Below are 72,089 nucleotides of genomic sequence, written 5' to 3' on the forward strand. Positions count from 1 at the left end.
TCTTATTTACTTTTTATGGTTCTCTTAACTTTTGTGTTTGGACAACAAATTTTCCATTTAGTTCTGGTCTTTTCTTTAGAAATTCTTGGAAATCTTCTATTTTATTAAATTCCCATACTTTCCTTGAAAATATTTATTGAGTTTTCATGAGTATGTCATTCTTTGTTATAGACCCAGTTCTCTTGCTTTCCTGAATTTCATAACCCAAGCCTTGAAGTCCTTTAGTGTCGATGCTACCATATCCTATGCAATCCTGTCTGGGGCTCCATGATATATGAATTGTCCCTTTCTGGCTGTTTGAAATATTTTCTCCTTAGCTTGGAAGCTCTTTAATTTAGCTGTAACATTCCTGGGAATTTTCCCTTAGGGATTTTCTTTAGGGGGTGATCTGTGGATTCTTTCAACATATATTTTGCCCTCTTGTTCAAGAATATCAGAGTAATTTTCTTGGATAATTTCTTGTAATATGATAGGCTTTTTATTTGTTGTTCTTCCAGGCTTTCAATTGGTCCAGTAAATATCAAAGTATCTCTCCTGGATCTCTTTTTCCAGGTCAGTTGTGTTTTTGATGAAATATTTCATGTTTCTTCCTATTTTCTTTTCTTTTCTTTTCTTCTTCTTCTTCTTTTTTTTTTTTTTTTTTTTTGGCTATCTTGTGAGATCATTAGCTTCTAGTTGCCCAATTTTAGCTTTTAAAAGCTGATTTTTTGGTTTTCCTTTTCAGTTTGTTCTATCCTTTTCCTGGCTTCTAGAAGGTTAATTCTGGTCTCCAATTTTCTTATTATTTCACTTGGTTTCTGTGCCTCTTTTTCCATTTGTAAAATTTCATTCTTTAAACTGTTATTTTATTTTTATATTACTTTCATTTCTTTTCCCCACTTTTCTTCACATTTTATTCTATCTTTCTTACTTTGTTCCTGAACTCCTTTTTGAGTTCCTTCATAGCTTGTGACTTATTTCCATTTTTGAGAGTTTGCATTTGTTTCCTTGTTTGTCATTCTCTGCTGTTGCTTCTGCATTTTAATCCTTTTCTCTATAGAAAATTTTCCAGAGTCAAGAGGTTTTTTTTGCTATTGTTTACTCCTTTTCCTGATGGAGGATTAAGATTCCTGCATATTTGTGGTCATTACTTTCTTAGCTTCTGTCTCACAGGGTTTTTCCTTGGTACTCTTTTCCCTTCCCTGTCAAAAGCCTGAGGAAGGACCAGTAGATCTTACTCAGCTGCCAAGGGTTGAATTTCCAATGGTGGATCTATGGTGTAGAATGTGACACTCTGTATTTTGCCTTGAGGCTATCTTCCCCACACCTGCTGCCTCTGCTGTGGCTGTCATGTTGCTTACCCCAATGCAAGTACTGATCTCTGAGCTATTAATGTTGAGTTTCACTACCAAGGCCTTGCATAACCATCAGGGGAAAGTTTGTAGCGCTTTTATCCAGACACTGAGAATTTGGAGATAACCTTGCCCCTCGCTTAAGCTCTGGAGTGATAGGTGGTGGAGAAAATGATGGTCAGCTTGCACTTTTCATGACACATTTTCACCTGCTTTATAGCATGGGAATCTCCACTCACTGTCTACCTTTCATGCTGTTTCCAGTGGGAGTGCCTCTTTATGTGTCCTTTTCTGTCCTTTTGAGACCCATTGCAATAATCAGTTGGAAGATAATTCAGAGCAATTCCAAGACTCTGCTAGCACACTACCATCTTAGCTCCACCTATTTCCAGGGTCACCTCTAAAAAATAGAGATTTAAATAGGATTTCTAGCCTTCACTTGTAGTTCTTCTGAAAGAATTGCATGTATTGCAATTATTGATTAATCCTAATTTCATAGGCTAAGGATAAACACACTTCTTTATTTTTCTCTAGAGATATGAGGTAATATCATTTTAATTCTTTTCATCCTTTGTCAAATATATTGGTTAACAAGTCTCATTTTTGAAAATGGAGGATCTTATAGTAGAATGAAGTATTATTGGTAAATGACTATGATATAAAAACCAAATGGGAAAGTTAATTTTTAAGTTGCTGTTCCAAAATTATGAATTTATATTCAACCATTATCTCCTATTGAACCACTATCTATGAATCACCTCTTTGAAATCATGATATGAATTTGTCTGGAATTAAATTAAGGTATGATACTACATTTACCCAAACATCTTAGAGAATTAAGAAAGTCACTGTTGGGAAAAATAAAGTTGACAGAAAAGCAAAATTATTGAAAATTAACTCATAGAAACCAGTAATTTTATATTCATTGAAGTTTTCCCAACATCACATTCCTCATTGTGTTCCCTATAGTACACATTTATTTGTACTTCCCTCTGGGATTTCTTTATTTCCCTATAATTTGCTTCCCTGGCTTTCTTTTGCTTTGCCATCTGGTGTTCTTCTATCCTCTTTATCCCCCCTCCCAATTTTAACTATATTGTTCATTTCATGCTAGATTAACCATTGCCTCTTTTTTTGGAATATTGAGCTTAGGGCTGCTATTTTTTTCTGAGTTTCTAGAGTATACTTGGCATTGGTCCTGGTAAAAAGATGTTCCATCATCCCCAATTGTTTTCTCTGTTTGGGTGATCTCCTTTCACCATTATTTAGGCACAGTCCTTTGTCTGTTAAAGCATTGCCTATCACTGACTTAGGTTTCCTTTCTAAAGGCTGGGGAATATAGTTGCTTCTATATAAGGATTGCATAATGAATAGCTTAAAAGCCTTAAATGTGTATCTGTTACAAGATGAACTGCAGACTACTGAAGTCCCTCAATTGTTTGGATAGTAAAAGAGCAATGTCTCCTTTATTGTTTCAACCTCTTTTTATTCCCACAGGGGAAGAACATTTGCTAATGAGTAATAGGACCACTTAACAAAGAAGATTTTTGAGGAATGTAGATTTCATTATTGGAAGACTATATTGTTGAGATGTCTGAGAAAAGGGAATGTATTATGTGAGCCCTCCCAATATTCCCTATAAACAGCATTTAAATAATATAAAATAAAAATTTAAAGCAACATAACCAACAAAATATTGGCATAGGACATTTTTCCACAGTTGGACAAGTTAAGAGAATAGTAAGAGGATTTTATAGCATTGGAATTTGGGGTGGCTGAGATCATAAAAAAGTGGATCCACTACCTTGGGTCTTGCATGGAGGAGCCCAACAATAGCAGTAGCAGTTGTGTAGGGAGTACACATCACCCAGAAAAATGTAAGGCAACTGAAACATTACTAAGAAAGACATTCTAAGGGACAACTGTAGTAACAATGGGCCTAGGACTATGTGCAATTTGGAGACTCCATTGCATATTACTCAGATCCAGATCACAGTTTCAAAGCAGAGAGGAACATATTTCATTGCAAGGGATAAAGAGGACTACCTGTATATGGGTCTCAATTATTGAGAATAGAGATTAGGGGTCATAAGATATTAGGGGCTATAGCTGTATAAAGATGAGAATGCAGACAATGAGATTCCTCATATCACATCACCTTGAAAGCATTAAAAAAATTACATGCATTTAGAACTAGCTGAAAAAATGGCATAAAAAGAACTGAAGCTTGGGGAAAGGATATCATCATCACCCCCTGAAGTTGAAGAGCCCAACATTAAGCCTAAACTGAAGTAAAGAAAATGAGCAAAAAATAGAAAAGAACCAGACCATAAATGAACTATTATACAGTCAGGGAACATCATTACAAACTAAGAGAAGACAATGGCATGAAAATATCTACAGCAAAGACCCAAAGAAAAAATGGAGATTGGCCACAAGGTCAACAAAAATATCTAGAAAAGCCAAAGAAAGAGATGTAAAGAGCAAAATATAACTCTGAAAATCAATCAACAATTTAAAAGATTTTGTAGAAGCAAAACTAATGCAAACAAGATAAAAAGAGGAACAACAAAATGGAAAAAAATATTAGTAAGTTTATCTGAGAAAGGCTTCATTTCTCAAAGACAGGAACAACTAATCCAAATGAACAAGAAAACAAAGCATTTCCCAATTGTAATAGGGTGGTATTGGGGATGGATTCTGATGGATAGATTTGGGCCAATTGATAAGTATATTTTGGGAAGGCCAACAGAAACCCAGTCCAGCCTGGGCTGAGACCAGCAAACAGATTAACAAACCACAGTAACTGGGAGGGTATTATTTTTTATTAAATAAGGGAAAGGTTGAAAGGGTAAGAGGAAATCCTATAACTGAAATTACTAACTAAAGTAATCCACAATCTAATGCCCTCACATGAAGGATATTATTAGAGTTAAGTTCCTACACTATCTCACTGATATGTTAAGCTATAAACCTAGTCCCTGTACACCTATTCTGCCCTAACCCTCTTGGTGTTAAGAGATATGCTGGCAAATACCAAATCAGCCAGGGATCCAGGGGAAGATCCTGAGTCCAGATGGCCTTGCACTTCATCTTACAACCTGCTTCAGATGACACAGGACAGAAACAGTTTTCTCAGATCTTCTTCAGGACACACAACACACAACCAGTAACACAGCAGTAACACAGGATTGGGTCAAACTATCAGAATGTGGCAGCCACACACCCTCTAGGATCAACTCCAGAGACACAGACAATCTAACAGTCCCTGAGGTTATTTCCAGCTTAACTCCACTTTTCAAGATTCTAGAATTCTCACTTCTGCTAGTCTCATGCCACCGTGTTCTGCAAACCTAACTCATCGTTTCCTTATTACACAATTGACAAATCATCAGATAATCAGAATAGACAATTTATTAGATGAAGGAATTAAGACTACTTTTGTCACATGAAAAAATTATCCAAATCACTATTTATTAGAGAAACAAAATTTAAAAGAACTCGGTTGTATCACCTCATACCTATCAGACTAACAAAAAGGAAAATAAGAAGTGTTGTAGGGGATATAGAAAAAATGGAACACTAATACACTGTTAGTAGAAATGTTAACTAATACAAATATTCTGAAGAGAATTTGGAAACATGATCAAAGAGCCATTAAAATGTTTAACCTTTGACTCAACAAAGCATTTCTAGGTGTGTATACCAAAAAGGGGGAAAGGATATATATATATATATATATATATATATATATATATATATATATATATATATATATGTATGTATGTATGTATGTATGTATTTATAAAACAGGTCTTTTGTAATGGTTAAGAACTGGAAATTGAAGGGAGTTCATCAATGGAGGAATGACTGAAAAAGTGGTGGTATATTCTAGAAGGCAATTTGGAACTATGCCCAAAAGGCGCTAAAAGACTACATGCCCTTTGATCCAGCCATAGCACTGCTGGGTTTGTACCACAAAGAGATAATAAGAAAAAAGACGTGTACAAGAATATTCATAGTCGAGCTCTTTGTGGTGGAAAAGAATTGGAAAATGAGGGGATGCCTTCCGATTCGGGAATGGCTGAACAAATTGTGGTATCTGTTGGTGATGGAATACGATTGTGCTCAAAGGAACAATAAACTGGAGGAATTCCATGTGAACTGGAATGACTTCCAGGAATTGATGCAGAGTGAAAGGAGTAGAACCAGGAGTACATTGTACACAGAGACTGATACACAATGTTATAATCAAACATAGTGTACTTCTCTACAGCAATGCAATGACTCGGGACAATTCTGAAGGACTTATGAGAAAGTACACTATCCACATTCAGAGGAAGTTCTGTAGGAGTTGAAACACAAAAGAAAAACAACTGCTTGATCACATGGGTCAATGGGGATATGATTGGGGTTATAAACCCTAACTGATTACCCTAGTACAAATATCAATAATATGGAAATAGGTCTTGACCAAAGACACTTGTAAAACCCAGTGGAATTGTGCATGGGAGGAGGTGGGTTGAGGGGAGGAAAATATATGATTTTTGTAATCCTGGAAAAATATTCTAAATTAATCAATTAAATTCAATTTTAAAAAGTGGTAATATATTATTGTAATAAACTATTATTGTGCCATAAAAATGACAAAGATGATAACAAAGATCCTAGAAAACCTTATATAAAATGATGCTAAATGAAGTGAACAGAATTAAGAGAACATTGTATAGAGTAATAGCAATAAAGTACAATAGTAAATTATGAGTGACTTAACAGTTATTAGCCATGCAAGGATCCCGGGAGAATCAAAGGGACTAGTGATGTAAAAGACTATCCAATGACAGAGAAGGATCATAATATTCTTCATTTAATTCCTTCATGAAATTATCTCTAGTATAAATAAAATGAGTCTTCTTTCATAATATGATGAATATGGAAAGAAGTATTTTATGATAATTTATGTATAGTATATATCATATGTCCTGCTCTCTTGGAGTGGGAGAAGGATAAGAGAGAGGGAGAGAATTTGAGTTGCAAAACTCCAAACTTAGCTTTTAAAGCAACAATGGATCTAGGATTACAAATAAGAATAATTTACCAAGTAAAACTGAGTATAATTCTTCAGGAGAATTGGGATATTTAATGAAATGGAAGACCTTTAAGTATTCCTAACAAAAAGACTAGATTTGAATAGAAACAATTATGTTTAAATAAAGGTCAAAAGAAATAGATGAAAGGGTTAGCAAAGGGGAAAAAATGAGAAACTTAATCAGGTTAAGCTCTTTATTTATTCAAATGAGATGGTAATACTTGTAAACTTCAAAAATTTTAGGAACATTATTAGTATTAGCAGGTGTCTACTAAGATGGAATGGATATGAATCTCATAAAGATGGAATTATCTTTAAAATGGAAGGATGAGGAGAACCATGATACTTGAGAAAGGGGAGAGGAAGAATAGGGAAATTATCTAAAATAAAAAAGAATGAAACAAATATATATTTTATAGTGCACAGAAAATAGAGGGAAAATGGTTAAAACTCCTCTTATGTAAACTGGCTCCAAGATGGAAGAATATATATGTATATGTGTGTACATTTGTATATGTTTGTGTATACAGAAATCTATCTTTCTCAAAAGAAGTAGTAAAAGAGGAAGGGACTAAGAAAAAGGAGCATGTGTAAGAGAGGGCAGTTTAAAGAAGGCAGTGGTCAGAAACAAAATTAATTTTAAGAAAGGATACTGTAAAAAAGGGAGATAAGCAAAAAAAACAATAGGGAAACCCAAAATTAGCAATAACAATAGTGGATACGAATAGAATATATTCTTCCCAAAACGAAAGCAAATAACAAAATTGATTAGAAAACATAAAAACAATATATCATTTATAAGAAATACTCTTGAAATATAAAGACAATTTAAAATAGAGGCTGGAGTGAAAACTTTTTTGTTTTAGCTGACATGTAAATTGTAGAGTTAGTTAGGATCTGAAAAAAAAGTAAAGCATATTAGATCTAATTAAAGGGAGATAATTAGGGAAACCACACTTTGCTAAAAGATAGTAGAAAATTAAATAAGTGCTAAACACATATGAACCAAATGGTATAAAACCTAAATTCTTAAAGGAAACATTAAATGCATTATAAGTGGAAAAATACATTAAATATAATATTAGTGGGGGAACTCAGAAATAGAGAATTCTAAACATAAAATAAATATGAGATTAATAGAATTTTAGAAAAGTTAGATATGCTAGACCTCTGTAAAAAATTGAATGTAAATAAGAGTATGCCTTTTTTTGGTTGTATATGATACATTTATAAGACCTGACTATATATTACTCTTATAATTTGGAAATTATTATTTCCAAAATGAAAAATACTCATATTAAAACATTCTATCCATATTCAGAAAAAACTAATAAACTAGGAGTGCATATCATAGCATATATTTTTTTTTCACTTTTGTGGCCTTTTTGCTTTCTTTATTTTCAATGAATCTCAGTTCCAAGTTGTATCAAATACCCTGCCCACTGAATCTTCTTGCTTTTCAGCTCCCTTTTCTTTTTTGTCTTCAGTTACAAATTGAAAACTTCTTGAGAGGAAAAATAGTCTTTATTTTTTCTTATTTGTTTCCCTAGTGCTTAGGCATCTAATAGATAATTAATAAATGTTAATTGAGTTGTAGTACTTTAGCACTGATAGTATGATAGTTACCAGACTAAGATCAAGAGGTACAATTATTGTACTTTTTTACCCTAGTCCATGACCACACATACTCTCAAATTCTAACAAAAAATTGCTAGTTTTGTTAAAATAATTCATATCAGTCCACAGAGAATGGATTGCTTAATATGTCTAGATCAATGTAATCCTATTAAGACAAGAAAAAATCAGATTTAAAGTCCATTTAGGAAGAAAAAAAGTAACTAAGATACTAGAAGTGTGGTGTTGTCATCAATTTGGAATTGAGTTGTACCTGGAAACAAAATGTTTGAATTTAGGTGCTACTTCTTTGAATGAAGGCTCTTAACCAAAGGACTTCTAAAGATAATATTATTAGTTAAGCAATTATAAATATAAAAGCATAAAGAAGGTCCAATAAACCTTATGTTTTTTAATACCTATATGTGTATCTATGTCTCAAGTATATTTAAAGGAATGGATAAGTGATAACAGTGGTATGGGCAATTGATGTAGATAGGCCTCTACTTTTCAACTTAGGGTCATGAAGAATTGATTAGGCCTCAAGGAAGGATTTGTCTTCCCAGGAAAGTTCAATCATGTAGTTCATATATGAGATACAGGATTTGAATCTAGGTCTTCCTGGGCTTAGATGTGTCTTCATTATAAAGTGCTACATTAGATATTATCTATGCAATACACAAAGTACTTCATCATGCTAAGCAAGTAAAACCCAAAATATATTGTATCAGTGAAAGATGATTTGACAATTTGTATCATTCTGAACCTAAAATCACTGGTTGTTTTGTTTGGAAAAGAAATGTAAGATAGTAGTATATTGTCCTTTCACCTCATATGAAGCTTATATGAACAATACATCATATGAAATTTCAGGATAGATGAATAAAAATACAAAATTAAGACTGCAGGAGAAATATCAGAAAACTCAAAAATACATATGATTACATTCAAATGGTAGAAACCAAAAAAAAATTAAGATACCTTTTGATTTGGGTGAAAGAAGAGACTGTAAAATTGACTTATGCTTAATAACATGAAAACTAAGATCTTGGCAATTGATCCCATCACTTCCTCACAGACAGGAAATGGAAACAATGCTAGATTTTATATTTTGGGGCTCAAAGATCACTGCAGAGATTGATTAAAACCATGATATTAAAAGATGATGTTCATTGGAAGAAAAGCTATGAAAAATTTTGGGACAGCATACTTAAAGAGTAAAGACATCACCTTAATGACAAAGGTCTATTCATTTAAAGATATGGTTTTAATAGAAGCAATATATGGCTGTGAAAGATAGACAATATGGGAATTGAGTGTGACAGAATCAACAATTTCAGATTGTGGCTTTGGAGAAGTTTTTAAAGAGTCCTTAAGAAGATAAGGAGATCAAATCAGTCAATACATTAAATTAATTCAAATTATTATGTGGGATTTTAAATAATAAAAGTGAAACTCAAAGACTTTGGTCACATAATTCCAGAAAAAATGGTCTCACTGGAAAAGACTCTAATATTGGAAAAGATTGATAGCAATAAGAAAAGTGGATGGCAGAGGGTGAGATAGTGTAATGTAAGTCACGAGTATGAACTTGGACAAATTTTAAAAGATAGTGGAGGATGGAATGGTCTCTCATGCTATATCCATGTTGTCGCAAAGAGTCAGATACGACTGAATAACTTGAAAACATCATTTATCATTATAAATGTTCAATCTTTCAGAATCACTCAGTGGACCTGTAGTGTTTGAAGTCTGATATTATTCCCTTTAGGGTATATAGATATGGAGTTTAAAACTAATTTTAGTTCCAGGAAAACCTTCATGTATAAAAGAAGACACTTCCTCTCCTCACACATTTATGTTGTTGCCCACATTTGCATTCCTGGGAAGATTTTACTTATGGCTAAGGGTAAGGGTCATAAGTCTTATTTTGTTGTAAAAATGAAGGAGTAAAAAAAGCATTCAATATGTAATTTCAAACCATATATGGCACAGAAAATTCAATGCTATGAACAAAAATAATGTTATATATTAAAAGTTCATAGCCCAATTTAACAGAATTATTTTTTTGAAAAACAGGAATTACAGATTAATAAATAGTTCTTTTAATTTACTAGGAGGATGAGTCATCACAATATAAAGCAGTTTGTAAGAACTCTAATGAGACCATTAACATTTCCTCTGTTCCATTGGTGCTTTGCAAACTCACATCTTTGAATTTCAAACTTTTTTTTTTATTTTCAAAGTCAAACACTCCAGTATCAGCTACAAGCAACTGATCTTCTCATTAGAAGAGGTCTGTGTTTCATCTGAACTCATAAGGACCTTCCAAGCCTGGGTATATGAACCTTTAGGAACATGTTTTATCATGTATTTAGGATATGGTATATTTAGGATCATGTATTTAGGAAATAAAAATCAGAAAAAGCCAAGGACAAAAAGACAAGGTCACTTAGGTTAATTCACACTCCACTTTAGAAACTTCAGTGAGCTCTAGGTGGAAAAAGTCTACTAAATTTCCCAATCCCATTTAAAGGATTGTTTTGAGACATTATTGTATTTGCCACATGTTATTACCAAGAGAAGACTAGTCAGAGGATTTCTACTATTAAGCAATGCAGAATCCCCACTTGCCCCAATCCCCATATACACTCTCCTCTGAGGATAAATGGGAATAATTTAGGGATCACTTTGAATTTGGCAAAATATGCTAAGTCTTTTTAGTTCTGTGCACTCCAACATGTCAGGAAGCAGCCAAAAAATCGGGTGTCATAATACAAATTGAGCAATGAGTTATCATGTCTCCCTAAATGTTTCAAGGAGGGTTCTTAGCATGTGCTCCTTGGTATAGACTCCATAAGAAAATCCAGGATATATTAAAATTAGATCAAATGTTAATCTTAAAACTATATCTCTTACAACTCCTGAGAAAAGCAAATATAGTAGTGGGCAAAATTTGTTGTCTCATGCATCCAAAGAAAAATGGGGAAGAATAAGATAGAACATTTTGTAAATATGATGCACAAAAAGGATTTCTAAAAGATAAATGAGTAAATATCTCTTTCCTTTTATATATTGTTTTATAGGCATCTATATTACTATTATATATAATAAAATAATTGATAGTATACTATTTAAACATATAATAAATATATGTATTATTTTAATAATTAATGATAAATAGTTATAATTTGAATATCTATTGAGAATAATAGATGCTTAAGAGAAATAGTATTAAAATCTTTCATAATATCCTCCTAAAATGCTTTTTGATCATGTGACAGAAGGTAAAGGAAGAGACTTTTTCTATCTTATTGACTTCTGAAAAATACAAAATGAGAATCAAATACAAGAAATTAAATGAATTTCTAAACACCAAGAGACCTAAAAAGCTAAGACATAAATAAATAAATAAATAAATAAATAAATAAATAAATAAATGAATGAATGAATAAATAAATAAATAAATAAATAAATAAATAAATGTATAGACTTCTTATACCTGATATTTCACATTCTTACTTCCCACACCCACATATATAAAACTTCAAATCAACAAGCTTTGGCTGGTCAATACCATCTAACTCATAGACTTTGGCTTTTGAATATGTTCAGAAATTTCTTTTTCTCTACATTCACTTCCAAACCTCCTACAGAGAAACTTCTCCAATTCCTGCTCTCCTTGAAATATGCTGAGAGAAAAATTCTCATGACCTCATGCCTCCTCATCCTCCAAAGCTACTGTGTAGACTTGGAGGATCCGTTAAAAAAAGCAAAAGCTTGATTTAAAGGGAGGAAAAATACATATGCTCTATCACAACACTGCCTAGCCAGAGAATTAAAGAAAGAGAAGGAAATGGAGCAGGGCACAACTGTATGTTTGGGGGCTATAAGAGTCTGGAAAGAAAATAGGTCTGGCCTCCAAATGAGACCAATTATTTCCCCTCAAAAGTCACATGTATCAGAAAACTGGGTTATTAAAAAAAAGAATTCAGAGGTCAAGACAACTTAGTTGTTTAGCTTTTAGACAAACTATTGTAAAAGAGGAAAGGATCAGGAACCAAGCAAAAGGAAAATATAAAGAAAAAAATAGACCTAAGACATAAGAATGAATGAAACACAGTTAAAAATCTTAAGCACAAACAGATATGTAAATAAGGAAAATATTAAAAACAGAAATAGAAGTGGTCTCTAAAAATCTGAAGATCTGAAAAAATCAATATATCAACAAATCAATAAATTGTAAATAAATAAAAAGGAAAATTAATCTGTTTAAAGTAAGGCACAGAATAATGTTGATTCCCCAAAAACCTGGAATAATACCAAAAGGAGAGAAACAAAACATATCAAGATGACTTGATTTCTATGAAGGTAAGATATATTAATATTTAAGATAGACTGTGTAGAGAAAAAAAACAATTATAAACCTCCAAGGAAAGCAGAAAAATTAAAAAAAGGGGGGAAATGCTTAATGTCAGTCTGACTATTGGGAGTCCAACCTGAGAGATTACTGAGACTAGAGTAGGGTGAAATATCAAGGCTTTACTAGAGGAAAGGAGGGAGGGAACGGAGGAGGAAAGCAGCAAGTTTCGATGCCAGGAGAGGTGGCTGTCAAGACCCCTGGGGAGTGAGGAAGTTTTTGTGTATGGGGTGGAGAATAGACACCAGTAAAAATGGCTGAAAAATCCCACTTGACAGAGGAGAGTGTAATCTCTTATTGGGGAGGAAGAATATGGTGTTGTCAGGGATGAGGTAACCTGGATTGCCTCTATTGACTGTCTGGGCAAGCTGAGCTACCTGGATTAAGTTTATTGAATGTCCCTGAGATGGTAGGGAGTCTTGATATTTGGGGTTAGGGTTGGTTTCCAGGCTAATGTTTAGCCATTCAGTACAGGCTAGGAACAGTCTCAGTATACTGCCAGGCAGGTATTGCTGGGGTACTATCTCATAGTTTGGGTGCTGAGGTAGGGGGAAGCTGTCTTGGAGAAAGAGGATGATTTATGTTCCTATGGCCTGTTACTTAAAAGTGTTGAACACCATCAATGCAAGAACAAATACAAAAATGAAGCCCACAATCTCTGAGAAGAGAAAACAATTCCCATGGAAAGAATACATATTTCCCTTCTGGAGTGAGGTGGATTATGGGTGGAAGTAACTATACTAGGAAATCCAAACATATAATGAATAAATTGAATAATTCCAAAGATAACCAACAAATTCTGCAAGTAGGCAAGTAATCAAAGAAAAGACCTTCAGTTATAAAAGAATGGAAATTTTCAAAAAAACATACATTACTCCTATAACTACCTGAATTCCAAGAAAAGAAATATCTTTCAAAACAAAAATTAAATCAATATGAAATACTTTTCAACCTTAATCCTAAACATCAATGAAAACAGATAGATTTTCAATACAAACATTTAAGTCATTCTTTGGGGGCAGAGGATGCCATGAAGCAGACATGAGCAAATTATTTTGTTTGAAAACACTCTAAAGAATGGAAACACGAGAAAGTTAAGTAATAAATCAAATAAGGAAGGCACAAAACAAGTAATATATATATGTATAAATATATATATATTATCCCTCCAAATAATCATAGATCTTTAATAGGAGGAAATATTTAATTATAAGGGAACTCTTAAGTAATCATTTTCTGTAGAAGTATGAATTGAACTGAAACTTGAAAGGAACTAGAGTTTGAGAATCAGAGGCAGAGAATTAGAGGGAGAGAATTAAAAGTATGAAGGTCTGGTAGTGTAAAGGAACAGAGGTGATCAATTAATCATCATATGAGAGAGCAAAGTAGGTCAGTATAACTGTAATACTGAATATGTGGAGGGAAATAAGGAAAAAGAAGAAAGGACAAGCAAGGTATAGTCAGGTTGCTTCCTGGACAAAGTCTTTTCCCCCTCCCTCCTATTAAGTGTCCATGAGGTCTTTTTATCATTAGAAATTAACATAATGCAAATAATTTAGTGGATAATTAACAAAAGTGTATTGAATGAAATGAAATGAAATTTAAGTAGTTATAATATCCTAAATTATCTTTTTTTCCCTTATTGAGGCTGAAAGCCTTTAACTTCTTTTTGAAAATATATCATATTTTTCATTTGCTCTATTGCTACTTTTGCTTTGTAGTCATCTAGTATTTAGTTTAAATTAATTTGAAGATTATTATCGAGTTCAAATAATTTCTCTTCTTTCCCATCATTTGCCATATATTAATTTTTAAAAACTATATTTTCTTTTAGTCTTTCAAAAATATTACTCATCACTGAAAAGAAAAAAAGACAAAATAATGTGAATATCAAGGAAAGGAGCAACTAATAATATCAATAAGAAACATTTATGTAATAAATAAAATGTGTTATAAAAATAAATAATTGTTTTAATTTTTCATAGAACCAATTTTATATTATATCCTTAAAGTTAAATTGTAAAAATATTCTAACTATTGTTTCCAACATTTTAAATCAAAGCAATAATTTGTAGCTATTTTGTACTTTTTATGTGAATAGAAATGATAATTGAATTTAAATGGATATATATATATATATATATATATATATATATATATATATATATATATATATATATATATATATAAAGTGTCCAGATTAACAGAAGAGGAAATAGAGCACTTAGAAAGTCTTGGAAAAAGAAATTGGACAATGCAAAAATGATCTAAGAAAAAGACTGCAGTAAAAGATGAATTTACAAGTGAATTTGACTAAATGTTTTAGAAACATTTAATTCTAATACTATAAAAGCTATTTGAAAAAGAAAAAGGAGAAAGATCAAATTATTTTTGTTTTGCAAATGAGTGTTTGGTATTTTGTAATTAGAAAAATTTGAACCCTTGAACCAGAATTCTTTTCTTGTCCCAAGAATCTTTTTCCCTTCCTTCATGTTAGCTATGTTACATTATTGTTTTTAAGCTGTGTGTAACTCCTCCCTCACTCTCTCTTTTCCCCACCTGCATGGCTGGGTGAGCTCCCTCTGTTTCTCTATCTTTTTATTTTCCTTTTTGCTTCAAGTTGCTATTAATACATTTTACTAAATGTAATGCTTGGAGCATTTTGGATATTAGTTTTTAATATTCATAGTATAGAGAAGGAAGAGCAAAAAATGAAAAAAATATAGACCAATTTTCTTAAGGAATGTAGATGTCAAAATTAAATGCAATGTAAGGCAATAAATTATAGCAGTATTTCACAAAGATCACTATTATAAGGTTTGATTAATAGCAGGAATGGAGAGTTGATTGACTATCAGGAATAATATCATCATAAATAAAAATGTCAATAACAAAATGAACAATAATATGATTTTATCAGTGGATACAGAAAAATATTTTGACAAAATAAAATATCAATACTATTAAAAATATTAGAAGGCATTAGTAAATAGAGCTTTCATGGAAATAAGCAGTGTCCATCTAAAATGGAGTGCAAGCATTATCTATAATTAAGAACTGAAAGTCTTCCTATAAAAAGTGAAGAATGTCCATTTTTATCATTATTATTCAATATTGTTTTAGAAATTTCACCTCTAGTAATAAAAAAGAAAAAGAAAATTTAAGAAATTAGAATAGACAGTAAGGAAATAAAAGTCTCCCTCTTAGAAGATAATATATTGATATATTTAAAGAATACTAGGCAGTGGTTCTCAACCTTTCTAATGCTGTGACCCCGCAATATAGTTCTTCATGTTGCAGTGACCCCAAACCAAAAAATTATTTTGGTGGCTACTTCAAAACTGTAATTTTGCTACAATTATGATTCAGATGTAAGTACCTGATAATGCATTATGTATTCTCATAGCTACAAATTGAGAGATTGAGAACCGCTGAGAATCACATAAAAATTCTTTGAAACTTTTAACAACTTAAACAAAGGTTTATGATATAAATCATCTGTGTGTGTGCATATAAAATCAAAATCTATAAACAAAAGGTACTAAGAGGAAATCTACTTAATATAACTTTAGACAATACAGAATGACTGGGAATCTACCTGGCAGAAACTCTATGAAGAAAATTGCAAAAAAATTTTTTCACACAATTAAAATTAGATTTTAACCATTAGAAAAATATGAGCTAAATGGACAATTTTACATATATATATATATACATATATATATGTATATATATACATATATATTCAGTATCATACAAAACTACAAAAATATGGTGCTAGAAAATAATAAAATTCATCTGAAAGAAAAATAATGGTCAATAATATCAAGGTAATTAGTTTGTTTTTTTTAATATAAAGGAAAGTGGCCTATTTATACCAGATCTAAGAATATATTATTAGGCAGTAATCATCAAAACAATATTGTATTGGCTTAAAATATCATGGGAGATCAGCAGAATAGATCAGATATGCAATACACAATAGTAAATAACAATAATTATCTAGTTTTTTATAAAAACAAAGATCTTAACTTTGGGGACAGTACTGTCAGAACTTATGCTACACTGACATAGTCATCAATAACTCAATGACACATTCATGAAATGATATATTATTGACATAAAACTTGAATTGTGAAAAATTATATAAATAATTTTACATAAAATAGTTGAATAATAAATCTTATTTAAAATACTATTACAAATGAATCATATATATATTTAAAGCATCACACATATACACACATACACAGAGCCAGGAAACATTTGAATAGTCTATGTAGTGACAATGTGAAGTCTTAATCCATAACTGGTATTCATGCATTATAGGTAGGAAGCAATAACCTTCTGCTAGTTTTATTTCATGAACCTCTCTTCTCTTTCAGAACTATGGAGAAAAAGTTTACTATATAATAGAATAACAATGACAATAAGCAACAAAATTTTTTTTCTGGCATTTCTGTCATTAAAAGGCTATAAGAACTCAAATGTTTTGGTTAAGAAAACTGAATTTTAAAACTTTTTTTTTCTTTTAACCTTATAATTTAATAAAATCATAATGCCAAAAATATTTAAATGAATAGAGAATTATTCATGTCTGACAATTACAGTGCACTGATTTCTATGAGCTTAATATTTTACATGGAATTAATTCTTAAGTCTAGTTAGCAAAAGATATTATTCATTTCTTTTCCTATTTACCCATCCCAAAATACCTCTTCTATCTTTGCAATATAATTTCCTCAAACCATTATGTATAAACCAAAGAAACATAACTTTAATAACTTCCTTGAAGCATGATATTTCTCAACAATATAACAGTCTTACTAATACTAGAAGAGATAACCTATGGAAAAAATATGCTATGGAGGTTAGCTTGTAGTTAAAGACTCTAATTTGAAGTATATTAGTTATTATTTACTCTGGTAAAAATTCAGTTCTTATTGAGAAAGGGAAAAGAAAAAAAACATATTAAAGTATGTCATTTTAAGTTTTCTTTCTTCCATCAACAGTCATGTGTATAAAGATTCTAACAGCATTTCTATCTGGAAATTTGAGCTTCATTTTTAATATATGCCTAGGCCACAATAACTCCTTGAATCACCACAGTATGAAGAATGAATGAACAGAGCATTTGTTTCCTGTTTTCCATCAGAAAAAAAATAGTACTAGAATCACAATATATTGTATGTGGTATATATGTCAATAATGTAGTTTTTATGTTTTCTCAGAGATTGTATAATTTTAATAATTTTAGATTTTTTTACTAGAGACAAAAGGTGAAAAAGTGACTGAATATATATTTTTAAAGAAAATAGCAAAAGAAGCACAGTCACATAGACTATTGAAATTTTCATGGACAAAAGTAGCCATTTCAATTGTCTGCAATGATAGAAAGGGGCAGCATTATTTTTATCTCAACTTCACTGTTTTCAATGCCAGTGGAAAGCATCATCCAAATATATAAAAAGAGAGCATTGTATCCATTTGCAATTCTTCAACTATAGGTCATAAAGCATATTTCACTTTTTTTTCTCTATTCTTGAGTCTACAAAAAAGAGTAAATATATTTACATAAAAGTGGTCCTAAATGAAATAACATTTTTGAAACATGTCTTTTAATCTAAAAATTAAAATGGCAACTATATTTTAAATTTATGTTCTTTAAAAATTACTTCTCATAGTAAGTGGAGGAAGAAGAAAAAGGAGGAGGAGGAGGAGTGGTAGGAAAAGGAGGAGGAAGAAGAGAAGTTTTTTAATTATAACATTTTAGGACAGCTAAGTAAGCACAGTGGAAAGAGTGCCAGGCATAGAGATGATATGCCCTGGATTCATATTTGGCCTTAGACATCCTAAATATGTAATCCTGGTCAACTCACTTAATGCCTAGCAATTTGTCACTCTTCTGTCTTAGAATTGATACTAAAAGAGAAAGTAAGGGTCTAAATAATAATACTTATAATAATTTACTTTTCCAAATTACACATAATTTTTAATTTTCATTTTCTAAAATCTTAAGTTCTAAATTCTCTCCTTCCATGCCCCAGATATAGATTATAAATGTAATATCAAGCAAAAAAAGTCTTTGCTTAGCAATGGGAGAGGCAGCTAAGTGGAATCAGTGCAATGGCATCTCCAGAAGATGTAGAAATGTTCCCTATATTTATGTTCCTCTTTGTGTGTGTTAATCCTCTTCATTTATGAGTTCCTGAGTCTATATTTCTCAGATTCATAGTGAAAATATTTTCATTATTTTATTACTTACCTTTTTTAAATTATTTTGCTTTGATTTAATTTTGTATTCTCTCTGACTATTAGAACTAAACATATCATCAAAGGGATTTGAAAGTGGTTTTGGGAATTTGTAAAGACTGAATGCTACAAATATAGGGTAAACTTGTTGAATGAAGCATGAAGAATCAAGTTGTGAGAGGTATACATGCTATACTTGTCTCCTTGAGAAGAGTGACTACTTTTTCTTTCTTTTCTTATTCAGCATTAGCAAGTTTCCTTGCCCATATTATATAATTACCAAATCCTTGATGACCTGAATTGAATTAGATAACAGTTTAGAATTCAGTATTTGGACAGACTATAATTTGGACAGACTGTAAGTTCACACCTGAGTCTAATTATATAAATTTTCTCATAATTAATGAAAAATCGTACATCTGAATTCCAAATATCTGATTCAAAAGGAAGTATATTGGACCAGTATTATGTAAAATGTTGCATATTTAGAGGAAATCTAAGAGTTTGGGCATAGCCCAAATTCAATTCAAATTGAACATGTGATATGCCAGCCAAAAGAAAAGATAGAAACTTTAAATTACATAAAAACTAGGGATATCCTAATCCCATTTATATTGTGTCCTTGTCAGGATACATTATCTCTGGGAATCTAATTTTATGAAGAATTTTGATTAACTAGAGAACATCTAGTGCAGTAATGACAAATATTTTAGAGACTCCATGCTGTGCCTCATCCCCCAAATGAGTGCTAGGCACCTTCCCCCTTACCCTACAAAGGGATGAGAGAAAGAGCACCCATTGGGCTGCTGGGAAGAGGGGTGGGTGATGTAAAAACATGTAGTCAGGCATGGTAGAAAGAGGGAAGGGAGCAGCTTCTCCCAAGTTTCTCTGTCATTCTAGGAATGAACTCTGGTGGGGGAAGAGGGAAGGCAGCACCAGTGCCCAAAGAGAGTACACTGTGTGCCATCTTTGGCACTCATGCCACAGGTTCACCATCACTGATCTAGTGGAATTGCATCAAATCTTTAAATTATATTCTCTGAGTACCATTATGACAAACTGGTTAACTACCAAAAGGTTAGATTCATTGGTGATATAGTTTTTATAGTACTTTAAAGTGCTATTTTTTAAAAAGATTATTGACTTCTTCTATATGTCGCTAAACACAAAAGCAAGAGTATTATAGGTGTGGAGAGACCACTTTTGACTCAAAAGAAGGAAAATCTTTCTAATAATTAGAGCTTTGCAAAAGCAAGATAAGCTGTTTTGAGAGATAATGAGTTTTCCTTCATTAAACATCTTCAAGCAAAGATTGGATAGTCTAGATGATTCATATTGAGATATGATATAGAGTAGATTACTCCTTACAATTATGACATAATTTGTTTCTGTGGTATCAGTAAAATTCTATTTCATCAGAACAATTAATGTTGACTCAGTGTCCATGGATAAGTTTCCTAGGATATTGAGTCTATCCTTTAGGGTTGATAATTTTGTAGTGTTATAATAATTGTGAGTTTTAAAAGTTTTAGAAATTAAAGTGACTATATTCACCAGGCTGGAATTTTCAAGAGATTTCATTTCAATAGTAAATTTCAGACTCACGAAGCTCAAGTAGACTTAAAATTAATTCAAATTCCTTTTTTCCTTCCAGATTTGATAGTGTTATTCTTCAAAGCAATTGATATGCAAATGTTTATTTGAAAAGGGTAGAGGATTATTGGGATAAACTTGCAAACTATATTACAAGTCAGTAGTACTTAAAAATAAAGACAAATATCATTTATATATCTTGATTTTTATGTGATAGATGTTTATTTGATTGTATAATTTGGAATTAGTCATGTTTTTCAATTATCTTTGAACTTCAAATAGGATTTCTGTTTATGTTGACGAAACCTGGACATGTTGGTTCCTTCAAAATGTGTGATGTGAGAAAAAGGAAGAAGAATTCCTTTAATTTTTCATTAATGCTGGTAATCCCTAGAAATTATTCTTTTAGTGCTGGATGGAACCCTAGATTGATCGACATTATGATGATTGTTAGACATGAACTAAAGGAATGAATAAATAAGGTAAATAGAAATAATAATAAAAGGTACAAATAGAAATTATAGCACTCTAACAAAATAAAATTGAACTGAGTACATTGAACAAGCTTGATTCTGAGGAGAAATAGGGGAAGGAGTGTAATGCCCTTCACTGGAGAGTAGGAAGTTTCTGACTGGGGCATATCAGATATATTATAGTACTTTTAAGTATTATAATAATAATTATAAGATTATATAATTATATAAGATTATATAATTATATAATATATATAAATATAAATATATAATATATAAGATTATATAATTATAAAAATAAGAGGGGGAGGGAAAGGCTGCAGACACAGTGTCATTAGGGGCATGCCCTCAGTGAATTCCAGGGTCCCAGGTCAGTGGAGAACTCCTTGGGGATCTGAAGGGTGTCCAGCTACCGCTTTCCCAATGGGCAGACAGGTCACAAGGGGGAGAAAGCCCCCAAGATAGAAATGTACTGGGGCAAATACTAGAACAGCAGATAGGAACATAACATTAATACACAGTAATTGGCATCACACATTTGCATTTGGGTATCTTAACCATCAGACTTTATCTTCAGAAATCATCTTCTGACAGGAACAGATCCCTTTAGGAAAATTGGATTCCCGAGTTATTTGCAGAGCTGGTATGTGATATTTCTGTTAAAGAATATCCCTTTGCAAAGTACACATTAACTATAACATCTATAAATACTGGAGTAACAATATCTTACAGTTGTATTTCCTTACCCCAGAGACTGGGGAAATTCAAGAAAGCTTTGAGCTATATTTCCAAACTCAAGAACCAAACTTCAACTGTGGTAAATTAAGGCTACAAATACAAGCCATCTAGGAATAAACTTCACCTACTTCTCTAAGCATGTTCCTAACAATTTGAGAATTCCCAATTATTAGGGTTGTTTGAGGAAACGGAAACTTTAATATCACAATTTGCATTATGTACTGATCATGGGATATTGTTACCAAGGAAAATATTTCCTCAGGTCCCAAAGGACCCAGTAAGTGGCTTCACATGCAGGTAATTAACAGCCTAGATGGTCAAAAGAGGACCATTTCCAGATGAGACCAGAAAATGCCTCTGTAACCATTCCAGGGCATTCTCTGTCTGTGGTGTACTTTTTCACCATTAAATCCCAGAAGCCTTCTTTTGCTTTAAAAGACAAGTCTCACCCATTTCATCTGAGAGAAACTCTGCTTATCAGCAGTCCAGAAACAAATCTCTATAACCCCCAAACAAGCCTTTGATAACCCTACAAGGCTGATCACTCAATTATTTTCATGTATTTTGTCAATAATTTACACATCACACTTTAGTCACAAAACCTGAAATAAAGAACACAAGTGATGAATTAAGTAGTTACATAGTAATATCAATCAGGGCTGTATCATCTCCTGGACCTAGCCCATCTGAAAGACTAAGATGAGGTCATGCAGGAATCACTTCAGGGTAACTGTCCAGAGAAATTAGAAAATCATGTGTGATTTTCTCACAAAACATACATTACTTTATATATTAGCCCTAAGTTAAAGATTGAATTATGAGAGCAGAACATTCATTTGTTCTCTTTCACCTTCTCTCTCCCTCTCTGTCTCTTCCTCTCTCTTTCTCTTTCTTTCTTCAAAACCTTCTGTTTAAAAAACAAAACACTACTTCTATTCTTCCTTTACAAACCCACATACTAAAGCTTTATGGACTTTAGATCAAAGTCCCTTTCTTCTGAATTCAACCCAACATACCTCCCCACTTTCTCTAACATGCTTTTACCATCATAAGTCAAACAACTATACCCCTGGTACCACGTCAATTGCTAATTGGTAACCCAAAAGAATTTAGATTTAAAGGTTTTATCATTGAAACACTATATTTAGCATAGTGCTCATCTATTATAAATATCAGTTCATAGAACAAATTGGTAAACTGAGGTAACCACTGAGTATTGAACAAAATTTATGGCACAGGTTTACAATGAGCTTTTGTTCACATCTAAACAGTACTTAAATATATATTTTAGCAGCAACTCACACAATAATCAAAAAATTCTGAGCAAGCATTTTTCACATATATGCCTTTTTTTAACACCCTACCCACTCTTTGGCTACTGTTTGCCACAAGTATACAGATCAAAAATGTAATTAGAATATCAACCAACAAATCCCCAGAACTTGTATGTGGTAACTTATCAATTACATATCACTCAAGTCATTTTATCATTCTGGACCTCGAATGTTTGTATTAAGATTCCACAGCTTCAAACAGGCTTTTTTTTTTTTAGACAGGGCTGGCAATATTTGCTTGCTTGAGCACCTTAAAACCTCCAAAATATACAATTAAAACATACTCATCTTTAAGTTCTATCACACAGTGATTGTCAATTTTTTTAGATTCCCTATTTCAGTCCCTAAGTATCAGTGTGGAACAATTATAAGCCCTTCTTTCTCCTTCCTGCATGCCAGGAAGGGGTTAAGAGTTTCTGAGCAATTTTATCCTAAGGCTGCTGGCCTTGACTTAGATTTTATTACTTAGCAACCTTGGCCCATCCTTCTTTAACCAAAGAGCTTACTATAATGTAAAAGTTTAAACATATCCAATCCTCTTCATATTAATTTACACTCAGTGGATCTCAGTTTGAATTCCACACTTCCAAATAACTCTGATTAAGTCTGGTAGCAATGTTTCAGTATAACCAAACTGAAGTGCAAAGCATTTACCCGTACTTCTCTCAAACCTGTCTAAAGTAAAATAGAACCTCCAGTTTAGTTTCTTTCTAGCTCAAAACATTGCTACATTCCTAATTTAAGTCCATCAACATTATTCCAATTTATAACTTGTTGTATATTTCACACTAGAATTCACAATATCAGTTAGTATCTCTGTTACTCTTATGGAAATGGAACAAATCCAGACACCCCAAATTCAATTATTAACTTATATAGATAGGTTACAAATAGAAAGTTATTTCCTTTCATATGTACTTAATCACCTTTCCCTAGTTAGCTATATGTTACCTGGCATTCTAGTCTGACCTCTCTGATATATCTGAAGCTAGACTGTATTTAAACCTCATGACAAGCCCTCTTGATTTCAGGGCTGGTTAAATTTGTCTTGTTAAGGGCATACAGGTTGTATATAACATACACTTGACCTATTTAGGTGTAAAATTTAATTATCTTTATAATATAAATGCATACATATTTAGCATTTATTCAGCATTATTAATTTCCAGCATTAGGCATCTGAATACATACATGTTCATCTCCAGATTATAAATTCCTTCCTATGAATTTTGCAGACTTAAAAACAATTCATATAACCTTGATCAAAGACAACATCATTTAAAAATTTCCTCTTTTGTAAAATATCAATTCTTAGCACTTATCTCATTAATCCATGCATAGATTAACCACTTTAAAAACTTCTTGTATGTCATATAATTTCTTGCTGCAGTTCTTCTGACAGCACATACATTAAAATCAATCTGATTTGAAAAAAAATCCCAAATTCAAATTCTAGAATAAGTTCTTCTCAACAACATAACAACTTTTTCTGGATGACTTTTAAATCTATAAAGTAGCCAGTACAATTTCTGTCCTTATAGAATAAAACATCCCCTCTCCGTGTCAGACTGGCTATCAGCCACATTTAGACATTTCTCAAATTCACTGAAACCATTATAGGTAGCAAGATCTTAGGAAACAAATTTCAAAACATGAGTTTTGTTGTGCTCAATAAAATCTGGTTAACATTTCACGTTTAACTGACAAATAGTTACCACAATACATTATATTTATACCATGTCAAAATCATTAGCACTCCTACCCAAGTTGAGAATTAATTTTAAGTGAAAATTGCTAACTATGGAGTAAGAATCTCCCTTTTTTGCTCATAATTTTCTCTCTTCTGCTACTTTGGGGGCCCATCCAAAGGGAGGAGGGAAAATCATTGAACAGGTTTCGACAGTGGAAAGTTCAAGCTTGCAACTTCCCCCCTTTTACATAGAGACAAGACTGTGACAGAAACATACAACTTGTGGCAAGCATGATGTGAAGGAAAAAATCAGTGTTCTGCTCCTTTAAGTGAGGCCAAGCTAAACTACTGAGACTAGCTTTCTGATTGGCTGAGCTGGCTTTCTTGTTCCCTAGCTCTCTCTGAACTGTGATCCATCTAACCTGTCCCTCTTCTTGATGGAGATTTTAACAAAATGATCTTGTAGTATCTGGACAAAACTATTACCTGCTCCCAACTGGTGTTGGGGTGAGCTGTTCATGAACTGACTGCCTTTCTCAGGGAAGGAACTGCTAAATCCCCTCCCAAGCAGACTCTTTTTCCTGCCCTGAAGCCTGCTGCAGGAGCAAGTAGTGTTACTCCTTCATATCCTCTCTGTTTGGAATGCTGGCAGAGGGAGCAGGGGAACAGCCACTGCAAAATCAATTCCCCTTCTTGACACTGCATCCTAAAATCCCTTTTCTTCTTTGTTAAATCTAGCCACAACAAAGATTCAAAGAACCCAATATGATGCCCTCTCTCACACATTCATACACCTGTGTCCAAATACAGAAAGACATATGATACAAACAGTAAAAGTCAGAAGACAAACAAAAGAGACCCGATCTAGTGGCTTATCTTAAGATCTCATTTCTCGGCATGTCTGCCAGCATGGATATAAAACTTGTAAGGACCATAAAACCTTAAAGCAAGCTGTTTGACGAGCAGGCTGTTAATCTGTTGTTGAGACCAAGAAGTTGAAAGTAATAATTACAGGGGATTTCCGGTCAAGATGGCGGCTTAGAGGCAGCGAAAGTTCAGACCTCTGTAAACCCTTCCTTGCCTATCACAAACAGAATACTCCTAGGCCACCGAAATTCAAACTGAACAACATGACAGACCCAGGGAACCCTCCTCCTGGACCTGGATCAAAAGGTATGGCCACCAAAAGCCAGAACCCTAGGTCACATGGATCTAAGGGGTAGGCTGAAGGAAGGTCCCAGGACCCATCTCCCTGAACCCAGAGTGCTGAGCCTGCGGCAGCAGAGGGAACCTCAGGGCTGGCAAAAGGGCCTTAGGGCTGGCTATTCTGATGGACTCACCTTGAAAGCAACCTGAGCCAGTCTCCGGGGCACTCAACACAGACGGCAGGGAAACATAGAGAGAAGGGGGAAGTCTGTAGCCCCCTGGCTGGGTCCTTCCATCTGAGTCTCAAGGGAGGTTCCAGCTTCAGTGCACCAGCTAAATCCATTCCCATTAGGAGCCCTCAGAGCTTCTGAAAGGACAGAAACCTGGCAAGGGGTTGCTCTGAAGAGCATTCCTCGAAAGTAACCTGGGCCAATCTCCAGGCATTCAACACAGACTGTAGAGGAAGAGTTTTTTTTTTTTTTGAATTGAGGATCATTCTGCCCAAACCAATTGAACTTAATCCCATCAGGAGCCCTCAGAACCCAGGGAGGCCACGACATTCCCCCTAAAGTGCAGTGTCTTCTGAAAGAACGGAAACCTCAGGGCTGGCAAAGGCACTGAGATACCTTGCAGTCACTGCTGTGCCAAGCCGAGAGCATGGGAGTAAGGCAGAGGAGAAGCAACTGGAGGGAACTGAGAGCATTAACTCCTGAACTGCCGGCAGGCAGGGGAAGACAGACCCTGGGCCTCCCTGGGAACACAGCCTAGCAGCGGAGAATGGACAATTTGCCTGGGGCAAAAGCCTTAGACCATCAGACAGATACACAAAGAGCCAGTCCTCCTCACTCAGATATAGATGGTCAACAGTACAGAAGTACAAAAACCTCCAAACACCAAGAAAAGCAAGAAGAAGGGAGTGACTTTGGACACATTTTTAGCAAAAATACAAAATACAGAGGAGATAGAAGAGGAAACACAAAAAAATGCTCTGAAACCATCCAAAGGAAATGGAAACTCTCCACAAACTCTTGAAGAATTTAAATCAGAAATGATCAAAAAGATGGAAGCCTTCTGTCAGGAAAAGTGGGAAATAATGCAAAAGGAATTCAACAATCTGAAGCATGAAAAAAACGCAACTACAAAAACAGTTTGACCAAACTGAAAAGGAAAACCAGGTTTTAAAGGTTAGAATCAGGCAACTGGAAGACAATGATCTTGCAAAAGAGCAAGAATTAATAAAGCAAAGCCAAAAGACCAAGAAATTAGAAGAGAACATAAAATATCTCACTGACAAGGTCTTAGACTTGGAAAATAGAGGAAGGAGAGACAATCTGAGAATAATTGGCCTACCAGAAAAAAACAGAACTAAATAATAATCTTGATATTATAATACAAGATATCATCAAAGAAAACTGCCCAGAGATTCTAGAACAAGAGGGAAATACAGGCATTGAAAGAGTTCACAGAACACCCTCTACACTAAATCCCCAAAAGACAACTCCCAGGAATGTAATTACCAAATTCCAGAGCTTTCAAAAAAATCTTACAAGAAGCTAGAAAAAGAAAATTTAGATATAAAGGAATACCAATCAGGGTCACACAAGACCTTGCAATTTCCACTCTGAATGACTGTAAGGCATGGAACATGATTTTCAGAAAGGCAAGAGAGCTGGGTCTTCAAGCAAGAATCAACTATCCATCAAGACTGTCTATATACTTCCAGGGGAAAGTTTGGGCATTCAAACAAATAGAAGATTTCCAAGTTCTTGCAAAGAAGAGACCAGAGCTCTGTGGAAAGTTCAATATTGAAAAACACAGTGCATGGAATACCTGAAAAGGTAAATATGAAGGAAAGGGAAAAGGAGAAAAATGTCATCTTTTTCTTTTATTCAAACTCTCTTCTATAAGAATAACATTTATATCAATTTATATATATATATATATATATTAATATGTGGGTAAATGTAATGTGTAACTCTCAAAAATTATATGCATCATCAGAGTAGTAAGAAGAATCAAAAATAGGGAATGTTTGGGGCAACAAGATGATCTGGGGAAAGGGGGGATAGAAAGGAAAAGGGAGAGGGGGATTGTTGATGGTACTAAGATATACTCCAAGAAATGGGGGGGGGGGGAATAAGTAGAATAATCGTTCTCACACAAAGGTACACATTGGAAGGGGAGGGGAAGAAAACTCGTATAAGAAGGGGAGGAAGAGCTTTTTTACTTATACCTTACTCTCAGTGAAATCAATTCTGAGAGGGAAGAGCATCCAGATCCATTGGGATCTTGAATTCTATCTTATTCAACAGGGGTAGGGAGAAGGGAAAAACAAAGGGGGTAGGGAGGAGGAAACACAAAAATCGAGGTAAGGAGAGGGGGAAGGGGGAGGGAACAAAAAAGGGAGGTGCTAGAAAGGGAAACATATCAATGGAGGGGTCTAGGGGGACAGATAATTAAAGTAAATCACTGCCTTAAAAGGTTATAGCTAAAGAAGAAAGGTCAGATTTAGGGGAGGATTACAAAATGCCAGGGAGTCCAAAAGTGACAATCATAACTTTGAACATGAATGGGATGAACTCACCAATAAAACTTAGACAAATAGAAGAATTGATTAGAATCCAAAACCCTACCATATGTTGTCTTCAAGAAACACATATGAGGCGGTAGGCATCCACAAGGTCAGAATTAAAGGATGGAGTAAGACCTTCTGGGCCTTGTAAAAAATAGACTCGAATACTGGACTACAATCCCCATGAGCCTTTGCTCCACTTCCCCAGAATGCCTTGTAATCTCACCTGGGCCGAGATTGAGAAGATATTTAAGCAAAGGCTTTTGAAGGGCTCGGCGCTTTTTGGACTTCCTTTTGGAGCAGAGGCGTCTCTTCCATGATGTGAGGTTATTTTGTCTAGGCCTCTGGCCTAGGCACATGTTTCTTACTTGTATATTCTTAATCTTTAACCTTTAATAAACCTCTAAAAAAATTAGTACTCCTTGCAGAGAGTAACTAATTTCTACCTGCCTCAGTCTCCCCCTCTCCCCTAAATTTTAATCTTTACAGTTTGGCGACCACGAAGGGATTCGAACCCTCAATCTTCTGATTTCTTTTCTGATCTTAAATTCAGTTTTAATAGCTAGTACCTAGAAAGCGGCCCTGCCGCTTCCTGCCTGCAGCCTGCAGCACTGATCATCCTCACCTGGTACCTGGTCCCGGCCTTGCCCACCCCCGGGCCGCCTTCGGGACTCCTCTCCCGGGAGATCCCCCCACGGTCCAGCCCCCCAGAGCAAGGACCACAAGGCCTGTGGGCCTGAACTTGCCCGAGGGGCTCCCTTCACCGGGAGGCTTCAGGCCGGGAGCATGGGGAGCAGGAGGCCTTGAAGGCCCACCCCCGCAGCACTCACCTGGTACCTGGTCCCGGCCTTGCCCACCCCCGGGCCGAGGCCCTTTTTGGACTCAGCCTCAACTAATAGAAATAAGGCAGGAGATGCAATCAGGATATTTGACAAAGCCAAAGAAAAAATATACATGATTAAAAGGGATAGGGAAGGTAATGATATTTTGATAAAAAGACTTTAGATAATGAGGAAATATCACTAATCAAAATAATATAGCACTCAAATTTCTAATGGAGAAACTAGGAGAATTGAAGGAAGAAATAGACAGTAAAACCATATTAGTGGGAGATCTGAACAAACCACTATCAAATTTAGATAAATCAAAAAATAAATAAGAAAGGGGTAAAAGAAGTGAAAGAAATCTTAGAAAAATTCGAGTTAATAGACATAAGGAGAAAAATAAATAGGGACAAAAAGGAATACACCTTCTTCTCAGCACCATATCGCACATTCACAAAGACTGACCATACACTAGGTCACAGAAACATGGCATACAAATGCAGAAAAGCAGAAATAATAAATTCAGCCTTTTCACATCACAAGGCAATAAAAATAACGATCAGTAAGGGTATATGGAAAACCAAATCAAAAATTAATTGGAAATTAAATAATATGATATTCCAAACTCAGTTAGTTAGAGAACAAATCATAGAAACAATTAATAATTTCATCAAGGAAAATGACAATGGTGAGACATCCTTTCAAACCTTTTGGGATGCAGCCAAAGCAGTACTCAGAGGTAAATTCATATCACTGAGTGCATATATTAACAAACTAGGGAGGGCAGAGATAAATGAATTGGAAATGCAAATAAAAAAAAAAACTTAAAAGTGAACAAATTAAAACCCCCCAGAAGAAAATCAAACTACAAATCCTAAAAATTAAGGGAGAAATTAATAAAATCAAATGTGATAGAAATATTAAAATAATAAATAAGACCAGAAGCTGGTACTTTGCAAAAAACAAACAAAATAGACAAAGTACTGGTCAATCTAATTAAAAAAAGGAAAGAAGAAAAGCAAATTAACAGCATCAAAGATGAAAAGGGGGACATCACCTCCAATGAGGAGGAAATTAAGGCAATTATTAAAAATTACTTTGCCCAATTATATGGCAATAAATATACCAATCTAGGTGATATGGACAAATATATACAAAAATACAAACTGCCTAGACTAACTGAAGAAGAAATAGAATTCTTAAATAATACCATATCAGAAAATGAAATGCAGCAGGCCATCAAAGAACTCCCTAAGGAAAAATCCCCAGGGCCAGGTAGATTCACAACTGAATTCTATCAAACATTGAAAGAACAGTTAATCCCAATACTATACAAATTATTTGACATAATAAGCAAAGAGGGTGTTATACCAAACTCTTTTTATGACACAAACATGGTACTGATTCCAAAACCAGACAGGACAAAAAGAGAGGAAGAAATTTATAGACCAATCTCCCTAATGAATATAGATGCACACATCTTAAATAGGATACTAGCATAAAGTCTCCAGCAAGTGATCAGAAGGGTCATCCACTATGATCAAGTAGGATTTATTCCAGGGATGCAGGGCTGGTTCACTATGAGAGAAACCATCCACATAATTGACCATATCAACATGCAAACCAACAAAAATCACATGATTATTTCACTAGATGAAGAAAAAGCCTTTGATAAAATACAATACTCATTCCTATTAAAAACACTAGAAAGCATAGGAAAAAAAGGGTCATTCCTAAAAACAATAAAAAGTATATATCTAAAACCATCACCTAATATCATTTGCAATGGGGATAAACTAGATGCATTCCCAATAAGATCAGGAGTGAAACAAGGATGCCCATTATCACTGCTATTATTTGACATTGTACTAGAAACACTAGAAGTAGCAATTAGAGGAAAAAAAAGAAACTGAAGGTATTAATATTGTCAAGGAGGAGACCAAGCTATCACTCTTTGCCGATGACATGATGATCTACTTAAAGAATCCTAGAGAATCACCAAAAAGCTAATTGAAATAATCAACAACTTTAGCAAAGTTGCAGGATACAAAATAATCCTGCACGAGTCTTCAGCATTTCTATATACTTCCAACACAGCTCAGCAGCAAAAACTAGAAAGATAAATCCCATTCAAAATCACCTTATACAAAATAAAATTCCTAGGAACCTATCTTCCTAGACAAGCACAGGAAGTATAAGAACACAACTACAAAACACTCTCCACACAACTAAAACTAGACTTGAGTAATTGGAAAAACATTAACTGCACATGGGTAGGACAAGCCAATATAATAAAAATGAACATTCTACCCAAAGTTATTCATCTATTTAGTACCATTCCCATTGAACTTCCAAAAATTTTCTTTACTGATTTAGAAAAAAACCATAACACAGTTCATTTGGAAAAACAAAGGATCAAGGATACTCAGGGAAATAATGAAAAAAATACAAAGGAAGGGGGCCTTGCAGTCCCAGATCTGAAACTATATTATGAAGCAGTGGTCATCAAAACAATTTGGTACTGGCTAAGAAACAGAAAGGAGGATCAGTGGAATAGACTTAAGGAAGTGACCTCAGCAAGACAGTATATGATAAACCCAAAGATCCCCGCTTTTGGGACATAAATCCTCTATTTCATAAAAACTGCTGGGAAAATTGGAAGACAGTGTGGGAGAGATTAAGTTTGGATCAACACCTCACACCCTACATGAAGATAAATTCAGAATGGGTGAATGACTTGAACATAAAGAAGGAAACCATAAGTAATTTACGCAAACACAGAATAATATACATGTCAGACCTTTGGAAGGTATATATTGTAAAACCATCAAGAACACATGTGACACGCAGTGGAATCGCACATCAGCTATGGGAGAGGTTCATAGCGGAGGAAAAGAAAATGATCTTTGTTTCTAATGAATAATATTTGGAAATGATAAATAAAATATTGTTTTAAAAAAAGAATACAAAAAAAGAAAGTAATAATTATAGCACTTCTTCCCTGTATAAGGAAAGAGTTAACAACTGCTCAAAGCAGGTTGGCTTTAATCAGTGAAGAAACCTGATACCAGCGACTGTTTGTCAGTGGCTGGCTGGTCCTTCCCTTACAGCCGAAAAAACCTCAGTGTGTCAAAAAATCACCTAGGGCTATATGAGCCACCCAGGGCCATAAAATTACCTAGATATCGTAGGGTGTCCCTCAGTCTCTCTTAGGGGTGCAATATCTTCCCAAAAAGGGGACTCTAACCCCTTTCCCTTTAAGCTAGTTGAGAGCAATTCCAACAAGACAGAGACACAAAACTCCGTGCTCAGGGCTCTCTCAACTTGACAAAGGCTTTAACTCCGTTCAACAGAGACATGATCTCTGTTCTCAGGGGACTCAAACCACCTGAAAGTTCCAATATCAGTATGTACCCTGGACCTTATTCCTTCCCCACCCCTGATCACAGATGGTTTCTCTGTTTTCCAACTGGCTTTCTCGCAAAGGTTACAGCACTGTGATAGTCCAGAGTCCACACTCAGAAACAGGTGGGAGGGTTGGACTGACAACTCGGGGTGAACCCATCACCCCAGAAAGGGGTGGGCCACAGAGCTTGGCATGAGGAGACCTTGTTTGAACCACAAGGATGAATCCTCCACTAAGACTTATGCTCATCTAGGGTCCCCCTCTCCCCTATGCACATCCTGCCACCACACTCACACACACTCTCACACCCCACTCAGCTCACCTGAAGGTCCAGTCCAAGGCACTGCCTTTTGCCCTTCTGTTAAGGGGTTCTGAGGTGGGGGAGGGACAAGCCCCCAAATGTTAGGGTCTGGGTTTTCGCCCACCACCAAGGAAGACCCGTAGACAATGCAATCAGGAAAAGGGTAATTTATTATGGGACTGGTGCACACCAGTGAAAACTTTGTCACCAGAGTTCTGATTATCTTCCTGAATGTTGGGACTTATATACTCTTCCACATGTATGGCCTCCCCAGTCTTTTATCTGGGATATACTATCCTTTAAACTTTGACATGTTCATGTTGCTGGGGTCTGCTTGGCCCCTAAGTTCTTATCAGGTTCCGCTCGGCCCCTAACTTCTTATCTGGTACATACCAGCTGCTGGGGCTTTGACATATTTATGTTTCTGAAATTCCAAGAAAGGGCAGCTCCCTGCTCAAGCCTCCCTCAAAATCCTCATTTTTCAGGTGAGGGACTGGGTAGAGAATATTAGGGTAACCATTCCCCACCTTCCTTCACCCAGCTTACATAAGAACTTTTATTAGAACCTTTATAAAGCAGTCAGACTTTGCTAAGCCTCTTGACATGCATTTGAAAGGGTATATGATACTCTAGAGAGTCATTTATGCCAACCCCCTCTGAGGCAAAGCCCCTGGTGAGGTTTTCCTCTAGATCCTTTCTGTGGGAGAGGAACTAAGGACATCCTTAGGTTTAGTTGGTAGGATACCTGTCTTCAATCACCTCCAGCCATTTCCTCCTGGAATCTAGTGTTGCAACGGACAACTGCTTCCCTTAAGGAGAAGAGAGGGAAACAGAAGCTAGCCTCAGTCAAGATTTGGCTCTCTCATGTTTTGATCCTGCTTCACAAACTCTCTCTAAACTCCACTGATACCCTATCACAATTAGTGTAAGGAACCATTATTTTTACTAATGAACCATTCATTACTTTTACAATATTTAGATGAGAAAGTTAGAGTTTAAATTAAATGATTTCTAAGGTATTTTCAAAGTCTACATCTATACATTTCAACATCTAAGTGTGGGAATCCATTGAATAAATCAATAAAAGCATGTCCCATTAAAAATAAGTATTAAGATTTTAAGCCTTCATACCCTACCCAAGAGAGAGCATTTCTATTTAATCCTCAGTCATAGGTTTTTGAATACCTGTGGAGGAGGGATAAAAATCCTCTCATCAATTTAAATGTTCTTGAAACCTACCGTATGAACTTGAGTAATAATGATAAGTTAGTGTTTTCAGATTGCTTTGGGATATTTGTCCTGTGAATCATCTATGATTCTGCAATACAGTTGAACTCCAAGGATTTGATCATCTAGAAGATTAGAATGAGAACTTTCCAAATAATTCCTTGAGAAATAATCTGGTTTGTGTTTATCTGTTGGGGGAATCATAGAAGAACATTTTAGCCTCTCCTTTTTCTTTGTCAGCCTATGGCTGAAGAATGACGTTATGAATTTCAAAGGAATGAAAATTTGGCCCCTTTCTGAGTATCCTAACAGTATTACTAGAATAGCTGATGTAATTGTAAGACTGCATCACAGACTTTTGGATCATTTCTTTATACCAACTCTATTGTTACGATAAATATTTATTTCTAAAAACTAATTAATTCTAGATGTCTGAATGATGTCCACTGATATTCATGATGGAGAATTGTGGGAGGAAGCACATAAATGGCAATCATAAACAATAGTACTAGAAAACCACCTCCCAACCTCTCAGGGTACACATAATGAAGGGAGAAGCAGTAGCCTAGGTATCTAGACTTAAACTAACAAGGGGAATTGGTTTGGGAGAATAAATAAAGAGCATGCACTATATTCATCATCAATAACCAATTGAAAAATCAATAACTGAGGTGCATAGACATTTTTCTAAGAAATTATTTAGAATAATGACTATATCACTGCCTATCTGCATTACTGTTTACCAATTATATTTGCTACTCATATAATATGACCAGTCATTAGTTTGCCACTTCTGAAGTCCAATATTTTGAACATAGGCTTAAATATACTATATTCTATACCAATATATCACCAGGATTATTCACTACAGCCAGGAAGTATTTATACCTGGAATGTAGGGCTGTTTCAGCATTGGAAACTATCAACATAATTGGCCATTTTAACAACAAAATCAACAGAAACCACATTATTATCTCAATCAATGCAGAAAAAGGTTTTGACAAAATTTCTCATGGGTTGGCCAAGCTAACATTCTAAAAATGACAATTCTACCTAAATTAATTTACCTTCAGTGTCATAGTAAACAAACTAACAAAAATATATTATAGATCTCAAAAAATACCAAAAATTAATCTGGAATAACAAAAAGTCAAGCATATCTAGAAATAAAAAGAAATGCATTGTTCAAAATTTCAAACTATAATATAAATAGTAATAATCAAAACAATCTGGCACTGGCTAAGAAATAAAATAGTGGGTCAATGGAATAGATTAGGTACATTATATACACTTGTAAATAACAATAGCAATGAACACATCCTAGTATTTGATAAAACAATAGATCACATCTTTGAGGACAAGGACTCACAATTTGCCAACAACTGCTTGGAAAACTGGAAAACAATATGGCAGAACCTTTGTATAAACCATTATCTCACACAGTATAACAAAGTAAGTTGAAAATGAGTATGTGATTTTTGATATAAAGAGTGATACCATAAGCAAATTAAGGGAACATGGAATAATGTATCTGTGAAATCTATGGACAATAGAAGAATTTATTAATAAACAAGACAGAAAACATCACAAGATGTAAAAATAATAATTTTGATTATATTAAATTAAAAGGTTTTTGGAAATAGAACAAATATAATGAAGCTTAAAAGGGAAACAAGCTATGGGGGGATTTCAGCAAGTTTATTTGACAAGGACCTCATTTCACAAATATATAAAGAATTATGTCAAATTTATTAATCATTCATCAACTGACAAATGACCAAAGGATATGAAGAGGAACTTTGAAGATGGAGGCAACAAAGTCATCTAAAATCATATAAAAATATAGTAAATGACTATTAGAGAAATGTAATTTTTGGAAATTCAAAATAAAAGGAATCTAAGGCCCTATTTCACACCTCTCTGGGAGAGAATGTGTGAAATCTGGGACACTAATACATATATGTAGAGTTATACATTTATCCAACCTTTCTGGAGTGCCATATGGAACTGTGTACAAAGGACTATAAAACTGGGTATAACATAGGTCTATGTCCTTCTAAAAAAGGGAAACGATCTATTTGTACAAAAATATTAATAACAGCTCTTTTTTGTGGTGGATAAGAATTAGAAATTGAGAAGATGTTCATCAACTGGGGAAAGGCTAAACAAATTGTGGTACATGATTGTAATGGAAAGCAGTTGTAGTAAAAGAAATTATGTGAAAGTTGATTTCAGAAGAAAAACAAAACAAAACATGAACCATTTGAATTAACTAAAATAGATCAAAATAAGCAAAATGAGGACATTATATAGAGTAACAATATTAAATCAGCAACACATTGATCCAGAACAATTCTGAAGGACTCATGATGAAGAATGATATCCAGCTCCAGGGAAAGATGGAGTCTAAATGAAGAATGAAGTATATTATTTTTCACTTCATTCTATTGGTGTGTACTTTTATTTTGGGGTTTTGCTGTTATATGAGTTTTCTCTCACAACATGCCCAATATGAAAATATGATTGCCTGATTATATATATATATATATATTAGGTCTGAGACATATATATATAATATATATAACATTTTACCATCCCAGAGATGGTAGGGGAAGAGAGGAAGAGAGAGATAATTTGAATCTCATAATTTTGGAAAACATGTTAAGCATTTCTGTTACATTTAACTGGGAAAATTCAATGTCAAAAATATACTATATTTTTCCTTAATTTTGTCACTTAAATATTAATTGATAAATATTTTTGGTAATGAAGAAAAGAACAGGTGAGGCATTAATTTTTAAAATGTTTGTAAATTTAGAAATTAGAGAAACCTTAGAAAGTATTTGCAACAATTTCTTTTTACAATTAAAGAAATTGACACATAGAGAGAAGTGATTTACAAGAGGTAATACTACACAGTACTGTATTATGAAATTACCATTTAATCCCATTCTTTCTGACTGTGTATCCTGTATATTATTCACTAAACTGTGCTATAAGCCAGTTGATATTAAGACTGCAACCACTTCAAACTTTGTAAAAATCACCACCAACAACAATAGCAAATCCTTCATAACCATTCAGTCAAAAAAGGATTTTTAATAGAAGTCACAGACTAAATCCAAATCTCTATAGATGTGGATTTATAATTAATTTCTTTCCAAAATAAGAATATAGAAAATACATTACTAGCCATATGATATATGTGTTTCATTTTTTATTCATATTTTAAATTTAAATTATAATTTTTTCATTTTCCCTCTTATTCTCCCTTTTCTAAATATTAAAATTACACATAAAATATTAATGAAATACAATTAAAAAATTGCAAAATGAAGCTTGACATATTAAGTCTGATTGAAATTATAAACAGAAGCATTAGCTAAAATATACCACTGTACATGTTAACAGGTTTGCCAGGTGATTTCCTTTAAATGCACTGATGAATTCATGCTCCATTTAGAGGCATTGACTTTAGCATCAGTCTTTATTAGTTACAGTTGTTGAGTTCTAATTTAAAATCAAAGTAAATGACTTCAGTTCACATTTCAGGTGTTTACATGCATGGATACTTGAACAATTTTTTCAGAATGTTTCTTAAAGATCCCTTCCAATGTAAACCTTAAAATTTCTTAGATTTATGGATGTTGGAAATTTCCCCATTGGGAAATTTCATACTTGAAAATATTTCCTACTGATAGTAATAACTCTATTGGAATATGAAACTCCTTGACATGGGAGGATCCTTCTCCTCCCTACTTAAGACTACTTTAGGACAGAAACCTTTTGTTAAACAATGGAAAGGGCTTTGACCTATGCTTAAGCATAGAACAGGAATTTCTTTGAGTTATGATTGATTTTAGAATTGATACAAAAGAGATACTTGGAATGACAGAACCAGGTCTTGGAAACTACAATCTCCACCCTATTCAGAGTAACAGGATTTAGGAAGGGCTGCAGCAAAGATCAAGATTTAATTATTTGAGAATATGACCTTCAACAGACATGTGCAAAGGAGACAGACCTCTGGGCAGTCCTGGGTTAAGCTAGAGCCACCATTGGCACAGGGGAGACATCGACAGTGATTGGTAGATGTGTGTGAGAACTGAGGGGAGGGAACTTATATTGTTTGCTTAAAGATAGTGGGGTCTGAGGACTGAAGACGAGTTGATGCTCTGAAGGAGGTCTGAGAGGAGAGAGGTCCTGGAGGGAGAGCTCCTGGAGAGGTCTTGAAGGAGCCTGTGGAAGGAGAACTCAGGAGGAGTCAGGAGAAGAATTCTCTGTATTCATAAAAATGGTCATTTTGGCACCCAGGGCATCGTGGACTCTGTCAAGAGAGTATGGATAGCCCCTGGTATAACTACTGTAGCCTCTAAAGTATGTTCAGCCTGCCCTATTTGCCAGGCATATAACCAACATGCATATCGTGGAAAAGCCTTTGGGGGACGTCCTCTGGCTTACACACCTTTTGAACATCTACAGATAGATTTCATTACAATGCCAAAAGCTGGACGTTATAAATTTTGTCTAGTAATTGTAGATCAACTAACCAGATGGCCGGAAGCATTTCCTACGACCCGAGCCACAGCAGATTTTGTTGCAAAGATACTTTTAAAAGAAATTATTTCTCGGTTTGGCCTACCAGCACGTATTGACTCCGATAGAGGGAGTCATTTTACCGATTCTGTCTTAAATCAAATATATTCTTGCTTGGGGATAACTCCAAAATTCCATGTTCCATATCACCCCCAGAGCTCAGGCTAAGTGGAGAGGATGAATAAAGAACTTAAGACTATGATTGGCAAATTATGCACTGAGACCCATTTAAAATGGCCTGAAATTCTCCCTCTGGCCCTATTTTATCTTAGAAGCAGGCCTAGAGGAGACTTACATATTTCACCATTTGAGATGCTTTTTGGACATCCGCCTATACAGGCTAAGCCTTTCTCCCCGGCTTATACATCGCTATTAGGGGGAGATATTACTATTGCTTCCTATATACAGGAGTTACAGCACAAACTACGTGAACTTCATGAATCCGGAGCTGCAGTACAAGCTGGACCATTAGACTTTTCTCTGCATGACCTGAACCCAGGAGATAAAGTTTATATCAAGAATTTCAAGCGAACTGGAGCAACTGAACCTTCCTGGGAAGGACCATTCCAAATATTATTAACTACTCCAACATCTATAAAGATTGGAGAAAGAGACTCTTGGATTCACTGCTCACATGTGAAGAAAGCATCTTCTGCTGAGACTGATTGACTCTATCCTATCATATGAATTGTGACTCTATCTTATCATATGAATTGGAGATAATAATCCATAGACAAATGGATGCTGTTTTTTTTTCTCAAGAATATATTGAATTACTGATTTTTTTCCTTATTTTTTTTTATTTCTTTTCTTTTATTTTTTATCAGAATATTTGATTTTTTCTCATTTTTTGTACTGAAGGTAGACATAATTAATATTAATATTTTTTCCCTGCAGTAATACAAGTTAATATATATACTCTTGCTATAATATCAATATATGCCTAAAAGCTTTAAACTATGGGAACCTGCCATTTATTGATAAAATATTATAGGACTGTGATTAATGTTTGTGTCTGATTCCAGGAAAAGGGATAAAAACAAGGAGCACAGACTAAACCTGAATAGTGCCAATAGAATACACATGAAATATTAAAGTGAGACTCGAGGTTGCGACGCTTAACTTATGTTTAAGTCGTAGGACTTCCTTGTATCTACACTCTTTTCGAAGTACTCAAACAAGTAAAAAGCTTGACTATCATGCTGGCTCCCTATATCTCTGAAGGAAAAAAATCAGACAAGGGAATGACATTTCCCCATCAAAATAGAATTCTAATTCTTTTCTTCTTATATTATGGCAACTTCCTGTAGTCTTGGCTACAAATGGCTAAGTGAAATATTACTGCATTCTGTCCTACATACTTGTGGGATAGAAATTACTTTAAACTGGACCTATACAAGGTCTATTTTGAATTTTTCTTATGTTTTTGATTATTTTTCTATTCTTTTGATAATTGACACATACACCCCCATAACTGAACATTGCATTCTGAGCTAAACTTGATAATTTTTTTTTAAATACTTACTTCAGGGGGGATTGCATTTTAATTTAAAATCTAAGAATTTTTGAATTTTTTTTTGTTTGAGATTTTATTTTTATAAAAATCCAAGACTTTTGTTTAAGATTTTACTGTTATAAAAAATTTTCAAAGATTTTGATTTTGTTCGAGAAAAGATCTTCAAGAAAGAAGCTTGAAACTTTTATATCCAGAGAATGAACTGTTGCAGAAAGATGCCAAAAACCTACACTTCATCAAGAAGATCAAGAATGAACTTTGGATGTGATTGATTGGACTGAACTTTTGATTGAACATTTATTGTAACATTTATGCCAAAAGGGACTGCCCCTAATTTGGCTTTCTGTCAATGCGCCTAGCAAACATTGGTTTTGCTTTCTTTTCTTTTCTATTTCCTCTCTCACTATTCTAATTTCTCCTAGAAAATTGAATATTGTGTATATCTTTAGTTAGAAGTGAATTTAGAACTACAAAATGATTATGTTAAATGATCAATGGGGAGACTAGTCTCCCAATGATCATCAGGGGGGATTGTAAACCTCAAAATTCCTTAGACTTATAAATGTTGGAAATTTCACCATTGGGATATTTCATACTTGGAAAATTTCTTACTGATAGTCTATTGGAATGGGAACCCCATTGGCATGGGAGGTTTTTTCTCTTCCCTTCTTAAGATTACTTTAGGACAGAGACCCTTTGCTGAACAATGGAAAGGACTTTGACCTATGCTTAAGCATAGAACAGGAATTTCTTTGAGTCTTGATTGATTTTAGAATTGATACAATGGAGATACTTGGAATAAATCTCCACCCTATTCAGTCCTAATAGGATTGAGTAAGGGCTGCAGCCTAGATCAAAATTTAATTATTCCAATCTCTACCATTCTCAAGTTAACAGGATTTAGAAAGGGCTGTAACAAAGGAGTAAAGGTTTAATCATTTAAAAAATATGACCTTCAACAGACATGTGCAAAAGCCAGAAACCTCTGGGCGGTCCTGGGTTAAGTGAGAGCCTCCATTGACAGGGAAATTGATGAAGAGTGATTGGTAGATGTGAGGACTGAGGGGAGGCAACTTGGATGGTTTCCTTAAAGATAGGAGGGTCTGGAGACTGGAGGAGAGGGTTGAGTTTTTGGTCGGTGTGGTTCCTGGGGTCTGAGGAAGCTTGCTCGGAAGGAAGCTGAAGGTGGGGGCCTCTGAGACTGTTTCTCCATTTTGGACACGTGAGTAATAGGGACTGATCTTTTTTCTTTGCCCCAGCTATCTAAGGGCTTGGGCCCTTTGGCCCAGCCTAAACAGAAGGGGTATTTAAGCCCTATTCCCTTCTCTCCCCTTTCTCTCTCTCTATATATCTCTTATTCCTTTCTTACTCCTATTGTAATTAAACTCCAAAAAAGGCTGAGGGCTGACTTGAGTTTTTCATTTAGGAATTACATAGCTGATTCCTTGGCGACCTTAATTTAATATATATCAGTATTTTAAAGTGATTCCCTTGTAACATCTGGAAACATTTCTTGAAAGGAGGCTCTCTTGAAGGTGGAGCCTGAGGTTGGCATGAGAAGCCTTACCTAGAGAGATCTTGGGTGAGTGATAAAACCAAGTGACTGATTTATCTCTTAGGACTGAGGTCTAGGCCTTATTGGCTTGAGGCCCTTCACTCTTATTCCTTTCTTACTTTCTCTCTTTTTTCTATTGATTAATCAGTGTATTATAAATTAAATTTCTCTATAAAACCCAGTTGGCTTGGACATATTCATAAATTAGGAATATATTCCCTGGAGACCATCTTATATTTATATAAAACCAAGACACAGTAGAAAACATATTTCAGCAGTCATAATTGTTATATATTTCCCTTGCTCCCAAACATTTTAATTATCACAGTTTATGGCTCCCACTCTCTTATCTACAACTATTTAAAGCTCAAAACTATTTTAAATCTAACACCAAAGAACATATTTTAGGATCACAGGACTAAGCTTTACAGAATACATAGTACAACTTCATTTTACTCTTCAGAAAAATAAGGACCAATCATATAAAATAACCTCAAGGCTCTAAAAAGAGTAATGATGTAGTTGAAATTCAAACCTTGTTCTTCTAGGTCCCTATAAAATGTGTTCTTTCCATAAAACCATAGGGCTTTTTAACTTTTCTTTTCCCAATAAGGAGATAGAAAACACAAGCAGAAAAGTAAATCTATTGCTCCAAACAGACATGAATGATTATTGGAAAACAATTAGAAAATTATCAAGCATTCATTGTGTTCAAAACATTTAAATAAATGAATTGCAAAGGACTTAGAAATAACTTAAAGTATAGTGACTGCCTTCTTACAGTTCCTGTGAAATGATAAATGATATTTAGCTTTCTCCAATCTTATAATTAATCCTGAAGGACTTATAAGAAAGAATGCTATCCACATTCAGAGAAAGAATTGGGGAGTAGAAATACAGAAGAAAAACATATGATCGATCACATGATTTGATGGGAATATGTTTGGGGTTTTGGTATTAAAAGATCAATCTATTGCAAATATGAATAATGTGGAAATGGACTTTGAACAATGCTACATGTATAACCTAGTGGAATTGCTTGTCATCTCTAGGATGGGGGAGGGAAGAGAAGTAAAAATTATGAATCTCCTCCAAATCTCTGTTTGCCTTTCTTCTGCATAGAGACAGGCTATATGACTGGTCACAATGGAAGCTGTACCAAAATCTTCACATTCACTTCCCTAATCATTGTTTTAAGGCATGGAGATAAATCAATTTTCCATTGATATCTTCTTGAGGATTTCTTTTTTAATAGTAAAAAGACTCTTTTGTACCTTGTTATGGGATTAATGAGAACTGTTGTGTAAAAGAAGTGCACTAGAAACACAATTATACCAATAAAAAGAAATAGGAAGGGTTGATAACTGTCAATTACAAATAAGGTATAGATTTCTATATCCACATAATCCATAGCAATCCAGGTATATTATTAAATCTATATCCATTTGGGACTAGAAATGCTATTTCCTAGCTCATGAAATGCAATTTTGAATTATATAATATTTTACTCAACTCAGATTAATTTGGAAGTTTAAATGTATCTCTGAAACATAAATGAATTAATATGTGCTTTTAATTACAAGACAATGTGATAATCACACTTGAAATTATAAAAAAGTTTGGATCAAGAAATTTAAGTCATTTTATGAACATCAAGGATCTCATATAATTTTATAACCTTAAATCATGTTAGATTTAATACATTATGGCTACAAGGGAGAATTTTATAAAATGTTTGACATATAGCCAAGAAGACATGGGTTCATATGTGGTCCCAGATAGTTAATATGGCCAGTGGGCAAATCACTTAAACTTTGTATACTCAGTTTCTTCATTTTTAAGACATTAATAAGAAGAGCATTTACTTCCTAGAATTCTTAAAATAAAAAGTCATCATATTTTAAAGTGCTTCACAACATGTATTAGTAGTAGTCTCTCGGTAAGCGAGAATGACAATTGTCTTTGTGCATTTTCATCTATGGATAGATGAGTGTGCACAAAGACACTTGTGTGTGAAAGAGATTTAAGTGGAAGTGTCAATGCACAGAGATAGTCCCACTCTCTCGGTGTTGGAAGCCTGGGTCCAGTGGCACGAAAGGTCATTATACCTGGAGACTTCCTCAGCTGCATTACAACATGTATTACCTAGATTGAATTGCTTGTCTGCTCTGGGGGAGGGGAGAGAAGGAAAAAAAAAGAGTCAGAGATAATAAATATCATATAGCCTCAAAAATATATGTGGAAATTTGTTTTTAAAATAAAATAATAAATTACACTGTAAACATTAAAATGTTTTATAGTCTTACTATAATTTTTAGCTCATTTTTTGTTCAAAGAGAATGTTTTACTTTTGCTTTAAAAAAGTACTTGAAATTTTTTAATGTTAGAATTTTTTAGTGGATGTTACAAGACTTAAACTATCATTTCTCAAATGTAGTCGAGATGCCACAGTATTACAAATATATGTTTTCAATGAATCTTTGAGGTCAAAGCTATTTATTTAATAATATTGGGCCATTTTATTTTATAATATTGTGAATAATCTCTTAATATAATCTACATAAAGAAAAACTCATTGGGGCATCTTTAATATATTTTTAAGAGTATAAACTCTGACATCTGTGTAAACATGGCTGCAGTTTAGATGCAGGAATCTACTTCTCCTCATCGCCTACCAAAAAAGAATACCTTAAAAAGCCAAAAAAAAATTCATGTGAATGAAGGGACTCCACAGTAGGGCGCAGAATTGAAGGTATGTGGGATTTGGACATTTCCTCACTATAAGGAGGTGAAATAGCTTTCACCCAAACAGAAGCTGGTCTACCCTCCCCCTTACCCCACCTACAGAGTCAGTGAGGTAGACACAGAGCCAGAGTGGCTAGAATCAGTGAGTGAGCAAGAGGCATTTCTAGGTCCATGGCAGCTGACTAAGACCGCCAAAGACATAACTCTGAAAGCAGCTAGACTTGAGACCCCAACAGGCAGAAGAGCTCATACCTTGGGTGTGGAGATACCACAAAGAAGGGCTTCAAACAGTAGAAGCTGCAGAGACTTGAAAGGTGACCTCTGACAAAAACCATGCTCCTTAACCCCATACACAGAGAGCCTGCCCTTCTGACTCAGACTCCTGAATGGAAAGGGAAGGAAAAACCAGCATAGAGATGGCAAATAATGCCCAGAAAATACAACTTCCAACCACCAAGAAGATTAAGAAGAAGGCTTTGACCCTGGATACATTTTATTGTGGAAAGGAAATAAGACTGACAGTTTATGGGGGAAGGGCCCAACTGGGAGTGGCAGTTGGGTCTTGTGACTAGCACTTCCTTCCTGCCATGGGGGACTTGCTTCTGGGTGTTGGAGGAGGAAGGAGCTTGTTCAGCCAGGTCTGGTGTGGTGTGCCGCCTCTTCTTGGTTCAGCCCGGAGATTCAGGCCCATTCATCCCTGAAGGTCAAACCTTGTTGCTTTCTGTGTACTGCTAAGATTCTGAATTAGAACAATGAGAGTAGAGGGGAGTGGGACAAACTCTCCGCCAGCCTCCGGGCCTGGCCTCAGGTCTGAAGCTGAAAAAAAACTCCAATCCCAACTAGTTATTAAACTTTATTATTTGAATTTGCAGTCAGATAAGTGGACTATCTTTTCTGGTCATAGAGGGAGCTGAACTTCAGTTTCAGTCATTCAAAGACAAATAGACCTCTTTGGACCCCTTCTGTTTCCTCTCAGCAGGGGGCATCTCCCTCCCTTGCCTCACCAAGCAATATACCCTCTCTCCCCTTAACTCCTCATTACCCCATACAAATCTCCCTTTATCCCCATGTTTTCCAAATCCCTTTTCCTTTCCCAATAAATTTTACATTATGGAGAAAAAGCCCAGACTAGAGAGGAAACAGCAGAAGACAACAAATAATTAAATGCATCCAAACTTCCCAACAAAAGTGGAAATTGGCCACAATCTCTTAAAGAATTTAAATCTGAGACTTTAAATAAATGGAGGAGTTTTGGCAAGAAAAGTTGGAAATAGTTCAAAAAGAAAATAAGTCTAAAAGACAGGAACACCCAAATGGGGAAAGAAGCCCAGAAATCAAATTAAATGATAAATAAATTGGAGAACACAATTGAACAGCTGGAAGCCATGAAAAGTAGAATAGACTAAGCTGAAAAGAAAAAAAAATCAAAATAATATAGTGGAAAACCAAAAGATTATAGTGGAAAACCAGCCTTTAAAGACCAGAATTGGGCAGTTGGAAGCCAATGATCTCACAAAACAGCAAGAATTAATAAAGCAAAGTCAAAAGACCAACAAAATAGAAAGAAACATAAAATATCTCACTGAGAAGATAACTGATCATAAAAACAAGTCTAGAAGAGACTAAGAATCATTGGTCTACCTGAAAACTCAGAAATAAACAGAAACCTTGACATCATACTACAAGAAATTATCCAAGAAAACTGTTGATGTTCTTTAAAAAGAGGGCAAAATAGACATCAAAAGAGTTCATAGAACATCCTCTACACTAAATCCTCAAAAGAAAACTCCCAGGAATGTAATTGCCAAATTCAAGAGCTTCCAAGCTAAGGAGAAAATTTTACAAGAAGCCAGAAAGAGACAATTCAGATATCAAGGAGCACCAATCAGAATTGAACTGCATGATATTCCCAGGATTTAACATCTTCAACACCATCATCAGCTTTTACACTACTCTCCTTGGCCCTTATACTCTCTACTTTGGTATCATTGCTCTCATTTACAATCACATTATCATTATCCAGTTTACATTTTTCACTACTTTTCCATTATTTTACAATCATTTGAATTTTCTACTAATTTTACATTGCAATATTCTTTTTCCTTACAATGATTAACACTAATTACATTATCCTTTGATTTAATCACATCATCTAAAACTTCATTAACCTCATCACCAATGCAATTACTTTCATTTAACCTCAATCCATTTTCCTTTGATTCAAATGCGGAAGAACACTGGGTAAACCTTCATAAGGGACAAGCCCCTTTGTTCGGATCACCCTTAACAACTTCACTGTATTTAGGCCTTGCTCCAGATTTACCTCAGTTCTGCATGGTGCTCATATCTGGTGGTTTAGCTCCATGACAGAAAGCATTCTGGCATGTGTTACCATTATTCCTCCTTTGGTAGTTATTCCAGTTATTACTATTATTGTTCCAGTTATTGTCATTAGTATAATAATTCCAGTTATCATTATAGTTCTATTGTCTATTGAACCCTCCATTTCTATTCAATTTCCTTGAAAATTGACCTCTATATCTGCATTCCCTGACAAAATGCCCAATACAATTGTCCAAAGAAACAACTGTGGGATACATAACTTCTTTCCCTAGGCTTATAGTTGTTACTAGGTTGAATGGATCTGAGTGCTGCCACTGCCTTAACTTCTTTAATTTTACTGTCCTTAGCTTGTTTTCTGCTTCCTTTAGTTTTCTTCTATAACAGTATTCCTTTTCTTTGTAAGAGAAGAACACAGACTCATCATGCTGGAAAACTATCTTGATGAGGGGAAGGGCAGGAAGGAAAGAGAATTCTGGGGAAGGAACAGAGGAACTGAGAAGATCCAAACAGTTGAACCCACTTCTCTTTGGGAAGCCCACCAGAGAGTTTGATCTAAGTGAACCTCCTAGCCTGAAGTATTCTCATGTAAAGCCTGACCCCAATATCCAGTGGAAAACAAACCATAGTGAATAGGAATTTGCCAGAAAGTCACTCTCCACAAGATGTCCTCTCAATCTCTCTAGACACCTTGAATTTAATAACATACATAGGATAACTAGGAATTAGAACAGCTTTCACAACTGGCCCCAGAGGGTCAGGCAGGCAAAACCTGACCCTGTAGGATTTGGGTAGAAAAGGTACAATTGTTATTTAGGGACTTCCTATCCCCCCCTTCCTATTACCTTATCCCACAACTCACTTGCCCTACCTTTCATTTGATGCTTTAGAATAAATAGTTTACCAGATCAAGTGCCTGCTTCATAGTATCCAAGAAGGGAGACTTGGAGTTTGGAGTAAGGAAAGTTACACTTCTCTCCTCAAAGAGGGAGAAGTTGTCTGTCCTGTAATTTATTTCAACCAAGTCTCTGAGGGAAGAGTAGCCTGTGATTCTGAAGGCAGTCAGAGTGGGATTTACTAGGGAAAGAGAGAGGGAAACCAATCTATATCCTCTCTCCACCTCTTGGCTTCATCTAACATCTATTATTGATTGTCTAGCTTCTTTCATTAATTCATATTGTGCTTTTTTGTACATATCTATGTCTTGGTAATCTGCCCATGTTGTTAATAAGTGGTCACTCCTTGTCTCCTCTATAAACTTATTCCTTTTTCTCTTAGTTAAAAGTTCTTTCATTAATAAAGAGAAATCATAGTCTGGATCAAAAATATCAATGACTCTTTGTATTTCCCTGATCACCTTGTTTGGTTCTTCCACAAAGGAAAGAGTTCTACTTTTACTGACTTTCAATTCTCTTGGGTAAATCTCTCATGTGTTTTCACTTGAAGGATCTCATCCTGGGAAAACACAGGATGTTCTATGAGAAGGAATAAGGTAACCTTGTCTTCAGCCTCTCCTTTTTGCAGCCTATTTAAATTCTTAGGTGTACCATCTTTCTTCTTTCAATCAAAATCATTATCATTACATTTTTTCCCTTCAGGAATATTTCCATTTGTTCTGGTTGTTGTTTCATTAGTATTATCATTTGTTTTAATTAAGAGTCTTTGGTTATCCATACTATTACAGCCATAAATCAAAGGCCAATATTAAATACCACAGCTCTACTCTTATATACAATAAACATATAGATACATAATAAGGGTATGTGGGATGAAACAGTTTGTACAGATAGGGACGTACAGGGCTTCATTTATTGATAATCTAACAATATATAACAATCCTTAGGAAACAAAGTGAAAGTAATATAAGGGATGTGTACAACACAATCCCAAAAGACATATAATAAATTACTTAAAATGTCCCCATATTTACATTTAACATTTGAATGGTATGTACAACAGAATCAGTACTATTATAACCCACTGTGATCACTATTTATCCACACACAATTAAAGAACAAGAGAAAAAAATTTAAAAAAATCAACAACAATAACAACAAAAATCCAAGATGGTCACCTAGTCCATGTGCCAGAGGGTTAAAGTTTAAATTTCTATTCCAGTTTATTTAGAGTCCAAGAGTTCTGTTGCCCCCATTTCTGGAATGTACCACATGCTAAGAGTGGAAATGGAATGTGCCCAGCCTCTACTGTTTTTCCTATACTAACTGCTTTTTCTGAATAAAATCCTAATTTATTAAGTTTGCCTAACTGGTTCTGCCAAAATTGTTATTGAGAATTTAAGGGAAGTGGGGAAAGGTTGTAGGAAAAGTGAAAATGCACAATTATATAAATAATTTATTAATAAAGGAAGGGAATAATGGGGAAGGAAAGGGGTAAGTTAACCATTTGAATAATACCCAACCAGATAATTAACCCAATAAGTTCCCATACTAAGCTTAACCTGTCTAAACTAAACAAAAGTTAACTAAGAATAAGTCCAGACAGGGATCCCAGATTCTCATACAGAATGCTTGGTGGGTCAGACTGCAGACATCCAGTTGTAAAATCCTTAGAAGTTGCAAGAAAGGGAGAAATTCCCTTCCAAAATCACTCTGTCCAACAGAATGAATGGGGATGATTTTCCAGGGAGAATCTCAGAGTCACAGCTTCAGTGTGGAGATCCAGCTTTCACAGACAGTTGAAAATTGCTCAAACTCCCCTTAGAATCTTGATCCAGCCTTGGATTGAGGACTGTGAATCAATCCTTGCAATCCATTTTGCACCTTCCCTTAATAAAGGTAAATAAAAAATTAATTGGATTATAAGCAATATGGTTCTACAAACCACTTAGTTAAAGAAACAATCATAGAAACAATAAATAATTTCATTGAAGAAAATGACAATTATGACACATCTTTTAAAAATCTATGGGATACAGTGAAAGCAGAGCTCATGGGGAAATTTATATCCTTGACTTCATATGTTACTAAAATAGGGAGGGCAGAGATCAAAGAATTGGACACACAAATCAAAAAAACTTGAAAGGGAACAAATTAAAATTCCCCCGTTGAAAACTAAATTAGAGATCCTAAAAATTAAGGTACAAATTAATAAAATACAAAGTGAAAGAATCATTGAATTAATAAATAAGACTAGAAACTCGTATTTTGGAAAAAAACAAATAAAATGACAAAGTATTGATCAATTTAAAAGAAAGGGCAGAAGAAAATAAAATTAATAGTATCCAAGATGAAAACGCAGATGTCACCTAAATTAAGGCAATCTTTAAAAACTATTTTGCCCAATTATATGGCAATGAATATGCCAGTCTAGGCAATATGGACAAATATTTACAAATATATAAATTGCCTAGACTAACAGAAGAAGAAATAGATTCTTAAGTAATCCCATATCATAAAAAGATATCCAAGAGTTCAAAAAAGAACTCCCCAAGAAAAAACCTCCAGGGCCTGATGGATTCACAAGTGAATTCTATCAAACATTAAAAGAACAGCTATTCCCAATAATATACAAACTATTTGACATAATAAGCAAAGAGGGAGTGCTACCAAATTCCTTTTATGACACAAATACGGTACTGATTCCAAAGCCAGGCAGGTCAAAAACAGAAAAAAAAATTCCTAATAATAATAAACATAGATGCAAAAATTTTAAACAGGATACTATCAAAAAGACTCCAGCAAGTGATCAGGAGGGTCATTCACTATGATCAAGTAGGATTTATACCAGGAATGCAAGGATGGTTCAATATTAGGAAAACCCTCCATATAATTGACCATATCAACAAGCAATCCAACAAAAAACACATGATTATCTCAATAGATGCATAAAAAGTCTTCTATAAAAACAATACCCATTCCTTTTAAAAACACTAGAAAGCATAGGAATAGAAGGGGCTTTCCTAAAAATAATAAATAGTATACATCTAAAACCATCAGCAAACATCATCTGTAATGATGATAAACTAGATGTATTCCCAATAAGATCAGGAGTGAAACAAGGATGCCCATTATCACCTATATTATTCAACATTGTACTAGAAACATTAGCAGTAACAATTAGAGAAGAAAAAGAATTTAAAGGTATAAAAATTGGCAACAAGGAGACCAAGCTGTCAGTCTTTGCAGATTACATGATGGTCTACTTAAAGAATCATAGAGAATCAACAAAAAAGCTAGTGGAAATAATCAACAACTTTAGCAAAGTAGCAGGATACAAAATAAACCGACATAAATCATCAGCATTTCTATATATCTACAACACATTTTAGCAGCAAGAATTAGAAAGAGAAATTCCATTAAAATCACCTTAGGCAATATAAAATACTTAGGAATTTATCTTCTGAGGGTAACAAAGGAACTATATAAACACAACTACAAAACACTCTCCACACAACTAAAACTAGACTAGAACAACTGGAAACACATTAACTGCTCATGGGTAGGATGAGCTAATATAATAAAAATGACCATCCTACCCAAACTTATCTATATATTTTGTGCAATACCCATTGAACTTCTGAAACTTTTTTTTTACTGAATTACAAAAAAAAAGTTCATTTGGAAGAACAAAGTATCAAGGATATCCAGGGAAGTAATGAAAAAAAAATACAAAGGAAGGTGGCTTTGCAGTCCCAGATGTCAAACTATATTATAAAGCAGTGGTCATCAAAACAATTTGGTACTGGCTAAGAGACAGAAAGGAGGATCAGTGAAATAGACTTGGGGTAACTGACCTGAGCAAGAAAGTCTATGACAAATCCAAAAACCCCAACTTTTGGGGCAAAAATCCACTATTTGATAAAAATTGCTGGGAAAATTGGAAGACAGTGTGGGAGACATTACGTTTGGATAAACACCTCACAGCCTACACCAAGATAAACTCAGAATGAGTGAATAACTTGAACATAAAGAAGGAAACTATAAGTAAATTAGGTGAACACAGAATAGTATACTTGTCAGACCTCTGGGAAAGGAAAGCTTTTAAAACCATGCAAGATTTAGAAAGAGTCACAAAATGTAAAATACATAATTTTGACTACATCAAATTAAAATTTTTTTGTACAAACAAAACCAATGTAACTAAAATCAGAAGAGAAGAAACAAATTGGGAAAAATCTTCATAACAAAAACCTCTGATAAATGTTTAATTACTCAAATTCACAAAGAACTAAATCAATTGTACAAAAAATCAAGCCATTCTCCAATTCATAAATGGGCTAGGGACATGAATAGGCAGTTCTCAGATAAAGAAATCAAAACTATTAATAAGCACATAAAAAGTGTTCTAAATCTCTTATAATCAGAGAGATGCAAACCAAAACAACTCTGAGGTATCACCTCACACCCAGGAGATTGACTACCATGACAGCAAAGGAAAGTGGTGAATGTTGGAGGGGATGTGGCAAAGTGGGTTCATTAATTCATTGCTGGTGGAGTTGTGAATTGATCCAATGATTCTGTAGGGCAATTTGGAACTATGCCCAAAGGGTGATAAAGTCTGTCTGCCCTTTGATCCAACCATAGCACTGCTGGGTTTGTACCCCAAATAGATAATAAGGAAAATGGCTTGTACAGGAATATATAGCTACACTCTTGATGGTGGCCAAAAACTGGAAAACGAGGGGATGCCCTTCAATTGGGGAATGGCTGAACAAATTGTGGTAAATGTTGGTGATGAATACTATTGTGCTGAAAGGAATAATAAAGAGGAAGAATTCCATGGAGACCTGAACAACCTCCAGGAAGTGATGCAGAGTGAGAGATGCAGAACCAGGAGAACATTGTACAGAGACTGATATACTGTGGTACAATAGAATCTAATGGATTTCTCCTTTAGTGTCAATGCAATGTCCCTGAACAATCTGCAGGGATCTAGGAGAAAAAACACTACCCACAAGCTGAGGACAAAGGGTGGGAGTAAAAACAATGAGGAAAGGCAACTGCTTGACTACAAGGGCTGAGGGGATATGCCTGAGGAGAGACTTTAAATGAACACCCCAATGCAAATACCAACAACATGGAAATTGGTTCAGATCAAGGACACATGTGATACTGAGAGGAATCATATGTTGGTTATGGGAGGGATGGCGGGAGGGGGGTAGGAAAAGAAATTGATCTTTGTTTCCAATAAATAATGTTTGAAAATGACCAAATAAAATTATGTTTAAAAGGGAAAAAACAAATTGCCTAGATTAACAGTAGAAGAAGTAGAATTCTTAAATAATCCCATATCAGAAAAATAAATTGAACAAGCCTTCAAAGAACTCCCAAAGAAAAATTCCCTAGGACCTGATGTATACACAAGTGAATTCTATGAAACATTCAAAGAAAAACTAATTTCAATATTATACAGACTATTTGACATAATTGGTAAAGAATGAGTTCTACCAAATTCCTTTCATGACACAAATATAGGACTGATTCCAAAGCCAGGCAGGTCAAAAACAGAGAAAGAAAACTACAGACCAATCTCCTTGATGAACATAGGTGCAAATTCTTAAATAGGATACTAGCAAAAAGACTCCAGCAAGTCATAACAAGGGACATCCTCTATGACCAGGTAGGATTTATACCAGGAATGCAAGGATGGTTCAATATTAGGAAAACATTTCACATAATTGATCATATCAATAAGCAAACCAGCAAAATCACATGATTGTCTCAATAGTTGCAGAAAAAGCCTTTGACAGCATACAATACTCATTTCTATTGAAATCATTAGAAAGTATAGGAACAGAAGGGACTTTTCTAAAAATAATAAACAGTATATACCTAAAACCATCAGCAAGTATAATCTGCAATAGGGATAAACTAGAAGCTTTCCCAATAAGATCAGGAATGAAACAAAGATACCCATTATCACCTCTATTATTCAACATTGTACTAGAAACACTAGCAGTAACAATTAGAGAAAAAAAGAATTTAAAGGTATTAAAATAGGCAATGAGGAGACCAAGTTATCACTCTTTGCACATGACATGATGGTCTATTTAATGAATCCTAGAGAATTAACTAAAAATCTAGTAGAAATAATCAACAACTTTAGCAAAGTTGTAGGATACAAAATAAATCCACATAAATCATCAGCATTTCTATATATTTCCAACACATCTCAGTTGCAAGAGTTAGAAAGAGAAATTCAATTTAGAACCACCCTAAACAATATAAAATACTTAGGAATCTACTTGCCAAGACAAACACAGGTACTATATGAACACAACTACAAAACACTTTTCACACAATTAAAGCAAAATCTAAATAATTGGAAAAACATTAATTGCTCATAGGTAGGAGGGGCTTACATAATAAAAATAACAATCCTACCCAAACTAATTTACTCATTTAGTTTCATACCCATCCAGCTACTTTTTTACTGATTTAGAAAAAAAATAATAACCTTCATTTGAAAGAACAAAAGATGAAGAATATGAAGGGGAATAACGGAAAAAATGTGAAAGAATTGGCCTAGCCATTCCATATCTCAAAATGTACTCTCAATCAGTGGTTATCAAAACAACATGCTACTGGCTAAGATACAGGAGGGAGGATCAGTGGAATAGACTTGATGTAAAGGACCTCAGCAAGACAATCTATGCTAAAACAAAACATCCCAGATTGGGGGCAAAAAGCCACTGTTTGACAAAAACTGCGAGGAAAATTGGAAAGTAGTATGGGAGAGATTAGGTTTAGATCAACATATCATACCCTACACCAAGATCAACTCAGAATGGGTGAATGATTTCAATATAAAGAAGGAAACTATAAGAAAATTAGGAGAACATAGAATAGTGTTCTGGGAAAGATTTTAAGACCAAGCAAGAATTAGAAAAAATTACAAAATGTAAAATGAATAATTTTTATTATATTAAATTAAAAAGGTTTTGTTCAAACAAAAACCAATGCAACCAAAATTAGAAGGGAAGCAACAAATTGGGGAAAATTTTCATAACAGAAACCTTTGACAAAGGTCTAATTACTCAAATTTATTTGTACATCTATATTCATTAAGGAAATCGGTCTATAGTCTTCTTTCTTTGTTCTTGGTCTGGCTGGCTTTTTAATCAGTCCCATATTTGTGTCATTAAAGGAATTTGGAAAAACTCCTTTGCTTATTTTGTCAATTAGTTGTAGAATATTGGGATTAGTTGTTCTTTAAATGTTTGATAAAACTCAAATTAGAATTCATGTGGCCCTGAGAATTTTTTTTTCTTAGGGAGTTCCTTGATGACTTGTTCAATTTTTTTTTCCCGAAGATGGGATAGTTTAAGTATTCAATTTCCTCTTTTGTAATCTAGGCAATTTACATTTTTGTAAATATTCACCCATTTAACCTAGATTGTCATATTTATTGCCATATAATTGCGCAAAATAGTTCTTAACACTTACCTTAATTTCCTCTGTCATTTTACTCGGGCAGCTGTGTTTACAGACTGTGAAATCTTATGGGCAGCCTCTTTGCCTTCTAATCTGAGTTCTCAAGCTGCTGAACTTAATCTAACAAAAGCTTGTTTCTTTTCCAAAGGAAAGACTATTAACATCTATTAAGATTCTTGATATGCTGTGGGAATATGTCATGCCACAGGAATGCTGTGTTTACAAAGGGGGCTTCCTCACCCACACCGTTAAATAGGTGTAACCATGAAAATGTGGTTTTCCAAGACTGTGAATGTTAAAAAATTGTAAAGACCAAACAATAAAGGTTTCAGCCAAACTATAAAGATAATTTTTAGTGTCTTGATTTAAAATCTAAAATCAAGTGGTAGCCATGGGAAAATTCCCAAATAAGAAAATACCCAGGTCATCTGGGTTTTATGGAGATTTTAATTAATATAAATGAAGGAATTAAGGAAGGGGAGAGAGAGAGAGAGAGAGAGAGAGAGAGAGAGAGAGAGAGAGAGAGAGAGAGAGAGAGAGAGAGAGAGAGAGAGAGAGAGAGAGAGAGAGAGAGAGAGAGAGAGAGAGAGAGAGAGAGAGAGAGAGAGAGAGAGAGAGAGAGAGAGAGAGAGAGAGAGAGAGAGAGAGAGAGAGAGAGAAAGAGAAAATGGTATAAAGGGAGAAAGGGCCTAGGACAAATAGCTTAGGCCTGAGCCTAAGGGAGAGCGTGTCAGTCTTTATCACTCACCACAAGATCATCTTCAAGCAAGCTCCAAACCTCCGAACTCCAACTCCAACTAACTTCCAATCCCAAAACTCCAAACTCCAACTAAACTCAATTTTGAACTCCCCTTCCTATTAAAGAAATTTTCTCTTGTGTCACCTCCCCTAAATTTTCACACCTACCAATCACAGTAGACATTTTTTCCCTAGACTTCCCATTCTTAGTTCACATCTTCTTTTGTTCTCACCTTCTCTGGTTAGATAAAATATACTGAGTATTTCACACTTTTTTTGTTAAGCTTGCCTTTTGTAAATTGCTTGACCTTTTAGGTACCAATTTAACCTTTATAGGTACTTAGCATGTTTTTGTATTAGATCTAAAAATAGACTAGCTTAAGGTTCTAGCTTTACTATAAGTAAGAGTTAGGGACTTTTCATTGTTCAATCAGGAGTTTTCAACTTTATCTTCCCCTAAGGCACTGTCTTACTAGTCCTCAATACATTCCTGATCAAATACCTACATTGTTAAAAATGGGAAATAGCTTAATCAAATCTTCTGAAGTAGAGTCTGAGTAGTGTTAAGATTCACACAGGTAACCCATTCTGACCAGATAAAGGACTTCTTAGAAGGTATACATTTGCCCAGAGCCTTGGCCATCTTACATTTTTCAGCACACAAAAAAGGAAAGTGATCCTGTGTCCAGAGGAAATGAAAGAGCTGATTTCACTGCTAAGTCAGCAGCCAAGGATCACCATGAAGCTTGCTACTCCAGAAGAGGAACCTGATGCAAGTAAAGACTCTGTTCTCATCTATGAAGAAAAGGAAGTGAACATTTGGATTAAGCAGTATGGTGTTAAGCAGGTATCAGAGATATGGGGAAGTAATGAGGAAGGCAAGTCATTTCTTCCAAAAAATGTTAGTAGCAGGACTATGGTTGGTATTATATGCAAGTGGTTACAATGGCACACGAGAAATTGTAGATACAATAAAAAAGGGGCTGTATAGCACTTGGAATCACATTGGTAGCTTCTCAGAATCATTGTAGGTTGTCCTGAATGTTTGGCTTTTAATAAACATGCTTTTAGAAAGGTTGCATATGGTGGTCACCCTCTAGCTTGTCTCCCATTTGAAGCTTTACAAATTGATTTAATATATATGCCCAAAGTTGCTTGATGGAAATATCACTTGGTTATCATTGATCATTTGACTCATTGGGTAGAAGTTCTTCCTGCCTCAAAGGCAGAAGCTTCTTTTGTTACCAATTTTCATGTTTCTCCTTATAAAATGTTACTTGGTCATCTACCTCTAAAGGCCAAGCCCTTTGTTACTGTATATACTTCTATACTTTGGGGTGACATGACAATTGCCAAGTATCTTAGGGAATTGCAACACAGGTTAAAGGAATTACAACAAATGGGAACTATTGTTCAATCAAGCCTTACTGCTTTTGAACTACATTATTTTCAACCTGGTGATTTTGTCTATATAAAATTTTTTTTTCAGTGGAATGTACAACATACAGTCATGTGGGAATTAGCTGTTCCTTTAAGGCTCAGCCAAATTCTACTTCCTAATCAAAAGGTATAGATCTATTTGTCACAGTACATCTTATATCGGGTTGAGGCAGACTTTGTCTCCTTAGAGTTTTTCGAGTCTGACTTTTTCAACATTTTAGTTACTCCTCCAAGATATAGTTCCCTTGTTTTTATGAGGAGGAATAATAATAGATAATAATAATAGATAAGAAATTGGAAATAAGTGGGAAAATTGGACATGGAATTCAGTAACAACAGCAACAATAAACATCTCATTCAAACTGAATTCCACTCTCATACACACACGGGGATTTGGTTAAAACTTGCTAGAGTCCTTTCTGCCCTTCATACTCCAGAGTTTAAGGAGTGCAATATATCATGCACAGCACACTACTTTAAGGAAGTATAAACTGTTGTAGATAAAGAACCAATGACAACCTGCCTTGAGGAGAGCCTATAACACTTGGCATTTTCCTAATACTGACCTTACTACTGTTGCCTTTAGTTTTGGAAGTGATCATTTGGAACTCCCTGATTATTTGTTTTCCTAAGTGTGAGCATGGTCTATGCTCTCCTGATTTATTTTGTAAGTCTTGAGGAATATTTACTGTTCTATTTGAACTCTAATCCAATATTGTTGGAAATTCTATGGACCTTAGAAATGCTTTACAAATACCTTGGAGTGGGTACATGGTGATCCCTGAGACACTATGGGAATGGAATCAACTGGCCCTGTACCTACTCATAAATATGGCTCTGTATGCACCACCTACTCAGAAAATGTTTCAACATTAATTATCTAATGCTTCTGTAGCTACAATAATCATATCTCTGTACAGATGTTTTATATGTTATGGGTTTAGCAAAAGGAAGGATGTACCATGGTGTGCAGCTTCTTATTCATTCCATAGAAAAAGTATCATAGCTATCAGGAGAGGGACTGTACTGACTAGAACTTGTACAGATGATTAAGGACACTTTTTCCTTCAATCTCTCCTTGAGTGTCATCTTTGTCATTTCTTAAAATATGCTGCTGTTGGAATCCAGATTAATGATGGCACCTTAGAACATCAAAGAGGATTTTAATTTTTGCTCTTCTCTGTATGCAATGTTTTCTTTCTTTCTTTGGAACTTTGCAAAAACCTTTTAATGCTTTTTGGTCAATGTGGTAATATTGTTTGATTTGTAATGTTATCTGTCACTTACTGTCTCAAGGCCCTTTGTCTTTCTGAAAATATAGATATGCAATTTAATGTCAATTATTGCTTTTATGAATATTAACAGATTATCTTCCCAAAATAACATCTCCAGTACATACTGATATCCCTCATCTTGTGGCTGATTTTGTGAACTGCAAACTTAAACAGAAAGGTTTACATAACTTATTGGGTCCAGAAGAGAACTTCTTTGGAGATATACTCTCATGAGATTCTCTACATTTGTCCATGTGCTCTTCTGGTGATCAATATGAATTCTTCAGTAACAACATGACTCAAAGAAGTATTTTAATCATGCCACAGATGAAATTTTTGAAGAAGGGATCACCTGGGGTTGAATAGTGTGATTTTTCAATTTTGGTGCTGCATTTGGTCCCTGCTATATTGGGTATACAAGTTAACAGATTCAGCTAGTTAATAACTAACTCTATGGTGACTTACATAAAGACTAAGTTGATGAATTTGATCCACCAAAATGGTGGCTGGAACAGATTTATCAACCTGGAAGAAGGAAGACATCTGAAAGAATTAAATGCTGCAAGATCATGCTGACTGTGGGACTAAATACTCTTAATGAAACTTATTAATGTATAATCAATCTCCTATGTATTAACATAAGTGTGCCTGTTGACATCATCATGTTAAATATTGCATTGTTTTTAGATTGTAAATGATCCAGCAGAAAACTGGTAGCAGTGTTCTTTAGATCAGAGGAGGAATAATGTTGGGAAAAAAGACCCCTAACCCCATATATTTGATTGGATTTTAGTGATAGTGATAGGTTTAAGAAAATCAGCATTGTGATTCTAAAGTAATTAGTATAAATTCCATTATAAACTTAATTCAATCAGTAAAATTCATAATTTTATAAGGATTTCTAACTAAGTCATAAAAACTACTTCTAAAGGGATATCTAGCCCCTCCCTAAGTTTGATCTTCCCTTTATCATAAGATGCTGACTATATGAATCTCATGTCCCAATATGGCACAAACATCATGTACCCTTTCCTGTTTGGAAATATCCATCTCTCCCCCCAGATCAGATGAGATAGGAAACGTTCATTTTACTTGACTAAGTCATTAGTCTAAAGACTAATATAGGCTTTCCAAAATGAACTAACCAATCAGCTTTGTAATTGGGTAACTGTTTCTAAGTAAGGTCTATAAGATGGTATGTCTTGTGTTCTTGTACAGAAGTATTCATTTTGTTATATAAACCAGGTCTCAGCCTCTAGGAGTTATCTCTTGCTTTCATTGGAGGACTTGACCCTATTCCAATAACATCTAACTTTCTACATCAACTTGGAAAAAATTGGCTTTTTTACTTTATTTACCTAAATTGTCTATATGGAGTCTGTGGGTTTCTATTTCACGTCAGAGAATCATATTATTTAATTTCCAATTATTTTCCAATTTGATTTCCAATTAATACATGTTCACTTAGAAATTATATTTTTTGCATTATGATCTAAAAAATTACATTCATTATTTCTGCTTTATTGCGCTTGTTTGCAACGTTTTTATGCCCTTGTACATGGTCAATCATTGTGAATCCACAATGTGCTGCTGAAAAGGTATATTCCTTTTTGTTTCCATTTATTTTTCTCCATTTATTTATTAACTCTAATTTTTCCAAGATTTAATTCATATCTCTTACCTTTTTATTATTTATATTTTGGTTTGATTCATCTAGATCTGATAGAGGAAGGTTCAGGTCTCCCACTAGTATAGTTGTACTATCTGTTTCCTGCTTTAAATCCACTAGTTTTTCCTTTAGAAATTTGCATGCTATACTATTTAATACATACATTTTGATTAATGATATTTCTACATTGTCTATACTGCCTTTTATCAGAATGTAATTACCTTCCCTATCTCTTTTAATCAGATCTATTTTTACTTTGGAATTGTCATGATTGCAACTCCTGCCTTCTTTTTCTCAATTGAGACCCAATAGATTTTCCTCTAGCCTTTGATCCTCATTCTGTGAGTGTCTACTTGCCTTCTTGTAGACAACATATGATAGAATTTTGGGTTCTAATCTACTCTGATATTTGCTTCCATTTTATGAATGTGTTCGTTCATTCAAATTTAGTTATGATAACCACCTCTGCATTCTCCAACATTTTGATATCCTCTCCTAGTTCTGCCCTTTCTTCTTTCTCTATATCTTTTAAACCAGTTGTTTACTTTTAATCAGTCCCTCTAATCCCCACCCTTATTATACTTCCCTTTGTGCCACCTTCCTTTTTGTTCCCTTCTTATTTTCTAATGTCTATTAAGTTTCCTGTCCCCTTTTCCTTTTTTTGGTACTCCCTGCTCCACTTCCCCCTCCCCTTTGTTATTTTTCCCTTCTCACTTTCCCTATAGGGTAGGTTAGAGTTCTATACCCCAATGGATCTAGATTCTCTTCCCTCTCAGAACTGATTTCACTGAGAGTAAGGTTCAAGTATTTCTTATTAGCACTCTCTTCCTCTCTTTCTTATAACAGTATTCTTCCCCTCCCCTTCCAATGCACCTCTTTGTGTGATAGCAATTATTCTACATATCTTATTCCTTCATGTTTTTCTTCGTACCATCTTCTATTCCCTTTTTTTAACACATCATCTTAACTTAGAACAATCTCTGTCTACAAGTAATTTTTATATCTACTATGATAATGAAAATACTTTTTGAGAATTATAGATATATTTTTCATATAGAAATATAATCAATTTAACTTTACTCAAGCACTTATATTCATTTTCCTTCTTTCTTGTTTATTTTTTTATGGTTTTCTTGAATTTTGTATTTAGACATCAAATTTTCCATTTAGTTCTGGTCTTTTCTTTAGAAATGCTTGGAAATCTGTTTTGTTAAATGACCATTCTTTCTCCTAAAAGTATATAGTCAGTTTTGAGAGTATATGATTCTTGATTGTAGACCCAATTCTCTTACATTCCTGAATATAATATTCCAAGACTTGCAGTCCTTTAGTGTGGAGGCTGACAGATCCTGTGTAATCCTGCCTGGGCTCTTTGATATCTGAATTGTCTTTATCTGGCTGTTTGGAATATTTTCTCCTTGGCTTGGAAGCTCTTGAATTTGGCAATTACATTCCTGGTTGTTATCTTATGAGGATTTAATGAAGAGGGTGATCTATGGAACCTTTCAATGCCTATTTTATCCTCTTCAAGCATATCAGAGCAATTTTCTTGGATAATGTCTTATAATATTATGTCATGGCTTTTTTTCTGGACTTTCAGGTAGACCAATGTTTCTTGCGTTTTCTCTCCTTGATCTATTTTATAGGTTTGTTGCCTTTACAATGAGATATTTCATGTTTCCTTCTATTTTGTTATTCTTTTGACTTTTGTTTTATTCATTCTTATTGTTTTGTGAGAACATTAGCTTCTACTTGCACAATTCTAATCTTTAAACAGTGGTTTTCAGTTATGATTTTTTTATTTTCCTTTTAGGTTTGGTCTATCCTGCTTTTCATGGCTTCCAGTAGGTAAATTCTGGTCTCTGATTTGTTTATTACTTCATTTGATTTCTGGGCTTCTTTTTCCAAGCTGTTATTTTCTTTTTAAATTACTTTCCTTTCTTTTTCCCACTTTTTTCTCACTTTTCTTATGTCTTTCTTACTTGCTTCTTGAACTCCTTTTTTAATTCCTTGAGAGCTCGTAACTAATATCCATTTTTTGGAAAGTTTGAATGTGTTTGCTTGTTTGTCTCTCTCTGATGTTGCTTCTGTAGTTTGCTCTTTTTCTCCATAGGAACTGTCCAGAGTCAAAAACTTTTTCTGCTGCAGTTTATTTTTTTTTTTTTGATACTTGTGGATTGTGGTTTCTGCATGTTGGTGGCCATTTCAGTCCTAGTTTCTATCTCTGTATTATTTTCCCTTCCCAGCCAGAGTCTGAGTGAGAAAGGAAGGAAGTTCTTTGTGTAGAGAGATTTAAAATGTTTTGTTCTGAGGCTATTTTTTCCAGTCCATGCTGCCTCTACAGTGACTGGCTTGCCTCTGCCCAGTTTCCATGCTCTGTTTCTGAGGATCTTCACTCTTCAGTCTCAGTCAAATCCTGCTGCCAAGACCTTGCATTGCCCTCAGTGGTAAGTCTCTGGTGCCGTCAGCTAGCTTCCTACAATTTAGAGATTGACTGGCCCTCACTCTGTCTCAGGCATGATAGATGATGTGTGGTAAGGGTGATCAGTTCATGCTTTTGTAGATGTAGATTTACTCCACTTATATTGTGGAATACCCAAACTCTGCCCACCTTTAAGGATGTACCCCATGGCAGAGCCCCTTACTCAACTGATTTTGACTTTTGTCCTTTTTAGGTGCTTTATAGTGATTGTTTATGAGGAGAGTCTGACAGTTCATGCTACCCTGTAAACATCTTAGCTCTGCCTCCTGATGTAAAATCTTAAATATAATACTAACAAAGAGACTTCAGCAATATATCAAAAGAATTATTCATTATAACCAGCTGAGATTTATGCCAGGAATGCAAAGCTGGTTTGATATTAAGAAAACTACTAAAATATTTGACCATATCAATAATCAAACTAATAAAAATCACATGATTATCTCAGTGGATGTGGAAAAGCCTTAGACACAATATAATACCCAATACTATTAAAAACACTAAAAATCACAGAAATAAAATAATATTTCATTAAAATAATATGTAGAAAAAACATCATTTAATATCATCTACAATGGGGATATATTAGAAGCCTTCCCAATAAGATAAAAAATGAAACAAAGAGGCCCAATATCAACAGTATTATTTAATATTGTACTACAAATGTTAGCTTTAGTAATAAGAGAAGGAAAAGAAATTGAAGGAGATAAAGTAGGAAGTGAGGAAACTAAGCCACTATTCTCCACAGGTGATATGTTATATCGATGATTCTAGAGAATCAACTAAAGATCTATTTGAAATAATAACTTTAGAAAAGTTGTAGACTATTCAATAAACCCACCTAAATCACTATAATTTTTACTTATTGATGACAAAATCCAGCAGCAAGAGACAGAAAGAGAAATTCCCTTTAAAACTATGCCCAACAGGCTATAAAACAATACATACTATTTGTAACACTACTATTGGGTCTGTTTCCCAAAGGGATTTTTTTAAACATTATTTTATTTGGTCATTGCCAAACATTATTCATTGGAAACAAAGATCATTTTCTTTTCTTCCCTCCCCCACTCCCACCACCTCTCCCATAGTCGACACCCAATTCCACTGGGTATGACATGTGTTCATGATTCGAAACCATTTCCATGTTGTTGATATTTGCATTAGAGAATATAATATAATATAATTATAAAATATAATAATAAAAGAGCTTTAAAAATTCAAAAATATAGCTCATAATCATTTACACTCTGTCAGTTAAGAAAATATAAAATACAAGGCTTTCTCACCAAAAAATGAGATCCATTTCCTCTTTGTATCTGGCCATGATCACTGTGAGTAGAAGGCAAATTAATTGAACAAGGTTAACAATTTTTTCATCTTTAAAAATACAGTAGTACAAATATGTAGATATCAACATCCCCAAAATTCTCAATATCCCAATTAATTAAAATAGCAAACAAATACACTTTCATATTTCACATAAGTTGCTGTATGACATTTTTAAAACCTATGAATTGATGGACATTTGTCACAATTTTTACAAACATAACAATCTTTCAACCTTGGTATTTAAACATATTTTTTAAACAAAGTAAAACTCATCTTGGGTTAAGAACATAATCAAGAAATCTAGATATCATTCTGGTGCAAAATAGTGAGCTGAAGAGTATATATAAAGGGATGCTCCTTTTTTGGGAGGCTTATAGGGATACGAATGCCCTGAGATTAACTGCCCAACTTCCATTCACATGTGGGAAGGTTGGGGTTTATAAAATGTATTTCACTTCAGCTAAAGGGCCTTACCTCGTGGTAGGGGCAGGCAAAAATAACCAGATTGTTAAAAAAATTCCAAAAATCATATTTAAAAAACCCTTAAAATCAAATCATTTGAGGTATTTAGCACATTAAAATTCCAAAGGTTGTTAATACAATTATAACCAGTTCTGAAGTCCATCTATCCTCAGCAAAATAGAAAAAAGCTGTTTTTTCATATATGGGCTTATTCACAATAATATTTGATCAATAGTTATAGGGGAAAAACAACAGAATTTCAAAACTCAGTACATTCAAAATAAATTCAATCAACCTTAAGTTCAAGTAGAATAATATTGAATCCAGTAATATATGAACTTAAAATCACAAAGTTAAACCTTAAACAAAAAATGCAATAGAATACAGAGATTTTTATAAACCATTGGAGTCTGAAATGCCTTAGAATATAGCCTTTAGTCTCTTCAAAGTTCCTTGGGTTCTTATCCATTTAAATGTCTCTTGTCCGAAGGCAGAGTAGTAAGGGCTAGGCAATGGGTTTCAAGGGACCCGTCCAAGGCCCCATAGCTGGGAAGTGTCTGAGGCCAGATTTTAACCCAGGACTGAATGTCTTTATGTCTGGCTATCAGGTCACTGAGCCACCCATTTGCCTCCCCAAAGTTAAAGTTGAATCTTTGGGCTGAGTCTGCTCCCTGACAGGCAGGTAAAATCAACGAAATTACCAGAACAGTCAAAAATCCTTTTAAACAGCCCATTGCTTTTTAAGATTCTGTTTGAAAAATCTGTTTCTTCTCCTCTCCCTTTTCTCTCTTTCCCCTCTCCCCTGATATGATCCCTCCTCCTGCCCCATTCCACCCACGTGGAGCCAATACACCCCCCTTTTGCTCAGAGGCTTAGCTTTCCTTCTTGTCTCTCCCCTCCTCCCAAGTGGCCAATACTGTTACCAGCTGATAGAAATGAGTCCTGACTGATCTACTCCAAGGATCTGGGTGATGAGCCCTCTGGGGTCATGCTCGTGGGTCTAGGGGTGGGGTGATGAGCCAGAGCTCAACAGGGAACAGGCAGCCAGGGTGGGGCCTGGAGAAGCAGCTGTCCTAAGCAGATGGCTGTCCTAAGTGGATGGCGGCGACAGGCAGGCAGGAGATGATCAACAGATTTGAAAGGGTAAAAAAAAAAATAAGCAGGGCCAGGAGCTTGGGCACCAGGTGAGAGGCTGCAGAAGCAGAAGCAGGAGAGGGCCACAGGCAGGAGATGATCAAGATGGTTTTCTAAAGAGCATCTCGGAGAACCTTGGCTTTAAAAAACAATTCTCTAGGCTAAAAAAAAATTTGAGAAGTTCTCATCCAATCTAGTGGTTGCCATCTGTAACAGCTAAAATTTAGGGGAGATGGGGAGACTGAGGCAGGTAGAAATTAGTTTCTCTCTGCAAGGGGTATTATATTTTTTAGAGGTTTATTGAAGATTAAGGATTAAAGAAAATACAGGATAAGAGACATGTGTCCAGGCCATAGAGAGGCCTAGACACAACCTCACCTACATTATGAAAAAAAGCCAGGCCTGCCCCAACACGGAAGTCCAAGAGTCAAGAGACCCTTCAAAAGCCTTTGAATCAGCTTAAATACCTTCTTGATCTCTGCCCAGGTGAGATTACAAGGCATTCTGGGGAAGTGGAGCAAAGGCTCGTGGGGACTGTAGTCCTGTATTCGAGTCTATTTTTTACAAAACCCAGCAGTGCTATGGCTGGATCAAAGGGCAGACAGTCTTTTATCGCCCTTTGGGCATAGTTCAAAATTGCCCTCCAGAATGGTTGGATCAATTCACAACTCCACCAGCAATGAATTAATGTCCCTACTTTGCCACATCCCTTCCAGCAGTCATTACTTTTTATAGCTGTTATGTTAGCCAATCTGCTAGGTGTCAGGTGATATCTCAGAAATGTTTTGATTTACATCTCACTGATTATAAGAGACGTAGAACACTTTTTCATGTGCTTATTAATAGTTTTGATTTATGTGGCTGAGAACTGCCTGTTCATATCCCTAGCCCATTTATCAATTGGAGAATGGCCTGATTTTTTGTACAATTGATTTAGCTCTTTGTAAATTTGAGTAATTAAACCTTTGTCAGAGGTTTTTATGAAGATTGTTTCCCAATTTGTTGATTCCCTTCTGATTTTAGTTACATTGGTTTTGTTTGTACAAAACCTTTTTAATATGATGTAGTCTAAATTATTTATTTTACATTTTGTGACTCTTTCTAAGTCTTGCATGGTTTTAAAATCTTTCCCTTCCCAAAGGACTGACATGTATACTATTCTGTGTTCACCTAATTTACTTATAGTTTCCTTCTTTATGTTTAAGTCATTCACCCATTCTGAGTTTATCTTGGTGTAGAGTGTGAGGTGTTGATCGAAACCTAATCTCTCCCACACTGTCTTCCAATTTTCCCAGAAGTTTTTAACAAATAATGGATTTTTGTCCCAAAAGCTGGGGTCTTTGGGTTTGTCATAAACTGTCTTGCTGAGATCATTTAAGCCAAGTCTATTCCACTGATCCTCCTTTCTGTCTCTTAGGCAGTACCAAATTGTTTTGATAACCACTGCTTTATAGTATAGTTCGAGATCTGGGACTGCAAGTCCTCCTTCCTTTGCATTTTTTTCATGATTTCCCTGGATAATCTTGATCTTTTGTTCTTCCAAATGAACTTATTTTTGTTTTTGTTTTTGTTTTTCTAATTCAGTGAAGAACTTTTTTGGTAGTTCAATGGGTATGGCACTAAATAAGTGAATTAATTTGGGTAGGATTGTCATTTTTATTGTGTTAGCTCATCCCACCCATGAGCAATCAATGTTTTTCCAATTGTTCAAGTCTAGTTTTAGTTGTGTGGGAAGTGTTTTGTAGTTGTGTTCATATAGTTCCTGTGCTTGTCTCGGCAGATAGTTTCCTAAATATTTTATCTTGCCTAGGGTGATTTTAAGTGGTATTTCTCTTTCTAATTCTTGCTGCTGAAATTGGTTAGAGATATATAGAAATGTTGATGACTTATGTGGGTTTATTTTATATACTGCAACTTTGCTAGTGTTGTTGATTATTTCAAGTAACTTTTCGGTTGATTCTCTAGGATTCCTAAAGTAAACCATCATATCATCTGCAAAGAGTGATAGCTTGGTCTCCTCATTGCCAATTTTAATACCTTCAATTTCTTTTTCTTCTCTAATTGCTACTGCTAGTGTTTCTAGTACAGTGTTAAATAATAGAGGTGATAACAGGCATCCTTGTTTTACTCCTGATCTTATTGGGAAGGTTCTAGTTTATCCCCATTGCAGATGATGTTTGCTGATGCTTTTAGATATATACTGTTTATTATTTTTAGGAAAGGCCCTTCTATTCCTATACTTTTTAGTGTTTTCAATAGGAATGGTTGTTGTATTTTATCAAAGGGTTTTTCTGCATCTTTTGAGATAATCATGTGATTTTTGTCAGTTTGCTTGTTAATATGGTTAATTATTTGGATGGTTTTCCTAATATTGAACCATCATTGCATTCCTGGTATGAATCCTGCCTGGTCATAGTGGATGACCCTTGTGATGACTTGCTGGAGTCTTTTTGCTAGTATCCTATTTAAGATTTGTGTGTCTATATTCATTAGGGAGATTGGTCTATAGTTTTCTTTCTCTGTTTTTGACCTGCCTGGCTTTGGGATCAGTACGATGTTTGTGTCGTAAAATGAATTTGGTAGAACTCCTTCTTGGCTTATTCTGTCAAATAGTTTGTTTAATATTGGGATTAGTTGTTCTTTGAATGTTTGATAGAATTCATATGTGAATCCATCTGGACCTGAGGATTTTTTCTTAGGGAGTTCTTTGATGGCTTGTTCAATTTCTTTTTCTGATATGGGGTTGTTAAGGTAATTTATTTATTCCTTTTTTAGTCTAGGCAATTTATATTTTTCTACATATTCATTCATATCACGTAGATTGCCATATTTGTGCCAAATAATTGGGCATAGTAGTTTTTAATGATTGCCTCAATTTCCTCTTCATTATAGGTGAGGTCTCCTTTTTCATCTTGGATACTGTCAATTTGGTTTATTTCTTTCCTTTTTTTAATTAGACTGACTAGTACTTTGTCTATTTTATTTGTTTTTTTCAAAGTACCAGATCCTAGGCTTATTTATTAAATCAATAGTTCTTTGATGTTCAATTTTATTAATTTCTCCTTTGAGTTTTAGGATCTCTAATTTAGTCTTCATCTGAGGATTTTTAATTTGTTTGCTTTCTAATTTTTTAATTTTCATGCCCAATTCATTGACCTCTGCCCTTCTTAATTTGCTCATATATGAACTCAAGGATATAAATTTCCTCCTGAATATTGCCTTGGCTGCATCCCATAGGTTTTGAAAGGATGTGTCCTCATTGTCATTTTCTTCAATGAAGTTATTATTTTTTTCTATGATTTGTTCTTTAACTAACTGGTTTTGGAGAATCGTATTGTTTAATTTCCAATTAATTTATGATTTACCTCTCCATGTTCCCTTACTAATTATTATTTTCATTTCATTGTGATCTGAGAAAGTTGCATTCATTATTTCTGCTCTTTTGCAATTGTTTGCAATGTTTCTATGCCCTAATACATGGTCAATATTTGTGAATGTACCATGTACTTCAGAAAAGAAGGTATATTCCTTTTTGTCCCTATGTATTTTTCTCCACATGTCTACTAACTATTTTTTTCTAAGATATCATTCACTTCTCTTACCTCTTTCTTATTTATTTTTTGGTTTGATTTAAGTAGTTCAGATAGAGGAAGGTTCAGGTGTACCACTAGTATAGTTTTTCTATCTATTTCATCCTTTAGTTCTTCTACTTTCTCCTTTAGAAATTTGGATACTATGCCATTTGGTGCATACATGTTGAGTACAGATATTTCCTCACTGTCTACACTGACTTTATCAGGATGTAATTGCCTTCCCTGTCCCTTTTACCTAGATTTATTTTTACTTTGGCTTTGTTGGATATCATGATTGCGACTCCTGCCTTCTTTTTGTCAGTTGATGCCCAATAGATTTGGCTCCATCCTCTTACTTTCACCCCATGTGTATCTATCTTCCTCATGTTTGTTTCTTGTAGACAGCATATGGTAGGGTTTTGGATTCTAATTCACTCTGCTATTCACTTGCATTTTGTGGGTGAATTCATTCCATTCACATTCAAAGTTATGATTACTAGCTGTGTATTTCCCAGGATTTTGATTTCTACTCCTGGTCCTGCCTTTTATTCTTTCACTATTTCCGTCTACACCAATGTTTACTTTTAAACAGTCCCCCTTATTCCCACCCTTATTTTACTTCTCTTTCTACCTCCCTCCTTTCTTATTCCCCCTTATTTTCCCTGTAGTCTTTCTAAAATTAACCCCCAGCCCCCTCACTCTCTTGTACTGCTTCCCTCCCCACCAGACCATTTATTATTCTTCTACTCCCCTACAGGGCACAAATCTATTCTCTGCACCCAATGGATTGGATTGTTTTTCCCTCTTCAAGTTAATTTCAAAGCATGTAAAAGTTGGGTATTTCCTTTCTCCAACCTCTTTACCCTTCCAGTGTATTGATGTTCTCCCCCCACCCACCATGAGCTTCTTTATGACATATAAATTTACCCAAATTTGTTTCTTTTCCCATATCTTTTAATATTAATCTATTTTAAGCTCTAGTTATATATGTATATATATATATGCATACTCATGTGTATGTATTTTTGCATGCATATATCTATATACCTATTTATGTCTTGTCCTTTCATCCTATACAGTTTGTTGCTGTTCCCTCTAAGTATACTTCTTTTTGCTGCCCAGGTAATAACAACAGTTTTTAAGAGTTACCAATGACCTCTTTTCTTATATGGATACATATCATTTTAACTTATTGAGTATCTTAAATTTTTTTTTGTTTTTCTTTTTCTCCCTCTTTTTTAATTACCTTTTGATGATTCTCTCGAGTTCTGGGCTTGTACATCAAATTTTCTGTTCAGGTCTAGTCTTTTCTTTATGAATTCTTGAAATTCTTCTATTTTGTTGAATGGCCATACTTTCTCCTGTAAGAATATAGTCAGTTTTGCTAGGTAGTTGATTCTTGGTTGTAGACCTAGTTCCCTTGCTTTCAGGAATATCATATTCCATGCCTTCCTTTTTTTCAGTGTGGATGCAGCCAGATCCTGAGTTATCCTCACTGTGGTTCCTTGGTATCTGAATGACTTCTTCTTGGCAACTTGTAATATCTTTTCTTTGGTCTGATAGTTCTTGAATTTGGCTATAACATTCCTGGGTGTTGTCAGATGGGGATTAATTACAGGAGGTGATCTGTGGATTCTATCAATCTCCACTTTTCCCTCTTGTTCTAGGATATCGGGGCAGTTTTCTTTAATAATTTCCTGTAATATAATGTCCAGGCTTTTTCTTTTGTCATGGTCTTCTGGTAGGCCAATGATTCTTAAATTGTCTCTCCTTGAACAATTTTCTAAATCCTCTCTTTTGTGAATGAGATGCTTCATATTGTCCTCATTTTTTTTTCATTCTTTTGTTTTCGTTTTATAGTGTCCTGCTGCTCTGTGAGGTCACTTGATTCTAGTTGTTGTATTATGGTTCTTAAAGACTGGATTTCATCCTTAGTTTTTTGGTCGTCCTTTTCCTTTTGGTCTTATTTTCTTTGGAGGTCATCTTTCACCTTCTGCACTTCATATTTCATCTGCTTTGCCTCATCTTTCATCTCCTTTGCCTCATTTTCCAGCTGGTTGATTTTGGCGTTCAAGATACTATTTTCTTGTTTTAGTTCAAGTGCCTCTGTTTCCAGATGACTTATCTTAGTTTTTAAGTTCTTTCCCCAATTGTCTTCAGCCTCTCTTAATTGTGTTTTGAATTGCATTTTGAGTTCTTCCAAAGCCTGTATCCAATTCACTGGGATTTCTGATTATTCTTTTGCTGATCCCTCCCCCTCTGTTTCATTCTCTCTTTGCTCATTACCTGTGTAGAAGCTGTCTATTGTAATTTCTTTCTTCTTTTTCTGTTGTTTGCTTGAGTTTACCCCTTCTTTGCTCCCTGTATTTGTCTGTGCTCTTGCTCCTCTCATTTTTTTTTGTTTTGGGGCTGTCAGTCTCCCCTCTTGGAGCTTTGTCAGATCTCATGGTACAGTCTCTAGAGGAGGAATGTTAGCTTCCCTGTCCTCTGGAGGCTTTTGATTGGATTAAGTTAAACTGGGTTGGGCTGTATATGCTCTGAGGCTGAAGACTCCTGGAAGCCTGGGCTGCCCAGGCTCTCTCCAGTTCTCTCCAGCTGCTTCTCCATTGTCCACAAGGTTTCCCAATGCCTTTGCCCACCTCCCTGAGCTCTGAGGAGTCCTGATGGGATTAGGTTCAACTGGATTGGTCTGGATGTACCCCGAGGCAACGGTGAGACTGGAGCCAGATGGAGGGACCCAGCAATGGACCCTGTCTCTCCCTGGCTTCCTCCCTGCTTTCCACGCTGGACTCTCCAAGCCCGGTGCCCTGCTGCTCACAAGGTAGACCCTC

Source organism: Monodelphis domestica, chromosome 4, assembly GCF_027887165.1.
Source record: "Monodelphis domestica isolate mMonDom1 chromosome 4, mMonDom1.pri, whole genome shotgun sequence".
Classification (NCBI taxonomy): domain Eukaryota; kingdom Metazoa; phylum Chordata; class Mammalia; order Didelphimorphia; family Didelphidae; genus Monodelphis; species Monodelphis domestica.